General features: G+C 36.0%; 6 protein-coding genes and 1 long non-coding RNA gene across 8 annotated transcripts; 2 read left to right on the top strand and 5 right to left on the bottom strand.

The window, feature by feature from the left end:
- The first annotated feature begins 19,360 nt into the window (after nt 1–19,360).
- On the top strand, nt 19,361–22,798 carry LOC132180075 (putative calcium-transporting ATPase 13, plasma membrane-type). Its single transcript, XM_059592921.1, has one exon. The coding sequence runs from the start codon at nt 19,502–19,504 to the stop codon at nt 22,796–22,798; it is 3,297 nt and encodes a 1,098-aa protein (XP_059448904.1). The 5' UTR covers nt 19,361–19,501.
- A 3,630-nt stretch (nt 22,799–26,428) lies between these two features.
- Nucleotides 26,429–27,935, bottom strand: LOC132179154 (uncharacterized). Its single transcript, XR_009439887.1, has 2 exons — nt 27,551–27,935; nt 26,429–26,940 (listed from the first exon to the last, which is right to left on the bottom strand). It is a non-coding gene; the product is annotated as an uncharacterized LOC132179154 (long non-coding RNA).
- A 1,325-nt stretch (nt 27,936–29,260) lies between these two features.
- LOC132180076 (putative calcium-transporting ATPase 13, plasma membrane-type) lies at nt 29,261–32,424 on the bottom strand. Its single transcript, XM_059592922.1, has one exon. The coding sequence runs from the start codon at nt 32,384–32,386 to the stop codon at nt 29,345–29,347; it is 3,042 nt and encodes a 1,013-aa protein (XP_059448905.1). The 5' UTR covers nt 32,387–32,424; the 3' UTR covers nt 29,261–29,344.
- Nucleotides 32,425–38,727: 6,303 nt separating this feature from the next.
- LOC132179583 (uncharacterized) lies at nt 38,728–42,239 on the bottom strand. Of its 2 annotated transcripts, XM_059592321.1 has the most exons (5): nt 42,099–42,239; nt 41,901–41,982; nt 41,700–41,786; nt 39,657–39,880; nt 38,728–39,536 (listed from the first exon to the last, which is right to left on the bottom strand). In XM_059592321.1, exons 4-5 carry the CDS (start codon nt 39,820–39,822, stop codon nt 38,758–38,760), a joined length of 945 nt encoding a protein of 314 aa, XP_059448304.1. In that variant the 5' UTR covers nt 39,823–39,880; nt 41,700–41,786; nt 41,901–41,982; nt 42,099–42,239; the 3' UTR covers nt 38,728–38,757. The 2 variants fall into 2 exon arrangements, with proteins under 2 accessions (XP_059448304.1, XP_059448305.1); XM_059592322.1 differs by lacking the exons at nt 41,700–41,786; nt 41,901–41,982; nt 42,099–42,239 and having other exon boundaries at nt 39,657–40,010.
- LOC132179584 (uncharacterized) lies at nt 40,030–41,265 on the bottom strand. Its single transcript, XM_059592324.1, has one exon. The coding sequence runs from the start codon at nt 41,263–41,265 to the stop codon at nt 40,030–40,032; it is 1,236 nt and encodes a 411-aa protein (XP_059448307.1).
- A 2,162-nt stretch (nt 42,240–44,401) lies between the features above and the next one.
- On the top strand, nt 44,402–47,861 carry LOC132177315 (putative calcium-transporting ATPase 13, plasma membrane-type). The gene has a single exon (XM_059589582.1). It carries the CDS (start codon nt 44,579–44,581, stop codon nt 47,612–47,614), a length of 3,036 nt encoding a protein of 1,011 aa, XP_059445565.1. The 5' UTR covers nt 44,402–44,578; the 3' UTR covers nt 47,615–47,861.
- A 1,643-nt stretch (nt 47,862–49,504) lies between these two features.
- On the bottom strand, nt 49,505–54,683 carry LOC132177316 (ATP sulfurylase 1, chloroplastic). The gene is made up of 5 exons (XM_059589583.1): nt 53,995–54,683; nt 51,884–52,289; nt 50,215–50,475; nt 50,038–50,124; nt 49,505–49,894 (listed from the first exon to the last, which is right to left on the bottom strand). Exons 1-5 carry the CDS (start codon nt 54,498–54,500, stop codon nt 49,757–49,759), a joined length of 1,398 nt encoding a protein of 465 aa, XP_059445566.1. The 5' UTR covers nt 54,501–54,683; the 3' UTR covers nt 49,505–49,756.
- Nucleotides 54,684–66,950: the final 12,267 nt, after the last annotated feature.

The following is a 66,950-nucleotide window of genomic DNA, read 5'->3' as shown; positions in this document are numbered from 1 at the left end:
AAACATTGATTATTTAGGATTTTTATGCTTTTTTAAGTTTATTTTTTAATTATTTGAAACAATCACAATAAAGCCTCTTTAATTTAGACAAAAAGATTAATAGTTTCTTTTTTAAATGAGCTAACTTATGAAAAAAATAATGGGCTTATTTTAGGCCCAATACCTAAAATAAGCCCCAAACACTAATTATTTTCAAAAACCGGGTACCGGACCGGGTAAAACCGGAACCGGCAGGGAACCGGGGTCCCGGTTCCGGTTCCGGTTTCCCAAAACCAAGAACCGGGATACCCCGGTTCCGGTTCCGGTTTTGGCCAAAAACCGGGAAACCGGACCGGGTTGACACCCCTAAGTACAAGCCGGGAGTGACCCGACCTTTTGAGGCGTTCAACTGAAAACAGTTGCTTCTCGATCATAAACAGCAAGAAAGAAGTTACCTACCCACCACGTACAAGGAAATGCATAAATACTAGGTTGAACTAGCTTCACCCAAACCACACCATCTCAGATTGAGATGCCACTGCCCTCTGCCTGCCCTTTCTTTTGTTACCATCTGTTGCTTTCTTTTGTTGCTTTCTTTTCCTTCTTTCATCTTTGTTCATCTCAAACCTGAAAACAGATTCAAATTTCATCAAACAAGTCTTCCTGAAGCTGTGAAACAGAAAAGATAAGCTGCCGTTTCTCTTGCGTTTGTCGTTACAGAGCATGGAATATTCAAAGATGGATATGGCATATGATGGTGGAAGCGTATTTGTTAGAGCAAATATTTCTTGTCATTGCTAGTTTTTTCGGATATAAGTCAAAACAGACAAATTGAGAAATCATTCAAATTAAAGTTAGCAACAACATCCCAGTTGATGATGTGAGAGGTGGAGGGTATCAACAGATATCAGTTGAATTTGAATTACTGAAATCTCTGTTGATGCCCCCAACTTTCACAACATTAACTGGGATATTATTGTTGACTTCGGATAATTTGTCATCAATTTGTCTGTTTTTGCCTAAAATTACTTATGGCAGAAACAACAATGACAAGAAATATGCTTAATTCACCATCATGCTTTTAATATTATTATTCTATGCTCTTTAATGCCAAACGCGAGAGAAAGGGTAGCACATCCTAAAAGGATGAAAATTGTAGTATCCTTCAAGGCATCCACCCAATGGCTGAGGTATGGATTCATTTTTGGGAGGGTAAAGTTCTTGGTGAATTTATTTCAATGCCATGTTATTATGTGACCCCTGATATTTTTCTATATTAATCACTTATACTTAAGACATTTTTCTAACACTCACACGTGTAGTGTATACTCAACAGGAAGTAAGAGAAGTGGATCACTATCCAGATGGTTGTTAGGAAAGATAGGAATTGGCGGTACGCGTGTAGTAATCATAGTAATTGGTCAGCTCTAACTTTGCCTAAGTGGATCATCGGAATTTTATCACCTAACCAATCTTTTAGTATCCCTTTAGCTGACACTCATCTTTTCCAAATTTTTGCTACTGTGCTGTGTGATACTCTTTGGTTTTCTAGGAATCAAGCTATTCACAATGGAGTCCTCCCTAAAGCTTCTAAGTTTGCAAACAATATTTTGAGGTTATCCTTAGAACACTATGCAGCTCGGAAAACTACTTCTCAACCTGTGAGAGAAAGTTGGTCTCCCCCTCATCCAGGCAGTTTCAAGGTCAACTTCGATACAGCTATTAGAGATCAATTTTTAGTCCAAGCTGCAGTTTGTAGAGATTCCAATGGCTTCATTGTCAAGAGTTTGTATCAATTCAATCCTCCTTGTGAGCCCGCCTATGGTGAAGCTCAAGCAGCCCTGCTGGCTGCTACTCTCGCTACCTCTTCAAAGCTAGGAAATTTTGTTTTAGAAGGAGATTCTTCAATTGTTATTTCCTCTTTACAGCAACCTTCCATTATTTTGGATTGGCAATTAGATGTTTTAATTTATGATGCTTTATCTCTTCTTCCTTCCTCTTCTCAATGGGAGGTTAGGAAAGTTAACAAAAGTGCTAACTTCTGCCCCCATTATGTGGCTTATTGGGCCAGAGTTATCTCCGGTTGCATTCTCACTTTCTTCTCTCCTTTTTCTCCCCTCCTCTCCATCCCATCTGTAGTGGAAAAGATCCACCTCCCCCTCTCCCCTCTTAGTGAGGGATGTTTTGTTGTTTGTTTGTTTTTGGTTCTATGAAGCAATTTGTTAAAAAATAAAATCATAGCGAGAGAAAAAATGATATTGGTGAATAAAATATCAAGGATATAAAGGAGCAACGACAGAGACTTGTGGTAAAGAAATGGGGCAAGTAAATACGAAATAGATAAAATACTCCAGTCCAGGACTTGGTACATGTCAGTGTCAAGGCTGAAGATAACATAAAAGCAAATACAAATCATTCTATTCAAACATTATCTGAAATTTGAATCATTCAAGATAACGACAGCCTTCAATCCTCTCTGCTTAGTTTCAATTTTAAATTCTAAATTCAAAAGAGCTATTCAAGCAGCTGGTATTAATTTCAGTCAGACATTTATTGTTGTATTTCTTGTCATTGTTGTTTCTGCCATAAGTAATTTTAGGGAAAATCAAACAGATTTACAAATTATTCAAAGTCAACAACAATATCCCAGTTGATGTTGTGAGAGCTAGGAGACATCAACAGATTTCAGTATTTAAAATTGTGGTTAGAGATATAGTTTGCTTAAATATTGGAGATCAAGTTCGAGCAGAGGGGCTATTCTTAGATGGGCACTCATTTCAAGTAGACCAATCCAGCATGACAAGGGAGAGTGACCATGTAGAAGTAAATTGCAGTAATCCATTTTTGGTTTTTGGAGCAAAGGTGCACGGTTTATGCTCATGCTTGAATGCTTGTCACTTGGTTAACTACAAAAAAGAAAAAAAGAAAAAAAGGCATTTAATGCCGCTTAATGCTGCAGAAACAGCACTAAGCAGGTAATGACATTTAAATAATGTCATTTGAGTAAACGACATTAACCTTTCAGTCAGAAATTAATTTTCTGCTGTTTAAGACGCAAACGGCATTAATTTATGTCGTTTGAACAGTAAACGACAATATTGTATGTAATGCCGTTTGAACGGTAAATGGTATTAAATTATTTTATATTTAAAAAAATATTTTTTTGTTTTTATTTTTTTAATTATCAATTAATCTATTGATGCTTGCGGAAGTAGAGAGAAAAATTGACGAATAGCTACATCTTTTTGAGAAAAACATAACATTTCATTCAATAATACCGCGAGCATAAAGCTCTTATATCACAGAGCATAGCTCTGAAGCAACCATAGCATAAAGCTATAAGATTATCAGGTTTAGTACAAGATTCGAGACCAATCCGCTAACCCATGACTAATTAAAATCAGATTTAATACTAGATATGTGACAGACTGACTCAACCAAATGCATGTAATTCCTTGACCCTGAGAGCAGAAAGACTCTCATGCCGAAACTCTTCCTCCTCGATTCGAAGGCCAGGATAATTATCACATCCACAATCCAAAGGTCTGGACCAAAACTAATTAACCCGAAGGCGACATAGATCAAGTAAGAGAGGAAAGAGCCTTATTACAAGCCGAACAAAACAGGGAAATTAAATAATACAAGAAAAAAATACATGCCAAAACACAAATACATCTTAAAAAAACAGCAGAACAGGGAAATAAAACAAGAAAAGAAACAGCACACTCCGATCACGCACACGCCAGGGACCGAAAACCAGAGGGGCGTTGGAAGCTCATTGCGGTGGGGACGCGTTGAAAGGCCCAACAGTGGACGGTGGGCGCGAGGAAGACCGGCAAAGTAGGACCCGTGCAAGCCGAAAACCACCGCGTAAAGGGTGTGGGAGCTCGACGCAGTGGGGACGCATGAAAGAAAACCCTAATAGCAAACAGCGAAGCAGTGACATAGGTCGGTGGCGACCACAGACAAAATCGGGGAGGGGTTGAAAGAAAGCCCCCCACAAGCCGAACCCACAAAGAGCCAAAACAAGTCCAAGGATGCCACTGCAGAAAATGAAGGCTGGGGAAGAAAAGTGGCAAGGAAGGGGCCAAAACGGAGAAAACAGGGGAGGAAATGAGTGGCAAGAAAAGGGAAGAGAGGATGCACTGGAGCTAGGGCATCAGGTAAATAACTAGCATTGGAGCGAGGAGGACGAGGGGAGGAGGGAAGCAGCCAACCCTCCTCCCCTGTATGGTTGAAAGGTTTTGCTTTTCTCTCTGGCGGCTAGAGAGAAAAGAGACAGCTAATTACTATTGACTTAGTGTTTAATGAAATTCTGAATAGCTACATCTTGACTATTGAATTAGGATAAAACTGTATTCCAATTGGTGATATTTATATATAAAAAAAATTAAGTAATAGTGAAAATTAAATAAAATTAAATAAAGGCCTAATAAAGACAATTTTCTAACATATGCTTGTATTTAAAGGAGAATTTAAGTGGTTAGGTACATATATTAATATGAGTCGTGTTATGCGGCTCCCCAGAGTTAACCTAGCATCTACCAACGTTGACGTGGCTGAACCCACCAACACTAACGTGGCGACTTAAAAAAAAAAAAAAAATTTAGGTCAGAATTTTTTTTTTTTTCCCCTCTTCCCCATCATCGCTGCCTCCCCCTTTCATTTTTGTCTTTCTCCCAAACCAAAATCCCTAAAATTTTCCCCTCTCCCTCCCTCACTCCCTAAAACCAGAACCACCGCTCTCCCTCCGTCGCTCGTTCTCTCTCTCTCTCTCTCTCTCTCTCTCCGGCGATGGCGAAGAAGAACCAACAACCAGAAAATCCCTTCAGCGAAGATGAGCTCGTCCCCCTCCCACCGTCATCGACCAATCTCCAATTTTTCCAGGTAGGCTTTTTGGTGACCAGTAGTTGCTAATACCTCACAACTCGTTTCTGGATTCAAAACTAAAACCTAGGGGCAGAAGGTGAACCCTTTAGGGATGAAATCACCTTTGGTGTTAATGCCTCAAAACCCTATAGTCTAGCTTCCTGCATTTTGGTGACCAAAGCCCTATATAGTCCAGCTTCCTACTTTTTGGTGACTGAAACCCTGTATTAGTTCATATGGTTGGCTTGTCGTCATTGAAATTTGGAGATTTTGACAGATGTAGCTCGTTGCCTTCGTGGTCTTTTGTAACTTTTTGGTGGACGTTGGGTTGATTATGGGAAGCCGAAAAGATTAACTCAATATAGAGATATGCTATAGTGCAATAAAAAGACAATTTTTTGTTCATAAAAGTCCTAGGTGACAAGAGGTCATAGGCCCATTAGTGGGTGGGAACACATCAACTACGGATGGGACCTATGGTCTCTTGCCACCTAAGACTTTTATGGGCCAAAAATAATCTTTTTATTGCACTATAACATTTTTCATTAATATATTAATGTAGGAGCAAAACCACCCTATGGCTTGGCGCCCCAAGGCATAAGGTGGTCCCAAAAAAATAATTTTTTTTTTCAAAACTAGACATTTAAAAATTAGAATTCCCCCCCCAAGAATTTTTTAAAAAAATTTTGCCCTCCCAAACTAATAGTTTTAGTTCCGCCCCTGCATTAAGGCATGGATTTGAATCTCATAATAAGAATCCAAGCCATTAATTAGGTGGTCCCAAAATATATATATATATATATATATTTTCCAAACTAGACATTTAAAAATTAAAATTTGCCCCCCCAAATAATTTTTTTTTTTTTTTTTAATTTTGCCCTCCCAAATTAAAAGTTCTAGTTCCGCCCTTGCATTAAGGCATGGATTTGAATCTTATAATAAGAATCTTCATTAGTGATTAGTGTAAAAGAAATTAATATCATAGTGGGGTTGGGTTAGACTATATATAGTTCAGTTGGACTTGAGGAAGCACCTACAGCTCTCGGCCCTTCTTGCACAGCTACTGGTGCATAAGTGCTACTATATATGCCCAAATAAATAGTCGCAGTTGATCTCTCTGACCTACCATTTTTAATTAGAAAAATTAAAAAAATAAAAAAGAAAAAAAAAGGGGGAGCATTTCAATTGGTTATTTTCTTTTCTTCTTATTAAATATAAGTGGATAGTATAATTAAGTTTGTCGTCCGCTGCGGACCTTCAATTCCTTTCCCTAAATGAATTAATAAATGTGCTCGAATACATGCAGATTTTACAGCGTACGTAGAGGACCAACCAATCATCTTGATTAATGCATGAGCTTGCTTTCATAGGTTTCCATGGCACAACCCACAAGTTCATCGTTGCCATATATGGCCAACCTGCCAACAGAGGGCGGCGCGAGCCATTAATTGTTACAGCAAAGCTTTTTTAATTTGGAGGTTGTTGGCCGGCGTTGCAGACGCCGGGCCGGGGGGGCCGCTAGCCATTAATAATTGTTACTGGAAATTTGGTTTTTTTTGGAGGTTGTCTTGACTTGTTGTATCCTGTAGGCGACTAGCTGTTGGTCCCATGGAAGCATCAAGTATGCATTAACTCATGTATGTTGTTTTATCATGAAAAAAAAAAAAAAAAAAAAAAACTGTATGTTGTTAATTTCTATTTCGATGCTCTAAATATGAATCAAAGATACTTTTAGGATGCGACCAAAAGGAAAGATATGTAAGGATAAAACTGAACTTCCTTTGGAATTGCGTGACTCACCTACTAGTATTAATTATTTTAAAGGCACCATCTTTCAATTTTTTTTAAATTTTTTATTTTTTTAATGTCAAACTATTTTGTCCAAATTCAACCCTTCTTAATTAAGAAAGTGAAATTCTCAAAATACCATGCCTTTCAAAGAAAAAAAATAAAATTGTCCGATTTTTAGTTTTGGGCTTATTTTTTGCGCGCGCGCACACACATACACACACACACATATATATATATATATAAGCGGTAAGCGGTTCTTAAAAACCCACTAACTAATAACCGCTTAGCATTTTTACTAACCGCTTTTAAAAATGGGTAACTGTTAGTACGGTTAATAAAAACCGCATAACCGCATGAGCACCCCTAGATTTTAGGGATTTGGTAGTTACAAAAGAGATTCTCAAGTTGAATTTGGTAGGTTATAAATTTGTGACCAGTGGTCCAAAATTCACTATAAATATGATCATTTAGTCATATGAAAAGATACATACAAGCATATAGTTTCTTTTGTTGTTTATTGTTATTCTAGAAAGTGCTATTATAGAGCAACATTTTGAGCTTTATTGTATCCTTAAAAACTATTTTGTCAAATCCCTTAGCAATAAGAAATTAATGGGACAAAATAAGTTCTAAAGATATTGTCATTATATATTTCCAACACCGTTGGGTCTACAAAACCCACATGAAAAAATAGCATTTCTCTAATGGAAAGATACGTATTACTCTAATATCTCTCGTCCATATCCTTTTCAAATTCAGGAAAATAAGCAAAAGAATATATATATATATATATATATATATATATATATATTGCAATAAAATGATCATTTTTACCCCCATAAAAATTTTAGGTAGCAAGATGCAGTAAAATATTATTAAGAGAGGAGATATTTGGCCAAGATGCATTCTGCTTTATCATTGAACTTAAATAGAAAAAAGTTACACTTGTATTTGATCACATCAAGCTAACAAGATAAGCTTTGATGTGAAAAGAAGATTTAAACAAAGAATAAAAGATAAGGAGATAATATAAAAGATTACAAACAATCAAAAGAGAAGTGATACAAATAAATAACTCTTACAAGAGATAAGTAAGAGTCCTAAAGTGATATAAATAAATAATTCTTACAAGAGATAAGTAATAGTCCTAGCGCACTTCTCCTGAGTAGCAGCAGACTCCTTAATAGTCCCCCTCAAACTCGTGGGAGGAGGAAGAATCATGAGTTTGTCACGCAATTCCAAAAACCAAGAAGAAGTTAATCCCTTAGTAAAGATGTCAGCACATTGATCAATGGTGGAGATAAACTGAATCGCAATATCCTTGTGCATAACCATTTCTCTAATAAAGTGATAGTCTATAGCAATATGCTTTGTTCGAGCATGATAGATAGGATTAGATGCCAATGCAATGGCTCCAAGATTGTCACACTAGAGCTTTGGTGGAGAGAAAAGGGAGATCCTCAACTCCTATAGAAGCATGCGTAACCAATATAGCTCAGCAGTGGCAATGGCCATAGATCATACTCTGCCTCTGTGCTTGAACGAGATACAGTTGGTTGCTTTTTGGATTGCCAAGAGATTAAGCAATTGCCAAGAAAGACACCATAATCACTTGTGGATCTTCGGTCAATTGGATCACCAGCCCAATCAGAGTCACAAAATGCTTCTAGATGAAGAGGTCCTTTAGTGAAAGACAAGCCATAATCTGGAGTTCCCTTGAGATACCTTAATACTCTCTTAGCTGCAGTAAAATGAGCTGTAGTAGGACAGTGTAAAAACTGACAAAGATGATTCACTGAGAAGGATATATCTGGTCTTGTGAGAGTGCAATATTGAAGTGCACCAACAATATGCCTATACAGGGACTGATCTTCCAATGGTTCACCATCAAATTTAGTCAATCTTTTGCCCGAAGTGCATGGAGCAGAATAAGGTTTAGCTCCTATCATGTGAACTTGATGTAGAAGATCAATAATATATTTGGATTGATTAAGATACAAACCAGCAGAAGTACGATGTACATGTATGCCCAAGAAATATGACAAATACCCAAATCCTTCAACTTGAATTCAATTTGCAGTTTTGAGATGAGATCATTAATGCTGGATAGATTATTTCCAGTTATAATGATATCATCTACATATATAAGCACAAAGATGGTAAGATTATCTCTATGAAGCAAAAATAATGAAGTATCCATCAATGATCCAGTGAAACTGAGTTCAAGTAGAGCTTGAGTAAGTCTATGGAACCAGGCTCTTGATGCTTGTTTTAAGCCATACAAGGCTTTGTGAAGCTTACAAACTGAATCAGGATATTGAGGATCAACAAATCCTCTTGGTTGTTCCATAAAAACTTCTTCATCAAGTTGTCCATGGAGAAAAGCATTTGATATATCAATTTGTTTCAAAGACCAATTATAATGAACAGCTAATGTTAGAATCAATCTCACTGTTGCAGGTTTTATCACAGGACTAAATGTTTCTGTGTAATCTATACCATCTCTTTGTTCAAACCCTTTGGCCACTAGCCGTGCTTTATACCTCTCAATGGTTCCATCTGGTTTTTGTTTTAGTTTATACACCGATTTGTTTCTGATGGCATTTCTGTTGTGTGGTCTTGGACAAAGAGACCAAGTGTGATTTTCCTACAAAGCTTGGAACTCACTTTCCATGGCAGCTAGCCAATGGGGATTTGAGGTTGCTTGAGTAAAGGTGCTTGGCTCGCTAAAGGTAAAGATAGACGTATGCATGGCTTTTAGGAGATGTTTGGTAGAATAGTATAGCTTGAAATCAGTAAATGTTTTATGTTTTAGGCTGCCTGTTTGGGATCTAGTAACAATATGAGGTGAGCTTGGTGGATTAGTCAAGGTAGGTAGTGAAAAGTTGGAAGGAATATGATCTTCTAAGATTGGAAGAGATATGTCACAGGTAGATGTTGATTCTGCAGGAGAATCAATGGTTGTAGGTGAGGTTGGTGTGGTTGTAGGTGAAATAGGTGGAGAAGGTGTAACAGAATCTGTTATCACAATTGGATTGGATTCTGTAGGTAAAGAGCTTGAAGTTGGTATTATTGCAATGAGAACAATTGAGGGGATAATGGTTCAACATAAATTAGTTCATTTGTGATCAAATTAGGTGAAATATTGTTAACTTCAATGAACTAAGAGAGTAAGGGAACAATACCTTGATTCAAAGAAGAGTCACTTGCTAAAGCCATGTGGGAGGCAGTACCTTGTGCCGGAAACAACTTCTCATCAGAAATCACATGCCTTGAGATAAAGACTCGTTTGGTGGAGGTATCTAGGCACCTATATCCCTTTTGATTTAAATAATATCCTAGAAAGATGCATTGTCTACTTCTGAATTCAAGTTTGTGTCTATTATAAGGACGAAGAAGAGGATAACAAGCACAACCAAATACCTTTAAATTACTATAAGGGTTAAATACCTCAGACCCCCCCTGGGGTTTCACAACTTTATTTTTCTCTCATGGAGTTTCATTTTTATCACATAAGGTCCCTGTGATTTTGATAATAGACCAAGTTAGTCCTCCATCAGTTGACCGTTAGTTGACTTAACGGAATTCTACGTGAACCAATTAAATGTTAACACGTGGCACCTACTTAATTTTTTTTTTTTTTAAATTAAAAAAAAAAAATTATTTTCTAATAAAAAAAATAAAAAATAAAAAGATTGGGGGTGGCCGAGCCACCCCCTGGGCACCAAGGGAGCCACCCTCTTGGAGCTCAAGGGGGTGGTCGAAACCACCCCCAGTGGGTACTGGGGGTGGCCTATTCGGCCAGATGGGGGTGGTCAGGCTACCCCCATGGCCAAAGACCCAAATGGAGGGTGGCTCGGCCACTAATCTTTTTTTTCTTTTTTTTTTGGTTTTTTTCTTAGAAAATACATTTTAAAAATAAATAAATTAAGTAGGTGCCACGTGTCAACATTTACTTGGTCCACGTGGAATTCCGTTAAGTCAACTGACGGAAGACTAACTTGGTCTATTATCAAAACCACAAGGACCTCCTGTGATAAAAATGAAACCCGAGAGGGGAAAAAATAAAGTTGTGAAACCTCATGGACTAATTTAGTAATTAACCCTTACTATAATCTGGTTCCTTATTGTGAAGTTTAAAATAAGGAGTAGACCATTTTATAGTTTGAGTAGGCAATCGGTTAATCAAATAGACAGCAGTATGGCAAGCCTCAATCCATAATTTAGAAGATAAATGAGATTGAGCAAGAAGTGTAAGGCCAGTTTCTATGATATGTCTGTGTTTTCTTTCTGTTATCCCATTTTGTTGGGAAGTGTGAGGACATGTTATTGTATGAAAAATACCATGAGAAGAAAGAAAGTTTTTGAATTGATGAGATGTATATTCACCCCCACCATCAGTTTGGAGCTGTTTGATCTTTGTTGAGAGAAGATTTTCAAGTAAACTCTTAAATTTGACAAAATAATCAAATACTTCAGACTTTAATTTTAAAGGAAAAATCCATGTATATCTTGAAAAATCATCTACAAATATAACATAGAATTTATAACCACTAACAGACACAACTGGAGATGTCCAGACATCATTATGAACTAATTTTAATGGAGAATTGGTAACATGAGTTGAATCCTGAAAAGGTAGTTGTTTGCTTTTGGCTAATTGACATGGCTCACATAAAGAAAAACTAGACTCTAAATGACTGACAGGTAGATGTTGAGACTTGAGAAGACGCTTGAGAACTTGAGAATTGGGATGTCCAAGTCTATTGTGCCAAGTGACTTCACCAACTTTGACTCCAAGAAAGGCAGCATGATTGCTGTGTTTATTGACTCCAAGAAAGGCAGCAGGCTTGTTGTGTTTATTGATGAGAAATTGTTTCAGCTGAATTGGGTATAGACCGTCCTCACTTGGCCCCTGCAATATTATCTCCCCCGAGAGGTTGTCTTTTACAAGAAAATAAGAATCTGTGAGTTTGAAGTGGCAATTATTATCATGACAGAAACGATTTATTGAAAAGAGATTAGCTGAAACATCAGAACAATGTAAGATATGTTTTAAATAAACAATAGTGTTTTAGAATTTGAAAGAAGAAGAACCCGTATGAGTGATGGGAAGAGAGCTACCATTGCCTACAGCAACCTGTTCTTCCCCATTGTATGGCTGTTGGATTGTGAGATTTTCCAAGTCAGCAGTGATATGGTTATTAGCCCCACTGCCAGCTAACCAATCATCATCTTCACGGAGAGCATTAGATTGAGCAGTCATGGCTGCAAGCGCACTTGGAGGGTGTCTTCCTTGGTAGGCGTAGTCCATGAGATGATAGCAGTCAAGTGCTTGATGGCTTGTCTTACCACAAATTTGACAAGGAACCCGATTAGTGCTATTAGAAAAGGTAGAATTTGTTTTACCTGAAATTGAAGCACGATTTGTTTGCTGAGGAGAATATCACTGACTAGCATTATTTGTTTGCTGAGAAGAATAGCGCTGACCACCAGAAGGCTTATGTGGTTGATTGCGTGCATTGTTCTTGCTGAATTTGGGCCTGTGAGTATATAGCTTTTGAGAATGAAGCGCAAATGAGGTGGTCTCATACTGTTTATTCTACTGCAGTAGAAGACGTTCATGGTTGAGCAGGGCAGACTAAAACTGATCTAGAGGCATAGCATTGTTATTTGTAGAAAGAGAGAAGGTAGTGATAAAGGCATTAAACTGAGGATTCAGGCCTTCAACGAGGTTAGAGATAAGGTCTTCCTCTTCAACTTTCTTTCCAACAAGAGCTAGTTCATCGACAAGGGACTTAGCTTCTTGTAGATACTCAGAGCAAGACTTAGTTCCTTGATGAAGAGTTTGTACTTGGTGCCGTAATTGACTGATGCGTGTCCTAGAAGGGCATGTAAAACGGGTAGCCAATGCAATCCACACCTCATGGGAGGTATTCAAGCCGTAGACTGTTAGAACCACTTTCTCAGAGAGACAAGTGATAAGCCAGCTAAGAACATACTGGTCTTTTCTTTCCCATATAGCAACTTCAGGATTGATAACATCATCCTCTCCAGCAGTTTTGGGAAGGAATTTAGGTGGGCATGGTTTTGAGCCATCAACGATGTTCATAAGACCATCAGTACGAAGGATGGGACGGATCTGAAGGTTCCAGGCCAGGTAATTACGTTCACCCAATTTGCTAGGTGTAAAGCTAGTAAGATTGGGTATGGAGATAGTGTTTGCGGAAGAAGCCATTAGGTTAGAGGTGTTAACCTACAAATGGCTCTGATACCAAATAAAATATTATCAAGAGATGAGATATTTGGCCAAGATGCATTCTGCAGCTTTATCATTGAACTTAAATAGAAAAGAGTTACACTTGTATTTGATCATATCAAGCTAACAAGATAAGCTTTGATGTGATAAGAAGATTTAAACAAAGAATAAAAGATAAAGAGATAATATAAAAGATTACAAACAATCAAAAGAGAAGTGATACAAATAAATAACTCTTACAAGAGATAAGTAAGAGTCCTAGCGCACTTCTTCTGAGTAGCAGCAGACTCCTTAACACTTTATGCCGTTTGTACAGTAAACAACATAAAATTTATGTAAAGGGAAGTCTTAACACCCTCTCAATCTCTGCTAGGGTTTCATCTCTAGCAGATAGCGCCGTCGGAGGGGGAGAAATTCTCCCCCTCCCCCTTCCTCCCCCTCATCCTCTTTTCTCTTCGCCCTAGAGCTAGCCTATTTACTTGATGTCCTTTGCTCTTTGGGCGTTTTCTTCCTCTCCCTCCCTCTTCACTCCTTTTCTGATTTTAGGGGTTTTTTGGAGGCCGATCTTCCGCCCTTCTCCCTCTGCCACGCCTGTTGCTGGGTCGGGCTTGGCTCCGGTTCGTGTCTTGCCTGATCGACCGCCTATCGCCTGGTCCACTTCGACTTGTGCTCCACCACCTTGCTACCCGAATCTGCCAGTGCCCATCACACCTTTTGCACTGGATTCGTCTCTCCGGCTGTTTTTTTTTTTTTTTTTTTCGTTTCTGGTTGTTTTATTTCCTTTCCTTTATTTCTGTCTTTTGCCGTGTATTTGGTGTGTTGTTTTTATTGCCTTACTTGTTGGTCACACTTTGTGGGTGATGCTCTTGGTGGGTTCACTCAAACTCCCCCCCAGTTTGTTTTGTGTGCGACACTGATCTCCTCTGCACCTGTTCTGCCACCCATCATCCGACGTCGAGTCTTTCCTCGTGTCCCCTCGCAATGAGATCCAACGCCACCTTCCACGTTGGTTTTTGGCCAGCACGTGATCAGCTTCCTTCTGGCTGCCGTTTCCCGCTTAGTGTGATTCTCCAGTTTTTTCCCTGTTCCGTTGGTTTCCATTTGTTGTTTGTCTAATTTTTTCTATTATGTTTGTATTTTTATTTTAGTCCCTTTATTTCCCTGTATGCTTTTATTTCCTGTTTTTTGCTTGTAATAAGGCTCTTTCCCCTCTTGATCTGCATGCGTGATGCCCTCTAGGTTATTTGCTATGGTCCAAACCTTTGGGTTATGGATGTGAATGTTATCCTGGCTTTCGGGTCGAGGAGGAAGAGTTTCAATTGAGGGTTTGTCTATCCTCAGTTCCGAGGAATAAGCACTACCTATGCATTAGTTTGAGTCTGTTTGGCACATATCTGTTTTTTAATATGTAGCTTAGTCATGAGTCAGTAGATTGGTTTTGCGTTTGGAATGTAATACGTCATCTGTGACACTTGTAACCTCGTAGCTTTGGCTATAGTTGCTTGTAAGAGCTTTATGCTCATGATGATTTCTATGAATGAGACTGATATGGATTCTCTTTAAAAAAAAAAAAAACACAAAATTGATGTCGTTTGTATAATAAACAACATAAATTTTATTGTCATTTATTATACAACCGGCACAATATACTAAATTTATGTTATTATACAACCGGCACAATATACAACCGACATAATTTTTTATTGTTGTTTACTGTACTACTGGCACAACTTCAAAATTTGTGCCGGTTGAACAATAAACAGCATAATTTTTAGTGACATTTATTGTATAAATGTCACAAATTACAGAATTTATACAGTTTGTAAGTAAACAGTACAAAAACAAATTAGGATCCTTTTAGTTCAAATGAATAGGAGAATATCCAGTTAGTTATAGTTGATAGGTATTTTTGTCCTCTCAAAAAGTGAAAAAACAAAAATATCTCTCTATTATAACTAACTGGATATTCTTGAATTCATTTGAACTAGAGAGGATCATGTTCCCACAAACAACATAGTTTTGTGTTGTTTAAGCAAAACGGCATTAAAAAAAAAATGCCTTTTTTTTTTGGTAGTGAATTTGTATAAAGGGAAACAATATGTGAAAATGAAACACCAACACATATACACCTTGCAAGCTCACCTCAACAAGCTAACCTCATCAATAGGTTTGAAGCCTTCGCTACTTCGCAGGAAATACAAAAGAAGAGACACACAAGGGAGTTCAATGGCAGTAGTTACTATAGTTGTGGTTGCAATTCCAGAAGGTTTGCCACTGGCCGTCTCACACTCATACTTGCTTATTCCATGAAGATAATGATGGCTGATCAGGCAATGGTGTGGAAGCTCTCCGCCTGTGAGATCATGGGCTCGGCCACCATCATTTGCACTAATAAAACAGGCACTCTCACGCTGAACCAAATGAACGTAACAAAGTTTTGGCTAGGAAAAAACTTTTGCAGCAGGTTCTTACTCGTCAATTGCTCCATATGTTGTTAAATTGGTCCATGAAGGAATTGCTCTGATCACCGACGCTTTAAGATATTTTCATTACATGTTATATGAGGGTAAGGTGAAGCCTAAAGAGGCAGTTATTGTACCTGTTATGATTCTACCCATAAAATATCTAAGTTTATGGTAGGAAAGTGAGAGTAATGTAGATGTTATTTCAAAATTGTGTGAGCTACATGGCCCTCCCAAAGTTTAGGAACATTAATCTTAGATGCATATGTTGGTACGAGGAAGATGTATATGTTGTCATCACGGCCTTCACCAAAACCTCTGCTGCCTGGATTGTTTTTGTCTTGGATTTCAGTGATTGGACTCATTATCTGAAGAAGCAGGTCATGATGTATATATGAGTAATTATTCAACCTACTTGAGGAAGAAAAAGATCTTCCTTGGTGCTCTTACCGGCTCCAAAATTTTCCATGCATCTCAATATCTCATTGCATCATAGCGTGCCAATTATTGTAAGTTACTCCAAACTAATTAATTCACCTGAAAGTTTTAGAACCAAAATCTATCAAAATGTTTTCAAGTTTCCCTAAGAAAAATCTGTACTAAACTGTTATCTGTAGATAGAAAAGTTAATGAAAAAAAAAAAAAAAAAAAAAAAGGTTTGGAATCTCTAAAAATAGAGAAGTGCTAGAGAGCCTAACAAATGAACCCAGAAAAATTTTCAAACTAACATGACAAGGGTTTTTAAATTAAAAAAAAAAAAAATGCAATTCTCTCTCCCTTATTTGCCACTCACGGTCTGCCACATTAGTTTGGAGATTTTTCTAAATTCATTTGTTTGACTTCCTAGCACTTCTCTTAAAAATATATCAACATTTCACTATGCAAGTTGTTCAAAACATTTTCAAGTTACCTAAAGCAAAATGCATACTTGTTTTCAATGTAATGTGCTTAATCATCCGAAATTATAAAATTTGTCTTCTATTGTAGAATTATTTCGTTGATTGATTGAAACAAAAAAATCAAAGGCATATCATTTTACTGATAAATTGATTCATTTTGTTTAGACTCTTCGAATACAATGCAGCAATGAAAGTTTTTAAAACAAGGCTTCACACAAAAATGGAGGATGAGCTTATTACAAATTTAAATATAGTTGTTTATATTGAAAGAGAAATTGCTGAGAACTTCAATTCAAACTATACTTGTTGATTTTCTCTAAACTAGTATAGGTTGCAATTTTAAACATTTTGTTTTTGTATTTTTGTTTCTTTTTGTACTAGGGCTAGGCCTACATGTTACATTTTTGATCCATTAATTTTGGCACATATTTATGAAGTTTGATAAATATAATTTCTGTAATATATATATTGGCTTGTGTTTTATCATATTTTTTGTAAATAGTAAAAACATAGTATATATTCACAAAAAAAATATTATCATTATATTTTGGTTTAGCCCCCTCAAACATAAATTCTTAGCTTTGCCACTATGGACAAACATTTTCAGTTGGGGGTGATTGTACAAGCCACCATTTTTATCCAAAGCGTAGGGCACTTATTCTGCTGTTGGGTGATCCTCCCCTTTTGTGAGAGTGGAGGAGTGCTGCCACCCCTCCCGCCTTTTTTATTTATTTATTTATTTACTTTCAGACTTTAGCATTTTTTGCTAAAATAAAAAATTATTCTTTTAACATAGGCATGAGATGTGGCAACCGCCTAATTTGCCTAGATAATGAGTCTGCCCTTATTATCCTAAGGTTTCACTCAAAATGTTCTCATATTTATCTCCTAACAATATCTAAGACAGAAATGTCTCACATGTTTAAGACACACGTGGCAATGTCAGAAGTTAGTTTGTAGGAGCTTTATACAAGCCATCTTGCTGCGTCAATTTCCTAGGACAGAAATACGTATGGCAATTTCCTAGTTATGTATATATGATCACACGCTGGCTGCGTCTCAGGCGCGGCGGCGCATGCATTAATTAATGTGATCACATGCATCCTTTCAGACTTTTAGTCAAACACGTTCCTAGGCCTCCAAGTCTAGAGCCTTCGCATAATTTCATTTTTAAACCTGGAGATCGAAGTCTGTGTCGACGCAGCCTGAGATCCAGGAGTGCTTCCATATTTGATCGATCCCAATCTATCCTCCTGCACTGTTTAGCCGACACAAAACCAAAACTGCTTTTCCTGTTTACATGCTCAAAAATTAGCTGCTCGGATCATCCTTTCTTTGAGAGGAAAATTAAGGAAGAGATTTTGGTGATACACACAGCAATTACGAGAAACAATTCTTAGCTTGTTGAAATGATTATACGTACCATATTGCATGAATCCATCTGTGGCAGTTTCCTTCAGCATGTATCTCTTTTTACTAGATGGGAAAAAGCCAAATCCCTTCCAAACGGACACAGTCACAAAAAAAACTTTTGGAATCTTAACTTATTCCCTCGAACTTTCTTGCCTTTTGTAATGTTTCCTCCTAACTATCAAAAGTTGCAATGTTGGTGTTCGATGTTTCAGCCCATTTCAATTCCCTCTATAGTTAGGTTTTTTGTTAACTTAAACGGCTAACAAGTAATATATAATTTATAAAAAATACAAATATACCCGTAATTAAAATTTTTAACAAAATCCAAAATATATAATAATAATAATAAAGAGACTGAGCTGGCCATGGTGTTCAATGATGACCCACATCATCACAGTGGATAGGGAACTGACAGTTTTTAACACAACCCACGAACCCGCTTGATCATAAACAGGTTGACCCTTTTAATCCGTTTAATAAACGAATCATAAATAGGTTGACCCACATAACCCATTTATAAAATTATATATATTTTTTATATAATAAATATATATTGAAACGGGTTATATTCGGGTCGAAACAGGGCAAATGAGTCGTGTTGGGTTAGGTCAAATGGGTTAAACATGTTGCGTTTGAGTCTAAATGGGTCAAGTAGGTCGTGTTCAGGTTTAAATGCATAACTCATTTAGCTAAATAGGTCATGTTTGTATTTTCCCTTATTAGATTGGCAGGTCAAGCAGGTCGACCTGAGCTCAACCTGCCGACCTGTTTTTCTAAACCCTAACCATGGGTTGCAATGAGACAAGACTCGGTGTAGAAAAAATTATAAGTGAGGGTATTTTGGTCATTTTCATTAATTAATTAGTTAGATAACAAAAAATCTTAACATATGAGGTATTGAAAATAGCTGAAATATAGAATACTCACATTGCAATATTTGATAGTTTAAGAGCAACATTGCAAAAACAGTAACAATGAGAGGTTACCACGAACTTGAGCATTTGGGCATACAATTACATCATTCTTTCTTATCCGTTTTCATAGAAAGTGGAGAATGCTGCGTTCTTAAGTTATTCCTTTTGTTCTTAGGAAGTCAAACGACTAATGTTTGACTGGGGCAATATTTTCCGAATCATTAATTTAAAAGATAGTTATTCTATGGAAAGAAATTCATAAAAAGATTGGCTTGCACTGTCTAACGCACAAGGAGAAAACAAAAGGGAATTGCCTTGATAAACTTAGGACGAAAGGATTCCAATTGCTTAGCCCGAGGGGCAAGAGATTGCTGTAGGCTTTCGATGATGACAAGTTTCCGCGTCCATTTGGTCTCGAACAAATCAAAAGCCGATACTTTTTGTCAAACCGCGCAAACTCTTTGAGTTACCAAGAAACAACGCAAACTCGATCGATCTGTACACTTATCGACACCATCAATTTGGTATTAAATTTTTGCGGAAAGTCGTGAGAAACCCAACATATTTCATGGATACTTTTATTGCGAAACAACACAGAGCACAAACAAAACTGACAGACAAAGCTATAAAATGTCAAGGACTTCCCCAATTTAATGTACCCTGCAACATATCTCCTTATATCATTACTATTCTCCAGCTATTCTGCTCTTTCGATTTTTCCTCGAGGAATATCTGCATTTATCCTCACTTTGCTCCATTCATTCATAAAAGGTATTTGCTCATTTGAATCCTTCAAGTTTTACACATAGAAAAAAGAGTTACTGCTTTTTATTTTATCTCTATTACTACATTGTCAGTTCCTTGCTTTCCTACACATATCATCTTTACAGTGAACTTTTTTCCCTCCCTGAGCCAATGGCTACAATTCTCCCACCAAAGTCGGAGAGCATATGCATTGAGACTTTACTTCACGTACCAGAAATACTCGGCCAAGCCAACAAGAGATGGCACTCTGCTTTTGTGACCATCTACTGTTCCAGAACCATACTTTCTTTTTTTACAGAATCTCTATCCGGAAAGAAAAATACTGAGATTTCATGCAGTCCTTATTCCATTGAGGATCTCAGACCAAGCAATAGCTTCCAAATTGATCGTACCAGTCTTACTGAACTTGTGAAGGAGAATGATGTTCACAGCCATCATTCTCTAGCAGAGAAGAAAAATGTTGACATTTCACGCTCTCCATCTTTCATCATTATGAATCTCAAACCTCTCGTTGAACACGTGAAAGAGAAAAGTATTCACAAATTCCATTCTCTACACGATATCAAAAATCCTGAGCTTTCTCACTGTCCATCATTCACCATTGTGGATCTCGTCCCCGACAAAAGGTTCAAAATTGATCAAAATTGTCTCATTCAACTTGTGAAAGAGAAAAATCTTGACAGGCTCCAAAAATTTGGAGGGGTTGATGCGGTAGCATCTAGCCTTCATACCAATGCTGAATTGGGTATTGAAGGCGATGTTGAAGACATTGCACTCCGACACGAGGCTTTCGGCTCCAACACATATAAAAGACCGCCTACAAAGAGCTTCTTCCATTTCATAGTGGAAGCCTTCAAGGATCTTACCATTTTCATCCTCTTAGGCTGTGCAACACTTTCTCTTGCGTTTGGCATTAAAGAACATGGAATCAAAGAAGGTTGGTATGATGGTGGAAGCATATTTGTTGCTATATTTCTTGTCATTGCTGTTTCTGCCATAAGCAACTTTAGGCAAAATAGACAGTTTGACAAATTATCCAAAGTCAGCAACAATATACAGGTTGATGTTGTGAGAGCTGCGCGGCGTCAACAGATTTCAATATTTAAAATTGTTGTTGGAGATGTTGTTTGCTTAAAGATTGGAGATCAAGTTCCAGCTGACGGCCTATTCATAGACGGGCACTCATTGCAAGTGGATGAATCCAGCATGACAGGGGAGAGTGACCAAGTAGAAATAAATTGCAGTCATCCATTTCTGGTTTCAGGTACTAAGGTGGCTGATGGCTATGCTCAAATGCTTGTCACTTCAGTTGGCATGAACACAACCTGGGGCGAGATGATGAGCTCAATCAGCCGTGACACAAACGAACAAACACCTTTACAAGCTCGCCTCAACAAGTTAACCTCATCAATCGGTAAAGTTGGTTTGCTAGTCGCTTTCCTAGTTCTCGTAGTCTTGTTGGTTCGCTACTTCACAGGTAATACAACAGATGACAATGGAAATAAGGAGTTCAACGGTAACAAGACCAAGGTTGATGACATAGTGAATGCTGTGGTGGGGATTGTCGCTGCTGCTGTTACTATAGTTGTGGTTGCAATCCCAGAAGGTTTGCCACTGGCAGTTACACTCACACTTGCTTATTCCATGAAGAGAATGATGGTTGATCAAGCAATGGTGCGAAAGCTCTCTGCCTGTGAGACCATGGGCTCTGCCACCACCATTTGTACCGATAAAACAGGCACTCTCACGCTCAACCAAATGAAGGTGACAAAGTTTTGGTTGGGGAAAGAAACTTTTACAGCTGGTTCTTACTCATCAATTGCTGAATATGTTCTCAAATTGGTCCAGGAAGGAGTTGCTTTAAACACAACTGGTAGTGTATACATGCCTAATTCAGGATCTGAAATTGAGTTTTCAGGTAGTCCCACTGAAAAAGCAATTCTTTCATGGGCTGTTTTGGACCTAAACATGGAAATGGAGCAATTCATGCAAAGTTGTACGATTCTTTATGTTGAAGCATTCAATTCCCAGAAGAAACGAAGTGGAGTCCTTATGAGGAGAAAAGCAGACAACACAATCCATGTACACTGGAAAGGTGCAGCAGAGATGATATTGAAGATGTGCTCAAGTTACTATGATGCTTCTGGAATTGTAAAAGATCTTGATGATGCTGAACAGATGAAATTTGAGCAAATTATTCAAGGTATGGCAGCTAGCAGCCTCCGGTGCATTGCATTTGCACATAAGCAGGTTTCAGAAGAATATCAAGAAAATAAAAGGCTAGAAGAAGATGGTTTGACCCTATTAGGACTTGTGGGACTTAAGGACCCATGTCGTTCAGGGGTGAAGAAAGCTGTGGAAGATTGCCAATATGCCGGTGTGAACATTAAAATGATCACGGGAGACAATGTTTTCACTGCAAAAGCTATAGCCACCGAATGTGGGATACTTAGGCCTGGTCAAGACATGGTCAGTGGAGCAGTAGTAGAAGGTGTGGAATTCAGAAACTACACGCCAGAAGAGAGATTGGAGAAAGTTGATAAAATTTGTGTGATGGCAAGGTCTTCTCCCTTTGACAAACTTTTGATGGTAGAGTGCTTGAAACAAAAAGGCCATGTGGTTGCAGTCACTGGCGATGGCACAAACGATGCACCAGCACTAAAAGAAGCTGATATAGGACTTTCGATGGGGATTCAAGGCACCGAGGTGGCCAAGGAAAGCTCTGACATTGTCATTTTGGACGATAATTTTGCTTCAGTGGCCACAGTTTTAAAGTGGGGAAGATGTGTCTATAACAACATCCAGAAGTTCATCCAATTTCAACTTACCGTAAATGTTGCTGCTCTTGTGATCAACTTTGTGGCAGCAATTTCAGCTGGAGAAGTCCCACTTACAGCAGTGCAATTATTGTGGGTGAACTTGATTATGGATACATTGGGTGCTCTGGCTCTTGCGACAGAGCAACCTGCCAAGGAATTGATGGATAAACCACCTGTGGGCCGGACTACGCCACTTATCACCAACATTATGTGGAGAAACCTCTTAGCCCAAGCTTCATATCAAATAGTTGTCCTCTTGACCTTGCAGTTCAAAGGTGAATCAATCTTTGGTGTGGCTGAGAAGGTAAATGACACCTTAATCTTTAATACTTTTGTTCTTTGCCAAGTCTTCAATGAATTCAATGCAAGGAAGCTCGAGAAGAAGAATGTCTTCAAGGGGATACACAAGAATAGATTGTTTTTGGGGATCATCGTGATAACCATTATTCTACAGGTAGTCATGGTAGAGTTTCTAAAGAAGTTTGCAGATACAGAAAGGTTGAATTGGTTGCAATGGGGTGCATGCATTGGAATCTCAGCACTATCTTGGCCAATTGGTTGGATCGTCAAGTGTATACCTGTTCCACAAAGACCATTTCTTAGCTACCTAAAGATGAAAAAGATATGACCATGGGATTTTCTTCAATACTTCTTATTGTTAACTCTATCGGTTCCAGTATTTGGTATCTTATTATAATTATTCAGTTCTATCATTGTATCGCTTATCCTATATGTAAGTATTGTTGTCATATTTTCAATAATACAAAATTTTTACTTATTTTTTATCATACGTTGAGGGTAGTTACAATAATATCTTTTTTGCGACCGTGTGCTTGAATGCAACTTGTAGTTAGAATCTTGAAAAAATGTTGTCTAGCTTATTATAATTCTCTAGTTCTCTCATTGTATAGCTTAACAGATATGTAAGTATTGTGTTCGAATTTACATGGCGAGTCTCATGTGAGAAGATTCTTGAAGGCAAGGGAGAAGAGATTTAGGTTTGGTGTGAGAATCGGTATGTCCATGGAAATTTCGGGAAGAGATTCTTTACGGTTGTGGTTTTGGTTGTCGTTTTGCCTGTAGTTGATGGTTTGCTCATGGTTGATGGTTTGCACATATTCTCGTATAATTTTTTATACTTGGGGTTCATGATAATGTAATTTATTTTGTTAAATGATTGAAAATGTGGTGTTTACTTTGTTAGTATCTATGGAAGACTATACACGTATTGTATAACACTGGTTTGCGATTCCTACCATGCAATAATGAAGATGAAATTTTTGAGTATCCAGATAAATCTTTGGGACAATGAATTTTCTGCTGCGGCCTGCTTAAAATGTAGCTGCAGAACAGCCGTCTACAAATATATCTCCTGCAGATACATATTATAAGTCAAAACCTGCAGCAACTTTGGAGGGTCTTGTAGCTGAATATCCATATCTGTGGTACTCCACGGTTGAAGATAACTTATATTTGGGACGACTAACAACTATATATGTGCAAAGAAATTAAACATAATCTGAGCCATTAGTTGAAGCAGCATACATGATTGAATATGTGGCCTTCAACTCATGCAATATATTCAAAAATAAATAAATAACTACCAATCAAATGAAAGAAAAGAAAAATTCAAAGACGAATGAAAAATGATAACTTAAGCCATGGATCATGGATGAATACAGCCTGACAGGGCTTCCCATAACCCACCTACCGTAGAAATGTTAATATGTTATTTTGGCAAACACGTAACGTGCAATTCTGTAACTTAACTGAGATTGTTTTTCATAGACCTGGCTTTATGCGGATCAACCTCTAGACAAACAAGGCAGCTAATTAACCATTTTTGTGCTTACCCAGAGAGCCAGAGTAAGGAACGCTCCCAACTCCCACAACAATGTACGCATGTATCCACCTGCGGAGCCTCAGTGCTTCTTTCTGAGGGAGGACCCCAAATGTTCGTGAAAATTAACTTTAATGGAGAATAACAAACGGATATAGACAAAAGAACAGACAACCTGCTTCTTGGCCAGTTGAGAAGCAGAGCAGACAGGCAAAATATCAATTGGACACTGAAAGTTGATGTTGAGATAGGATTTTTGTGAACTGTCCGAAGAGCCTGTATCCAACTGCTGAGCCTCAGTTCGATTCGAATGGCTTCATGGACGGAACCACGGAGGCCGGGAGCCTCCCCGATCCCCCAAAGATTTTCAAATACCCCCGCTCCATCCTTCCAAATTTTTGAAAAAAAAAAGAATTTGAAATAAAAAATAAATATATTCTGTTTTTCCTGACTGCCGTTCGAGACAAAGATTTGGTACGTTGGTGTATATAGGTTACTATGTTAAGAAAATAAATAGTTATTAAATAATATAAAATTGAATAGCCATTTTTATTCATTAAAATTGTACCAAAATTATTAAAATATCAAAGATATATATACAAACAATAATAATAATAACTTTTTTCTCTTTTTTTTTTTTAAAAAAAAAAGCTTAGAAATTTTTTTTTCGTAGTCAACCACCTTGGCAGATCATCGGGTGGTCACACTACTCCCAAAAGCCCCTCATGGTGGACCATCGACTATCTTACGACCACCCTAACCATGCTTTGGGGTATCCTCGTGGTTCTTCTAGAGTGGCCGACCACCCCTTAAGGTGGTTAGGCACTAGTAGAAAGTTTTGTGATTGTCTCGCCTCCATTTTTTTAAAAAAAAAAAATAATAATAATGATTCTATTGGAAAATTCATTATAGTCCTTAATGAATATTTATTCCTCCAATTTTTTAAAGAAATGCGTATTCATTTTTCTAAGGAATCGAATAGCTATTCATAAAAATAGTACATAACCAAAAAAAGAAGTTATTTCAAAAGAATAATCAATCCATTTCAGAGGTCTATTCTGCATATCAAACATTCCCTTAGTATATTGTTATTATTTTCTACCAATATATATATATATATATATATATATATATATATTATTTGGACACTTTCCTTATTTTTTTGGACACTTTCCTTCTTTTTTCTTCTTTTGGGACGAAATCATAATTATTTTATTTTCTTTCTCATTACTTTTTATTTTAGAGTAATGATACATAATACATATTACACTCCCATTTCACCATTTGGCTGGACTCTAGCTAGTTAAAAACAAAAATCCAAAAGCTGTGATAGGTAGCGATCCGTATCATTTATGTATATAATTAAGGTTACTTTAGGGCTTTCGAGTTTTTTAGCAGGTCTCCTACGCCGAACGTGTTCGACGTGGGTGATCAATGCAAATTGCAAACCATCGTTCAACGTTGTCTCCATTGAGTCAATGCCATCGGATGGTGACTAGTCAATTAAGCAGCCTAAAATTGACGTCTCCAGTGAGTCAATGCCATCGGATCGTGACTAGTCAATTAAGCAGCCTAAAATTGACGTCTCCAGTGAGTCAATGCCATCGGATTGTGACTAGCTAGTCAAGCAGCCTAAGATTGACCGCCGGGAGCTAGCTAGTGACCCTCTTTTGAGGCGTTCAACTGAGAAAACAGTTGCATCTTTTAAGCACATACATAAATACTAGGTTGGACTACCCTCACCCGAACCACACCATCTCAGATCAGATGCCACTGCCTCTGCCTACCCTTTCTTTTGTTACCATCTGTTGTTCTTGAGCCCTGCTTTCTTTTAATCTTTTTTCTTTTTTCAATTCTTTCATCTTTGTTCATCTCAAACCTGACAACAGATTCTAAATTCATCAACCAAGTCTTCCTGGAGCTGTTGCTGCATTTTCTCTTGCGTTTGTCATTAAAGAGCATGAAATCAAAGATGATGGATGGCATGATGATGATGGTGGCCGGAAGCTTTTTTGTCATTGCTAGCTAGCTGTTTATTTTATGCTCTCTAATGCCAAACGCAAGAGAATGTGCAGCACATCTTAAAAGGATGAAATTGTACGTAGTATCCTTCAAGGCATCCACGTCCAATGGCAGCTGAGGCATGGATTCATTTTTGGGAGGCCAAACTAAATTATACAAATTCAATGACAAAATAAATATTACAGGGTAGTGCATGTAAATAGGAAGGTAAAGTTCTTGGTGAATTTATTTCAATGCCATGTTATTATGTGACCCGTGATATTTTTTTTATATTGACCATTTACATTTTTCCAATTAATGTGAAATTCAATATTTCTGTAGTCACACGTACGTGTAATGTATATACTCAACAGGAAGTAAAAGAAGCGGATCACCATCCAAATGGTTGTTAGGAAAGACAGGAAACAACAGACGTATTTATTGTTGTCGAAATCCGACAGATTGACAAATTATCCGAAGTCAGCAACAATATCCCAGTTGATGTTGTGAGAGCTTGGGAGGGGCGTCAACAGATTTCAGTATTTGAAATTGTGGTTGGAGATGTAAATTGCTTAAAGATTTGAGATCAAGTTCCAGCAGATGGGCTATTCTTAGATGGGCACTCCTTTCAAGTAGGCCAATCCAGCATGACAGGGGAGAGTGACCATGTAGAAGTAAATTGCAGTCATCCATTTTTGGTTTCTGGAGCAAAGGAAATACAAAAGAAGAGAACACAAGGGAGTTCAATGGCAAGCAGTTACTATAGTTGTGGTTGCAATTCTAGAAGGTTTGCCACTGGCCGTCACGCTCACACTTGCTTATGCCATGAAGAGAATGATGGCTGATCAGGCAATGGTGCGGAAGCTCTCTGCTGTGAGACCATGGGCTCTGCCACCTTCATTTGCACTGATAAAACAGGCACTCTCACGCTGAACTCAATAAATGTATCAGTCAGCTCTGGAAACGACCCAAAAAATGGCTTAATTTACAGGTGAATCAAAGTGCAATTACAGCTGCAAGCAGTTCAAACACGAGCAAATGACACTGCTTCAGCAATACACAGCTTGCAGGATAGAGAAACAGCAGCACCCACATGTGTAAATTGTAATTCATAGGAGTGATTAAAAGAATTGTGCATAAATAGAGAAGCAAATCTGTCATGCTTCAATACCAATTTGTTCAAAATCAAGCACAAGTCATCAAGATATTTTTTTCAAATCATTGAAAATTCAACTTCATGGGGACATATTTATAACATGTTTGAATCTCATTACAGTATATATATAACTCAACATTTTTCAGCAACTATCATTTTATAAAACATGCAGTTCAAGTAATTTTAATCAAATCTCAAGAATTTCTCTGAATTTCTTAATAAAAACTAATTCAATCCTATCCAAATAAACAATCAAATTTTAATACCTAAGCGGTTCACCAAAACATCTAATTTCTTCTTAATTGCATTTTCACCAAAACATCTAACATTAAAAAAGCTTCAATTCCCAACAATATAATGAAATAAGATATCCGAAGGCATACCTCTACGAGATCATTTCGTTCAGCCTGAGAGTGCCTGTTTTGTCAGTACAAATGGTGGTGGCAGAGGCCATGGTTTCACAGGGAGAGAGCTTCTGCACCATTGTCTGATCAGCCATCATTCTCTTCATGGAATAGGCAGGTGTAAGCGTGATGGCCAGTGGCAAGCATTCAAGCATGGGCATCAAGCCAGCACCTTTGCACCAGAAACCAAAAATGGATGACTGCAATTTACTTCTACATGGTCACTCTCCCCTGTCATGCTGGATTTGTCCACTTTCAACGAATGCCCATCTAAGAATAGCCATCTGCTGGAACTTGATCTCCAATCTTTAAGCAAACTACATCTCCAACCACAATTTCAAATACTGAAATTTGTTGATGCACCTCTCCCACCCAACAACTCCCCAGCTCACAACATCAACTTGGATATTGTTGCTCACTTGGGATAATTTGTCAAATGGTCTGTTTTGCCTAAAGTTACTTATAGCAGAAAGAGCGACGAGTTTGGATGGGTTTGGTATATTTCCAAGAACACCCGAATTGTTTGACCCAAAAAAGATAGCACGTGCTCAATCTGAATCAGAGGGGATGGTGAGTTTCCTTGTACGTGGGTAGGTATCTTCTTGGTGCTTGAAGAAGAGATGCAACAGGAATAATTATTACAGAAAGAAGGCGTCGACCCGCGTCCTTAAATTGCAGTCAAATTTAGGCTGCTTAAGTTGTCATTATTCGGTTGGCGTCTTTCAATTAATCATTGAATCACGTGTTTAATCAATGTAATAAAGCCATCAGCCCTCGAGCTACGCAAATGGAATATAAAGCATTGACAAACTCCAGACTGGAGACAACCCACCAATGGATTTTTGGGGCGGCCAAGGGTGGCATTGCCGCGGCGGATTTGGATTTGGGGGTGCTGAGACAGCCCGGTCTTGCAGTGGGTGACCGGCTACCACTGCAATTCAAAAATTTTTTATTAAAAAAAAGAAAAAAAAAAAAACAAAACAAAACAAAAATTTAAGGGTTGAAAAAAAAAATGTTAATAATTATTTATCTTCGTAAAAGAAGAGAATAGTCATTCCATTTCTGCAAACTATTCGGTGAACCAAACGGGCCTAAGATATTAAGATTTATGGTATGAACTATAAGGCTTTGGTGATAAGCCCCAATGTCTGGTATGTTGCTTCAACTAATCACTCCGATTATGTTTAATTTCTTTGCACATATACAATTGTTAGTCTTCCCAAATATATATAGTTATGTTTGGTACATGCCCTTGGCTTTTCTGTTAATAAAAGGCCATAGAATTCTTTAAGATTAGCCACATTGAGGGACACATTCGCACTTGGGTGTGTTTGATAAATACTTTTATTGCGAGTAATTTATTTAAATTTTAATAAGAAGTGATTGATCTGATATAAAGGTGAAATAAGATTTGATTTTTTTGTGAGAGAAAAATAAACTTTAGATTGATTGGTAATAGTTTTAAAAAGAGGTTGATTTTTTTTTTTGGAGAAGTAAAAATAACAGGACAGCGAGGAAGGGAAAGGTGATTTACCAAACACACAAATGTATGACAAAAAAAAAAATGTGAAAAGAATTACATTATTGAAAATCTGAAATCAATAATTACATATCTAATAAGCTATACATGAGAAAACAAAAGAAATATAATAATAATAATAATAATAATAATAATAAGCTACACAATGAATTATGATAAGATACCTAATACTAGAACCGGGAGAGTTAATTAACAAAAAGAAGCACCGAAGAAAAGCCCATGGCAAACCATGGTCATTTCTTTGACATCTTTAGGTAACTAAGAAACGGTTTCTGTGGAACAGGTATCCACTTGACAATCCAACCGATTGGCCAAGATAGTGCTGACATTCCAATGCATGCACCCCATTGCACCCAATTCAACCTTTCTGTATCTGCAAACTTCTTTAAAAACTCTACCATGATCACCTGAAGAACAATGGTTATCACAATGATCCCCAAAAACAATCTATTTCTGTGTATCCCCTTGAAGACGTTCTTCTTCTCGAGCTTCCTTGCATTGAATTCATTGAAGACTTGGCAAAGGACAAAAGTATTAAAGATTAGGGTGTCATTTACCTTCTCAGTCACACCAAAAATTGATTCACCTTTGAATTGCAGGGTCAAGAGGACGATTATTTGATAGGAAGCTTGGGCTAAGAGGTTTCTCCACATAATGTTGGTGATAAGTGGTGCAGTCCGACCCACAGGTGGTTTATCCATGAGCTCCTTGGTGGGTTGCTCAGTTGCAAGAGCCAGAGCACCCAACGTATCCATAATCAAGTTCACCCACAATAACTGCACTGCTGTTAAAGGGACTTCACCAGCTGAAACTGCTGCCACAAAGTTGATCACAAGAGCAGCAACATTTACAGTAAGTTGAAATTGGATGAACTTCTGGATGTTGTTATAGACACATCTTCCCCACTTTAGAACTGTGGCCACAGAAGCAAAATTATCATCCAAAATGACAATGTCTGAGCTTTCCTTGGCCACCTCGGTGCCTTGAATCCCCATAGAAAGTCCTATATCAGCTTCTTTTAGTGCCGGTGCATCATTCGTGCCATCGCCAGTAACAGCAACCACATGGCCTTTTTGTTTCAAGCATTGTACCATTAGAAGTTTGTCAAAGGGAGAGGACCTCGCCATCACACAAATTTTGTCAACTTTCTCCAATCTCTCCTTTGGCGTGTAGTTTCTGAATTCCACACCTTCTACTACTGCTCCATTGACCAAGTCTTGACCAAGCCTGAGTATCCCACATTCGGTGGCTATAGCTTTTGCAGTGAAAACATTGTCTCCCGTGATCATTTTAATGTTCACACCGGCATACTGGCAATCTTCAACAGCTTTCTTCACCCCTGGACGACATGGGTCCTTAAGTCCCACAAGTCCTAATAGGGTCAAACCATCTTCATCTAGCTTTTTATTTTCTTGATCTTCTTCTGAAACTTGCTTATATGCAAATGCAATGCATCGAAGGCTGCTAGCTGCCATACCTTGAATAATTTGCTCAAATTTCATCTGTTCAGCATCATCCAGATCTTTTACAATTCCAGAAGCATCATAGTAACTTGAACACATCTTCAGTATCATCTCTGCAGCACCTTTCCAGTGTACATGGATTGTGTTGTCTACCTTTCTCCTCATAAGGACTCCACTTCGTTTCTTCTGGGAATTGAATGCTTCAACATAAAGAATCGTACAACTTTGCATCAATTGCTCAATTTCCATGTTTAGGTCCAGAACAGCCCAGGAAAGAATTGCTTTTTCAGTGGGACTACCTGAGAACTCAATTTCAGATCCTGAATTAGACCTGTAAACACTACCAGTTGTGTTTAAAGCAACTCCTTCTTGGACCAATTCGAGAACATATGGAGCAATTGATGAGTAAGAACTTGTTGCAAAAGTTTCTTCCCCTAGCCAAAACTTTGTCACCTTCATTTGATTGAGCGTGAGAGTGCCTGTTTTATCAGTACAAATGGTGGTGGCAGAGCCCATGGTCTCACAGGCAGAGAGCTTCCGCACCATTGCCTGATCAACCATCATTCTCTTCATGGAATAAGCAAGTGTCAGCGTGACGGCCAATGGCAAACCTTCTGGAATTGCAACCACAACTATAGTAACTGCAGCAGCTACAATCCCCACCACAGCATTCACTATGTCGTCAACCTTGGTCTTACTGCCAATGAACTCTTTATTTCCATTATCATCTGTTGTATTTCCTGTGAAGTAACGAACCAACAAGACTACAAGAACTAGGAAAGCAACTAGTAAACCAACTTTACCTATTGATGAGGTTAACTTGTTGAGGCGAGCTTGTAAAGGTGTTTGTTCGCTGGTGTCACGGCTGATTGAGCTCATCATCTCGCCCCAGGTTGTGTTCATGCCAACCGTTGTGACAAGCATCCGAGCATAGCCATCAACCACCTTAGTACCAGAAACCAAAAATGGATGACTGTAATTCACGTCTACGTGGTCACTCTCCCCTGTCATGCTGGATTCATCCACTTGCAATGAGTGCCCATCAAAGAATAGCCCGTCGGCTGGAACTTGATCTCCGATCTTTAAGCAAACGACGTCTCCAACCACAATTTCAAACACGGAAATCTGTTGACGCCTTCCAGCTCTCACAACCTCAACTTGGATATTGTTGCTAACTTTAGATAATTTGTCAAATTGTCTGTTTTGCCTAAAGTTGCTTACGGCGGAAACAGCAATGACAAGAAATATAGCAACAAATATGCTTCCACCATCATACCATCCTTCTTTGATTCCATCCTCTTTAATGCCAAACGCAAGCGAAAGTGTTGCGCAGCCTAAAAGGATGAATATGGTAAGATCCTTGAAGGCCTCCACAATGAAATGGAAGAAGCTCTTTGTAGGCGGCCTTTTATATGTGTTGGAGCCAAAAGCATCGTGTCTGTGAGAAATATCTTCAACATCACCTTCAATACCCAATTCAAGATCGGCTTCAAGACTGGTTGCAACTCCAACAACCCCTCCAATTTTTCGGAGGCTGTCAACATTTTTGTCCTTCACAAGCTGAATGAGAGTATTTTGATCAATTTTGAACCTTGTGTCAGGTTTGAGATCCACAATGGTGAAAGATGGAAGGCGTGAAACCTTAAAAGATTTCTTTTCGGGTGGAGAGACATTGAAAAAGGAGAGTAGAGCTTTAGAACAATAGATGGTTAGAAAAGCAGAGTGCCATCTCTGCTTGGGTTCGCTAAGGGTGTTTGGTGCATGAAGTAAATACTCAATTCGCTCCAAGTTTGACAGGAAAATGCTACCCATTGGTCTGGAGAGCACAAGATGTGCGGGAGATCACTATAAAGATGGCTCAGGGAAAAAAAAAAAAAATAGTTCACTGTAAAGATGATATGTAGGAAAGCAAGGAATTGACAATGCAGTAATTAAAAATGAGTGAGAATAAATGGAGATATTTATATATATAAAAAAATAAGCAATGTAAGAATAGATGGAGATATTAATTTTTAGCAGCAAGATATGAAGGATATTGGAGCTAGGCTGGAGCGAAGTAGGGATATATGGAGATATATTTGGAGGGGCAAAAGGATAAAATAGTCAGAGATTTGGGATACATGAAGTGTAGGGAGTCGATCATTTTATAGGCCGTTAGTTTACCTGCACGATTTGGTTTCGGCCTCCTGGATATGAACATTGAATAGTCAAAGACGAGTTGCGGCTTCAATGAGTTCAGTCGGTGAAATTACTTCTCAATCTTTTTCAAGGAAGGAACAGGTGAAGTTCCGTTTAACTTACCTGTACCTTAAGTAATCATGCCACGTCCGTATGTTCTGGCATCTGCGTGGCTACGTACGTATTTTCTGCGTGGCTGCTTACGTATTTTCTGCGTGTCTACGCAGGAAAGGTCTTTTTTTTTAAATAAAAAATAAAAAAATAAAAAATAATTAACCTTCTTAAACTTTTATCGTCTTTGCAATCACTTTCTAAAGTTTAAAAACTCTTAATTTTGTATATTTAACTTTTAAAAAATTTGCAATGTCACCTGCTAAGGTTTTCTGTTAAATCCTAACAGATGCCTTGAAAATTCTCAAAATACTATTAATTTCTTCCTTTTTTAAAAAAAAATAATAATACTTAAGGTAATTTTGTAATTTTATAAATGTTACAAGAGTATAAGAGTCATTTCTCCCTTGCTATATGATTTAACCTCAAACCCTAAAGGAATGGATAATATTGTAAACTTCTTAAAAGTTTTTAATACACTAAATTGAGGATTTGTGAACTTTAAAAAAATAATTATAAAACCTACGAAAGTTCAAGGATGACTTAGATAAAATTTTTATTTTTTTCTTCTTTTTATTTTTTATTTTTTAATAGATGAGCGCAATTTTTTTTTTTTTTTTAAGTAATAAATATCTTGATATGACAAAATCTTAACAATTTGGTTTGAAAAAAATAGCCAGGATTTCAAAAACTCTATATGGTAAAATATCCTGAAAACTCTAGAAGATTTTTATTCAAACTGTTTTTTAGTTATATGGTCACTTTTTTATGATATTACGAATAAAGTACCACTTATTCCAAAACCTAAATTAATACAAAATTATAAATGGACAGAAATTTCTTCCAAACCAGTCAGGAAGAAGAGAAGTGCTAGAGAGTCAAACAAATGAACTCAGAAAAATTTTCAAACTAACGTTACAAGGGTTTTTAAATTAAAAAAAATGGATAAATGCAAAATTGGTCCGTGTGATTGGCCGAATTTACAAATAGCTACATGTGGTTTAAAAAATAATTTATCAGTCCCTAGGGTAGGCCAAAATAACATTTTACTCTCTGAACTCATTTTCCGTTAAATGACTTAACGGAAACCGTTACATTGCCACATCATACACAATAAAAATAGAACACGTGTTCTTTTTTATTTATGCTTTTAAAAAAATAACAAATAAGTTTTTTCACGACATTTTGAGGCTCCAACACACTCCACGTCAAATTAAATAAATCTAATCCATCTATATCCCTTGTGCCGCCGTCGTCTTAATCTTCTCCAACGATTTTTGTCGTTGTCTTTATCTGCGATTTCCGTTAAAACTTACATCCACAAATGAATATCCCTACAAGTACAAGCATCATCTTACACATGCACACTAAGGGACAAAACAAGCTCCACAAAAGAAAAAAACAATTGCATATCCAAAATCAAAGAGAAATTTGCCACGTCAATTTTTTTTGAGATATGCAATTGCTTTTTTCTTTTGTGGAGCTTGTTTTGTCCCTTAGTGTGCATGTGTAAGATGATGCTTGTACTTGTAGGAATATTCATTTGTGGATGTAAGTTTTAACGGAAATCGCAGATAAAGACGACCGCAAGAATCGTTGAGAAAGATTAAGACGACATCGACACAAGAAATATAGAGGGATTAGGTTTATTTAATTTGACGTGGAGTGTGTGTTGGAGCCTCAAAATGACGTGGAAAAGCTTATTTGTCATTTTTTAAAAGCATAAATAAAAAAGAACACGTGCATTATTTTTATTAGGTATGATGTGGTAATGTAACGGTTTCCGTTATGTCATTTAACGAAAAATGAGTTCAGGGAGTAAAATGTTATTTTAGCCTACCCTAGGCACCTATAAATTATTTTTTAAACCATATTGAATGATTTATAAATTAGGCCAATCACATTGGCCAATTTTACATTTATCCCTTAAAAAAATGCAATTCTCTCTCCCTTGTCTGTCACTCACGGTCTGCCACGTCAGTTTGAAAATTTTTATGGGTTCATTTGTTTGGCTCTCTCGCACTTCTCCTGGAGGAAATATCATTCAGCGCATTTAAAATAGTATCAATTGTTTATAAACATTTAAAACGTACATTAAATTCTTAAGGTCATTAATAGTTTTACTAACGTATACTAACGTTTTAAATGTTTATAGACACAGATTGAGATCCCCGCAATAGTGAAAAAATTGCCCACCAATTTTTTTTGAAATCCTGATCATCAATTTTCATCCAACAGTTACCATTCCGCCACGTGTCCCACTTAATATAAAATAATAAAATATTATTATTTAAAAAAAATATATAAAATTAAATAATAAAAAATAAAAATAATTATTAAAAAATATGGGGTGGCCGAACCACCCCACAGGGGATGGCCCACCACCCCAATTCAGCCTTGGGGAGTGGCCACCCATATTTTTTAATAATTATTTTTATTTTTTATTATTTAATTTTATATTTATTTTTTTAAAAATAATAATATTTTATTATTTTATATTAAGTGGGACACGTGGTGGAATGGTGACTAGTAGATGAAAATAGATGGTCAAGATTTCAAAAAAAATTGATGGGCAATTTTCTCACTATTGCCCGGGATCTCAAATTTTGTATTCCTCCTCTTTTTGGCTTGCCCTATCTTCCCTCATCTCTTTTGAATTTTCCGAAGAGTTGTTGGTTTGTGGCATAGAAGTATCTAGAGGGGCCTAGATAGTGGGAAACTGCAGACGCTTCCTTAAACCTAGTTGAGCCATAGTTAACACTAATCAAATTTATGTAGAGATTCACATTGCGGGATTCGAACCTATACCTTAGTGAATACCCAACCACTTCAAAGTTTCTTTGAAACCAATTAATTATAATGACTAATGGTAAGTTTCAGGAAGTTGATCAAGATGATATATTTATTTGCCAAGCTCAGAATACTTATTTATGAGTGGAAAAATATTGCCAGTCAATAAGTGAGGTCCTGCAAATTGGATGAACATTAGTTGTTCAACTTCCCAACACCAAATTAAGAGCATTTAACTTCCTCATCCGTCAACTTTAAAGAAGGCAACAAACTCCAGACTTCCAGTCATCTCCATGAAAATCTCAATGGGCAAGAAAGAATTACGTAATTGCATTTGCCCAAATTTTACGTCAAATTTTTTTTTTTTTTATAAGTGTGTAGAAATTTGGCAGGTACAAAACTCCTCCGATCATCAACTTGAACGAAGCCCATATCAACCCTATTAAACTCTCAAACTCTCCTTTTCAAACCAACAACCAACAAAGCATAAAATAAAATAAATATAAGGATTGGGTGACCAAGTAAAGCTCTTTTAAAATAACGTAGAAGCAAGTACAAATCATTCTATTCAAACATTATCTGAAGTCACAGACGATGTTCATTGAAGATAACGGCAGGCAGCTGCTTATATCAGGTGTAATATAAATATTCAAAAGCATTGTATATCAACATCAGTGTTTAGTTTATCTTTTAGATTTTCAAATGTTCATTATTCAACCAACACGTTGTAATTATTTATATATATATATATATAGGAGGACTAAATACAAACAGCTGGTATTCATTCGAAATCCAGCCTTCAAATCCTCTGTTTAGTTTCAATTCTAAATTGCAAGTAAAAGAAGATGAGAACAAGTGGATCCACTGGAAGCGCGCGGCAACACGTCTGAAGGAAAGGGAAGGGTGAATTTCCTTCAACGTGGGAATTGGGTAGCCATTTTCTTCTCATTATTCACTTTACCGGCTTTCACGCGTTTTATCGACTAATTTGTTGGTCAACCACTTCGCTGTCAGTGGTCAACCCGCGGTTGCGTAGCCGTTTTATATATTCTTTTATAAATAAAAGAAAACCGATTTATTTTGTCTATTTCACACCAGTCGATGATTTGTCAACTACTTACAAAAACAAAACAAAAAATAAAAAATCACTTAAAATACGATCCGTGAAATGAATAAGGAAAAACTTTATTTTTTCACTTATTTTTCAATACTTTTATAATTGCTTCCTTAAATTTTAAAAACTTTCAGCGTCGAGGTCGAATATTCAAATTTAAGAAGTTTGCAATGTCATCCTTATCATTAGGGTTTGGAGTTAAATCAGACTTTAAAGGGGTGAAATATCCCCTTATATCCCTGTAAATTTTTTAAAAATACAAAAATTACCCTAATTAAAATTAGTTTTTTTTTTTTGTTAAATAAAAAACTTGACCTAAAAGCCAAGCTTTGCCGTGGAGCATATCAATTTCCTTTTTTTATAACAAAAAAGGGCATTTTGGAAATTTTCACATCCTCCGTAAAATTCTAATGGTATGGATGACATTGCAAACTTTTTAAACTTAGATAATCAACTTTGAGAATTTTTAAAGTTTAAAGAAGTAATTATAAAAACATTGAAAAATCAAGGGACAAGTGAAATTTCCCCTTTTAAAATCATGTTAAAAGGAGTCTGAAATTGTTATTAATGTTCTTATTTTTTGTTAGGTGAACTAATTAAGACGATATTTTACACATGATAACATTATTATTGGTCTTGCATAGTTTTTTTGTACACGTTGAAAAATTCCGTTACGTTTTCATCAAATGGTTGATGAATGGAAGTATCATGTCGACTAACTTGTAAAGTACATATATTGGCAATAGGCGTCGATTTCACAGGAAATGCTGCAATTGAATAATTTTAAAAGTCTATCTTATATTCCTTCAAGAATGATGTGGCTATTAAAGTTACAATTTGATCAAAATTCAATAATGATCAAGCACAAATCCAATGGTAAATTTAATGATCACATCATTCTTGGAGGAACTCAAAAAGAACTTGTAGCATTACTCGTTGCAGGGTCCTCCCTGAAATAAATGAAAACAATTCTGATAACGTTTGTCTCTTCAAACATAAGTTTGGAAATTATTCTATCCACAAAAATTGTGATTTTAAACCAAATCGCAAAAAATAAATTGTTTGGCATTACGCTTTTTTAAAAATTGTGATTTAAAAAAGCAGAAAATTTGCATTTTCAAATCACACGTAAGAAGGTACTTTTTTTAAACAGACAATTTTAAGGGCCCGTTTGGAATTGCGGTTTCAATAAGTGCGATTTTAAAAATAGCGTTTTCGAAATCGCTACTTTTTAAAATCACAAATGTGTTTGGTAAAACATGTTAAAAAGTACTTTTTTATTAAATATTTGTTATGTGAATTCATGATTTTGGTTTAAATTCGCACTTTTTCAAATAAGCACTCCCTATCTTGCTTATTGAAATCACTTTTTTTTTTTCCTATTTTAAATTAAATGCTTTATAAATCGCAATGCCAAAAGATTTACGTTTTGCGATATCTTTTAAAAACGCAGATTATTCTTGCGAAATTGCAATCACAAACGCAACCTAAAGACCAAACTGCGATTTTGCCAGATGCTTGAACTGTGCTTTTAAAAATCACGTTTTCAAATCGCACATTTTAAAATCATTACTTTGAATCGCACTTTTTAAAATCGCAAACCCAAACGGACAATTAGTTTAGGGGTTTAATAGGATTATTTTGTAATTCATTGTAATTTTTTTAAGGAAGAATGTCTCGATTATAAGCATATTCGAAGGACGTCCAAACAATAGCATGGATATTTCACAATAATTCCAGTTCCAAAAAGGTTGGATTCAGTGGCGGAGCCAGACGTTTCAGAATGTAGGGGCCGTAAAAAAAAATTCCGCATCCTAAAAATTTTTTTCACACTAAAAATTTTTTGCATCACAAAAAATTTGGTAATTCACACAATATATGCATCACAAAAAAAATATCTATAAAAATTTATAAATATGTGCTCAAATTGATATATTAGAAATATCACATGTCGGCACTACATAAAAAAGACAGAAATACAAAAAAGTGTCTAGAACTGCACTTTACGGTCTTTTAGAAGTACAAAATCATCAAGTATTGAATCTAAATCGAAGCTCTCAGCAATTTCTCTTTCAATATAAAGAACTAAGCTATTTGCAAGAAAATCATCCTCCATTTTGTTGCGTAGTCGTGTTTTAACAATTTTCATTGCTGAAAATGCTCGTTCGGTAGTTGCTGTAAACACTGGAAGAGTCAAAATAAGACGAATCAATCTATCAATGAGATAGTATGTCTTTGATTTTTCTGTTTTTGCCAATCCTTGGCATAATTCTGCAATAGAAGACAAATTTTGTAATGTCGGATCGGTATGGACATCAGATTCAAAATACCTCAACTGATATCTCAAATTAATTTTCTCCTGCTCAGAAAAATCAAGAGGATAATACTTCTCCACAAGGATACATATATCATCAATTTTGAAGGATTTATAAGCATCTTTTGGATCCAAAGCTGAGATAAGTGTTAAAAGTTCCATCGCTTTTTCACCAAACCTACTATCAAGCTCTTGCAATTGAAAGTCGATAGCAGTATTGAATATGTCAAAATGATAATGATGCTCCACTCTAATGTAATTCTTTTGATTACGACCTCGACCTTCAATATAACGAGCACTCAAATCCGGAATGTCAATTTCAGATTTCTTGCAAAAAGAGACAATGTTCTCAAGCAAATTATCCCAACCATCATCTCTCAACTTTTGGATAAGTTTCTTCGCAATAGAAACTGTATGAATAGCATTCAAAATGTCTAGAGATTTTTGCTGCAAAACTTGACAAAGAACATCAGTAATGCCCATGAGTTCCTTCATTAAATGTAAAATAAATATGAACTCGAAGGATGTAAGCATTTTATAAGCAGCCTTAGCATCTCCTCGTTGAGAGTAAGTACCTCCTTCTCTTTGAACATCTTCAAGCACTGTACAAGTAGCATCAAACATCCTTATCATGCTACAAATAGAATTAAAATGAGAACCCCAACGAGAATCACCAACTCGCTTCAAAGTGCCAATTTGGTTAGCCCCTTTTCCAGTTTCAAGCTCACCAATAGCTTGCATATGTGCAATTTGTGTTGCATGAACAGCTTGTAGTAGATCATGACGTTTACATGAAGCACTGGCCACATTGATAATAAAATTCAAATTTGTGAACACATGAACAAAATCCACCTCTCTAGATGCAGCAACTAATGTTAATTGTAATCGATGAGCAAAACAATGAATATAGTATGCACAAGGACAATCATTAAGAAATAATGCTTGCAATCATTTCCATTCACCACGCATGTTACTGGCACCATCATATCCTTGTCCACGGATATTTTGAATATCAAGGAGATAACGAGAGAGAACATCAGATATTCCATTCTTTAGAGTTAATGCCGATGTATCTTTAACATGAACTATATCAAAGAAACGTTCTTGTATAAAACCATCTTTGTCAACAAATCTCAAAACAATAGCCATTTGCTCTCTCTTAGACTCATCTCGTGCTTCATCAACAATAATGCAAAATTTAGAGTCTCCAATATCTTCATGAATTTTATTTCGCACTTTACTTGCAATGACATGCAAAATCTCCTTTTGAATTGTATGTGAAGTGTACTTTGCAGATTGTGGAGCATTTTCCAAAACAATACTTGCAACTTTCTCATTATATGATGCCAAAATTTGAATCATCTCAAGAAAATTACCTCGATTTTTTGAATTAAGAGTCTCATCATGACCTCCTAAAGCACATCCTTGAAATGTAAGCCACCGAGCAACATCAATAGAAGTTTTCACACAAAGTCGATTATTTAGAATTTGTTCGGTACTTTGTGCATTCAATACTTTATCAATATGTTGTGCTTGATTTCGCAAATCCTCACAATATTTCACTGCATTATTGTGAGGTGAACAAGGATCTTCCCCAATATGAGTCAAAAAGGCACAATTTTTTCCATCATGAACCTTTTTCCAACTTCTAAATCCCTTTATAGTAAATACATCACATCCAGGACGTCCAAGTGCTTTCGTAGAAAAAAGATAACATGGTAGACAATATGCAGCATCCGTAGAACGAGAATACTCAAGCCAAGTTGAAAATTGTGTGAACCAAGAAGCTTGAAAGCGACGAGGGTGCTTTTTTGGTCCAGAAAGTGGATATTGTTCCTTTCGAAGAATAAGTTGATGTGGACCATAGTTCAAATAAGCTCGCCTTATTTCATCCCGTTGATTGACTGGATAGTCCCACATCGGAGGACGTAATCCTGGATCACGTTCTATAGAAGAAATATCAACTTCATCAACATTATGTGTGGATAATGCAAAATGAACCTCTTGTGTCTCCGTAATTAGAGCTTCTCCGCAAGGATATTCTTCATCTTCAACCCTTGAAGATTTAAGATGACGCTCATCGGGATTTGAAGTTCCAGTATTAAGATCAAACGGTGTATTACTTTTCGAAATGTCGGCTTCTTTCCTTTTAAAGAACGAATCAAGAGTTTTAAACTTTGACATGATGCATGAACCTAAAATTTTCAAGTTAAATCACAACCCCGTAAGATAGACGATCGAATTACCAATATACATTACCGATATAGAACAAATGCAACTATTTATGATGAGTAGTACCACTAACATGTATTATTCTCTTAATTTGATCAAAGCCTAAAGAGGCTAAACAGTAACACAACAACAATTTTCGCTCAGTTTCAAGCTTTCAGACTTTTAGTTATGCTACAATTTTTGCCGTATTGTTTAATTGTTCTACATCAAATTGATGTCTATTTATAATGATTAATGGGTACCACTAACATGTATTATTCAATTTTTTCTCTTAATTTGATCAAAGCCTAAAGAGCCAAAAAGGCTAAACAATATCATAAAACAGCAGCAATATAACAATTTTAGGAATTAGAATAAAAAAAAAATTAAGCAGATTCTTGGGATACCTATCTCAGTGTTTCCGGTAAAAATCTAATCTCCCAATGGACCCAATCCAATTTGTCAATCTGACTAGTGACCACCTATTTTCTGCCCTGAAAATACATGACATCCATTAAACAATATCATATCACTTTCAGTCTTTTAGGAATCAGAATAAAAAAAATAAAAAAAAAATTAAGCAAATTCTTGGAATACCTACGGCCTACCTCTGTTTCTGGTAAAAATTCAAGCTCCCAATGAACCCAATCCAATCTGACCAATGGCCACCTATTTTGAGTATTTTCTGCCCTGAAAATACATGACACCCATAACCCATTAAGCCTTAAGGAGAAAAAAAAAATCAAGGTTAAATATATAAAATTAACCCTAAATAAATTTTAAGGAACAAAAAATGCAAAACCCACCTAATCTCCAAAGTGTTACTGCCTGTGACTGTGACTGTGAGATAGAGCGATTGAGACCTGCAGGCTTGAGAAATGAGAGGGACTGTCGGTCTGAGGGCAGTGAGGTGAGATGGAGAGCCAGAGAGAGGGAGAAGAGGAAGGTGCGTGTGAAATTGAGATTTGAGAAAAGGGGAAACAAAATTTTTTTTAATATATAATATGGGACCCTGCAGCCGCCAAAGGCCCAAAAGCTAACATAAACTATTTTTTTTTTTTTTTAATATGGAGGGGCCAGCCGGCCAGCTGCATGAATTGGGCTTATTTAGAAAAAAAAAACAAATGAGCTCTTTTAGAATGGGGGGGCCCAATTTAGAAAAAAACAAAAACCATAACCTAAACAAATGAGCTTTCAGTTTTCTCAACAAATTAATGATGAACCAGAACCTATATTTTTTTTTTTTCAAAAAATCTTGGGGGGGCCACGGCCACCTCTGGCCGAGATGTGGATCCGCCACTGGTTGGATTGCATGGGTGATTACATTTACATCTAGTTCAAACGAGATTGAATTAGAAGACTCACATAATGCTCCGATTATAATAGCTATCACAGTCATCGCACAACGTTCGACCATGATGGTCATCCAGTCAGATCGGAGACCGGCATGGTCATCAAGCCAACTTTCATCCAAAGGTTTACACACTTGCAATGAAAATTAGAATTTGAAGTAATATATGGGGCATGCAATTACATAATTATTTCTTGCACATTGTGATTTTCATGGAGACTGGAAGTCCGGAATTTGTTGCCTTCTTGTAAGGGTGCGTTTGGGAGTGCGTTTTTAAAAAAATAATCTGCGATTTTAAATCAAATCGCAACTTTAGGGTGTTTGGGATTGTGATTTTAAAAACGCAAATTTAAAAATCGCAAAAAAATCTGTGATTTCCATAAGCTGATTAGAGAGTGCTTATTTGAAAAAGTGCGAATTTAAAACAAAATCACGATTTCTATTAAAAAGATATTTGACGCAATAGTTATCTTTTTCAGAACGGGAATGAAAAAAAATACCAAGAATACCCACCTAAAATATATTAAAACCCTTCTTTTTTTTTCTTTTTTTTTTTTTTCTTCATCCTTATTGGTAATTTGGTCATGAAACCGCAATTATATGTTAATGTTATCCAAACACTCAATTGATAAAAAAAAGTACTTTTTAGTATGTTTTACCAAACGTCTGTGCTATTTTAAAAAGTAGCGATTTAAAAAACGTAATTTTTAAAAACGCAATTTTTAAAATCGCACTTATTGAAATCGCACTCCCAAACGGCCCTAAGTTGACGGAAACGCTCTTGGTGTTTGGAAGTTGAACTTCTAATGTTCATCCAATTTGCAGGAACCTCATGTATTGACTCTGGCAATATTTTTCCCCAGAGACTTGCATAGAAGGAATAATTCTTCACAAAGCTCCTTCATCGCCTTTTGAAAATACCTCTAAAGTTCCAAAAAATTTCAATTAATTAAACTTTCAGTTTCTTTCAATTACTTTCTTCTATTAAATCTTGTCAAAATTTTTAAAATACCATTATTTTTTATTATAAAAATAAAATAAAAAATTGCAAAGATTCATGCATTTATTTATTTTTATTTAAAAAAAACATCTTTGTAATAAATTTTTATTTTTTTATAATAAAAAATATGAATATTTTAGAAATTTTGACAATATTTAATGGAAAATCATAACGGAATCAGAAAACTGAAAGAAATTGATACTTTAATACCCTTTATTGAGAGTTTTTAAACTTTAGGACGTAGTGTCAAAACAAGTAAAAGTTCATGAGAGTTTTGTAAAATTACTCCTTTAATTTTTTATTTTTTATTTTCTTATAACTTTGGTGGACAATCGGTGAGAAAGTTGCTTCTCTCTTTTTTAAAAAAATAAATAAATAAATAAATAATAAAAATTGAAAGTTCCTTCCCAGATCTTGTCTCTTTATTTAATTTAATTAATTAATTAATTAATTAATTTTTTTGGTGGTGGGTATGTATTCAATATTGTTAGTCTTTCTTAACGCGTGCTTGTCCGATCGACATCCAAATTATTAAATTAAGAAAGATGGACCGAGTGGATTCCGTATGCGTGGCCCAACGGAAAGCCAAATATTTGAGTGGACTGTGAGCCCATGGGATAGCATTGTCCCAAGCAAAAGGTTAACGTATCGACGCAGAAGCCACAAGGAAATTCCAAAGCAACGGCATGAAACTAAAGTTCCATGTATAAAATGCACAACACACAATACAAGTTCATTGTATCCAAAGTCCTCGACTATTTTGTCCATTTGGCTCCAAATATATCTCCATATATCCATTACTTTGCCCCAGCCTTTTATTTTCCAATATCCTACCAATCATCTTTACAGTCAACTTTTTTCTTCCCCTGAACCATCTTTAAAGTGATCTGCTTCAATTCTTTTACTCCCCTTCCCATCTTGTGCTTTCCAAACCAATGGGCAGCATTGTCCTAGCAAACTTGGAGTGCATTGAGTATTTACTTCATGCACCAAACACCCTTAGCCAACCCAAGAAGAGATGGCACTCTGCTTTTCTCACCATCTATTGTTCTAAAACTCTACTCTCCTTTTTCAATGTCTCTCCACCCGAAAAGAAATCTTTTAAGGTTTCACGCCTTCCATCTTTCACCATTGTCGATCTCAAACCTGGCACAAGGTTCAAAATTGATCAAAATACTCTCATTCAACTTGTGAAGGAGAAAAATGTTGACAGCTTAAAAAAACTTGGGGGGGTTGTTGGAGTAGCATCCAGCCTTGAAGCCAATGTTGAATTTGGTATTCAAGGTGATTTGGAAGATATTGCTCACCGACACGAGGCTTTTGGCTCCAACACATACAAAAAACCACCTACAAATAGCTTTTTCCATTTCATAGTGGAGGCCTTCAAGGATCTTACCATTTTCATCCTTTTAGGCTGTGCAACACTTTCTCTTGTGTTTGGTATTAAAGAGCATGGAATCAAAGAAGGTTGGTATGATGGTGGAAGCATATTTGTTGCTATATTTCTTGTCATTGCTGTTTCTGCCATAAGCAACTTTAGGCAAAACCGACAATTTGACAAGTTATCCAAAGTCAGCAACAATATCCAAGTTGATGTTGTGAGAGCTGGAAGGCGTCAACAGATTTCGGTGTTTGAAATTGTGGTTGGAGACATCGTTTGCTTAAAGATTGGAGATCAAGTTCCAGCCGACGGGCTATTCTTTGATGGGCACTCCTTGCAAGTGGATGAATCCAGCATGACAGGGGAGAGTGACCATGTAGAAGTGAATTCCAGTCATCCATTTTTGGTTTCTGGTACTAAGGTGGTCGATGGCTATGCTCGGATGCTTGTCACAACGGTTGGCATGAACACAACCTGGGGCGAGATGATGAGCTCAATCAGCCGTGACACTAGCGAACAAACACCTTTACAAGCTCGCCTCAACAAGTTAACCTCATCAATAGGTAAAGTTGGTTTGCTAGTCGCTTTCCTAGTACTCGTAGTCTTGTTGGTTCGCTACTTCACAGGAAATACAACAGATGATAATGGAAATAAAGAGTTCATTGGCAGCAAGACCAAGGTTGACAACATAGTGAACGCTGTGGTGGGAATTGTAGCTGCTGCTGTTACTATAGTTGTGGTTGCAATTCCAGAAGGTTTACCATTGGCCGTCACGCTGACACTTGCTTATTCCATGAAGAAAATGATGGCTGATCAAGCAATGGTGCGGAAGCTCTCTGCCTGTGAGACCATGGGCTCTGCCACCACCATTTGTACTGATAAAACAGGCACTCTCACCCTCAATCAAATGAAGGTGACAAAGTTTTGGCTAGGGAAAGAAACTTTTGCAGCAGGTTCTTACTCATCAATTGCTCCATATGTTCTCGAATTGGTCCAAGAAGGAGTTGCTTTAAACACAACTGGTAGTGTTTACAAGCCTAATTCAGGATCTGAAATTGAGTTCTCAGGTAGTCCAACTGAAAAAGCAATTCTTTCATGGGCTGTTCAGGACCTAAACATGGAAATGGAGCAATTGATGCAAAGTAGTATGATTCTTTATGTTGAAGCATTCAATTCCCAGAAGAAACGAAGTGGAGTCCTTATAAGGAGAAAGGTAGACAACACAATCCATGTACACTGGAAAGGTGCAGCAGAGATGATATTGAAGATGTGCTCAAGTTACAATGATGCTTCTGGAATTGTAAAAGATCTTGATGATGCTGAAAAGATCAAATTTGAGCAAATTATTCAAGGTATGGCAGCTAGCAGCCTCCGATGCATTGCATTTGCACATAAGCAGGTTTCAGAAGAAGATCAAGAAAATAAAAGGCTAGAAGAAGATGGTTTGACCCTATTAGGACTTGTGGGACTTAAGGACCCATGTCGTCCAGGGGTGAAGAAAGCTGTGGAAGATTGCCAATATGCCGGTGTGAACATTAAAATGATCACAGGAGACAATGTTTTCACTGCAAAAGCTATAGCCACCGAATGTGGGATACTCAGGCCTGGTGACGACATGGTCAGTGGAGCAGTAGTGGAAGGCGTGGAATTCAGAAACTACACGCCAGAAGAGAGATTGGAGAAAGTTGAGAAAATTTGTGTGATGGCAAGGTCTTCTCCCTTTGACAAACTTCTTATGGTAGAGTGCTTGAAACAAAAAGGCCATGTGGTTGCAGTTACTGGCGATGGCACAAATGATGCACCGGCACTAAAAGAAGCTGATATAGGACTTTCAATGGGGATTCAAGGCACCGAGGTGGCCAAGGAAAGCTCAGACATTGTCATTTTGGATGATAATTTTGCTTCTGTGGCCACAGTTCTGAAGTGGGGAAGATGTGTCTATAACAACATCCAGAAGTTCATCCAATTTCAACTTACCGTAAATGTTGCTGCTCTTGTGATCAACTTTGTGGCAGCAGTTTCAGCTGGTGAAGTCCCTTTAACAGCAGTGCAATTATTGTGGGTGAACTTGATTATGGATACGTTGGGTGCTCTAGCTCTTGCGACTGAGCAACCCACCAAGGAGCTCATGGATAAACCACCTGTGGGTCGGACTGCACCACTTATCACCAACATTATGTGGAGAAACCTGTTAGCTCAAGCTTCATATCAAATAATCGTCCTCTTGACCTTGCAGTTCAAAGGTGAATCAATATTTGGTGTGACTGAGAAGGTAAATGACACCTTAATCTTTAATACTTTTGTTCTTTGCCAAGTCTTCAATGAATTCAATGCAAGGAAGCTCGAGAAGAAGAACGTCTTCAAAGGGATACACAGAAATAGATTGTTTTTGGGGATCATTATGATAACCATTGTTCTTCAGGTGGTCATGGTAGAGTTTTTAAAGAAGTTTGCAGATACAGAAAGGTTGAATTGGGTTCAATGGGGTGCATGCATTGGAATGGCAGCACTATCTTGGCCAATCAGTTGGATTGTCAAGTGGATACCTGTTCCACAGAGACCATTTCTTAGCTACTTAAAGATGTATTAGAAATGATCATGGGTCTGCCATGAGCTTTTCTTCAATGCTTCTTATTGTTAACTCGCTCAGTTCTAGTATCTAGGATGTTATTACAATTCTTTAATACTTTCATTGTGTAGCTTATCATTATTATAATTTTTTAGTTCTTTCATTGTATAGCTTATCAGATATGTAAGTATTGATGTCAGATTTTCAATAATACAATTCTTTTCACTTGTTTTTTTAATCATACATCGAGGATAGTTTCAATAATATCTTTTGTGAATGTCTGCCTGAATGCAACTTGAAGTTAGAATCTTGAACAACTCTTATCACCTTTGACTAACAGAAAGCCAAGGGAAACTATCAAACAAAACTTATATTTGGGAAGACTAACAACTATATATGTGCAAAGAAACTAATCTAAGCCATTAGTTTGAAGTATACATGTAAAGACTTATCACCAAAGCCTTATGGCACAATATGCAGTCTTAGTGTGGCATTCAGTTCTTCCTTTTTCTTTTCATTTGTCAGTTACACACATTACTTTAGAAATTGAACTTAGTATCTCACATTCTAATCTGTTATTTAAAGAGGAAAGTGTAATTTGAGTCCAAACATATTAGCATGAGCTTCAATTTATGCAATATATTCAAAAATAAATAAATAACTGCCAATCAAATGAGAGAAAAGAAAAATTCAAAGACGAATGAAAATTATAACTTAAAGCCTATGCTGATAATACAGAAATGTTTAATACGCTATTTTGTCAAACACATAACGTGCAATTCTGCAGCTTAACTAAGGTTGTTTTTCATGGACCATGTTCATGCGGGATCAACCTCTAGAGTCTAGATAAACAAAGCAGCTAATTAACCATTATTGTGCTTACCCAAAGAGCCACAGAGAATGAAACGCTCCCAACTCCAGCAACAATGTACCCCTGAATCCACCTGTTCATGGACGGAACGACGGTGGCCGTGGGGGCCTCCCCCATCACCCAAAGATTTTCAACGAAATGTAAAGTATTGGTCTGTTTCTTTTCTTTTCTTTCTTTATTTATTTATTTATTTTTGCAACACTTCATTTTAATTCCAATAATCTATATAAGTAAAACAAAAGCTAGCATTTATTGCATCGGTTATATAAAAGCAGCTGACATTTTATAGGCCATTGAATTTAAAATGAAGGGCCACGATTAATTTTTTTTTTTATAAATAAAAAAGCCACGATTAATAATTAGATAATCTCTATTTTCTTCCCCAATTGAAGGAGAACTCAATCCGATTCTCTTTAACAATCCCCCTTCACCAAAAAGATGTTTGATGTGTACTTTATTTGCAAAGTCAGGGATAATATCACTTTAATGCTTGAGACTTGAGGAAGGTATTACCAATTGCAAGAGTTTCTGAAAGCTCCAACTGTTGTTGGACAAAACCTAGGTTATTTGTTTGTTTTGTCCTAAAACTGGGGCTTGTCACTGTCGGGAATAGGTATTTCAAGTTTGTAAAAGAGATTACTTGTCGTTGAGAAAAAAGTACTAAAGAACGAAAACTTATAAAACTTCATTCAATTCCAGAACAATTCTTAGGCAACATTTCATTTCGGCCAACAAATTGCAGCCAATCCCGATCGTTAACAACCCACCCAACAAAGAAATTGCCTGTTCTAACCGGATTTGTTTGGATCAACCACAAACTAAACAAAGCAATCTAGAGAAGTCCAATTTATATTGAGAAATAGCAGAGAAGATGGAAAAAAGAATTTCCGGTTCTATTTACTTGTGTGATTGCTCCTCGCCAACACTTAAAAGAGCTTTTTGAAAATTTCCGGTTCTGTAAGCTGACTGATTTTGTGTGTCCTCTTCTGTAAAGGCAGACGATGATGTTGATTCCTCTTAAGACAAAGTTCTTCCGACAATGTTTCAAAGCACAATCAATATATAATACAATGCGCCCCCATGCACAAATGCAGCAGTGCAACATGCAAAGAACGGGCGCTGTAATTACAGATGGAGGCAAATTTCGTGTCTCTGTATCAGTGCCTCACATGGGTTTTATTAAAGATCTGAACAGAGTTTCGAAGGTTGTCAGTAGCACACATGGAGAGTAAATAGGATTTTACTGTTTCTCCCAATTAGAAAGCCATACATTTTGATACAACAAAATCCATCTAAGCTGGAACAGCTTCAGGGACTTTGCCATTGCTCGCCGGAACCACACTGTCATAGTAATCAACCAGCACTTCCCAACCACCACGGCACATGAATCCATCAGGAGGGTTCTCTTTGTTCTTTGCAAGCATCCGCATCTGCAAATTGTATTGCCAGCTTTTAAGAGATGTGATGGATATACAAAATACTTCCTTTCATTCACACACTCTTCACTTCAATGACCATGAACATTGAACAGAGTATGTAGGCAGCATTTATAGAAAGTAGAAAGGAAATTTACCTTGGTACCCGATATGAAGAGGAAATCCTGAGGTCTTGAGGGATCAAAAAATGCCATTTTACCCTGAGTTCTGTCATATGCAGCAACCTGCAATGGAACTCAACTAATTGTAACCAAAGGATTCCCAAGTGCAATATAAATGGGTATTTATGGCAGCCAGCCCAATGATTTACATACCTTGAAAGGGAGAATGTTTAGCCGTTCCAATCCAGGCGCCATGCTCAATACTTGCTTTCCATGGTCAGCATCATACAGATCTCTGTTCTCAACAGGATGGCTCATGCCAGCTGGATCCCGACCAACAATGTAAAAGTTAGCCCCTGCATTAATCCTAGCCTTTGCATGCCACTGAACCTCAGTTGGGCCAGCATAGTGCATGGGTGACGGGAATATAGAAACCACGGTCGTCTCGGGATCAAGGACACCAGCCTCAAGCACCTGAGAAATGTTCCATAATATCAGACTAAATCAGTGCTGTCAGAGGCTAGGAAATAGTATATGAATCAATTGGGAATGGTAAAAGTGCTGCCCGCGATTTCACAAGCCAAATGCGTGTTTTTAAGCAAAATTGAGGAAAGTGCCCCGTTTGAGAGCGCACATGCATTTGAAAAAAATGGCATTTTGAAAACGTGAAAATATCCACATTTTTAAGCAGCAGAAAGGGAATACATTTTTAAACAACACTCTTACATATTTTACCAATCACTTGACTCGTTTTTAAAAATCACATTTTCATTAACTGTGTTTTGTGATTGCGATTTTTCCCACCGCTGAACCAAACGGACACAAATTCTCAATAAACTACCCCCATAAGAAAAGCAACGATGTCTTCCTCGCTATCAATAATTTTTGGTGCCAAGTATGTTTAGGGTGAAGTTCTTTAATACATAAGTTTCATCCATTGTATGAAAACTTTCGGAAACAAACACAATTCTAGTCCTTGCATGTCCACTTCTAACTTCTAACGTAGATTCACTGGAAAAACAGCAATTCTAAGAGCATTCACAATGATTTATGTATAATTTTATGTAAAATGGCTAACTAAAACTCACTTTTGTTAACTTAGATAACCATTTTACAAAACATCCTTCCATCCGCTTATGTAAAATCCTTATCTATTTTATTAAAATAATCATTTTTAGCATTATTTATTCATTTTTATTAAAAACTCATCTCTACCAAAAATACCAAACAAAACCCCATCTGCCAAAGCAAAACACCAATCGTCACAGCCCATTCTCAAACCAAATCAACCCCTTTTCTCATTTTTCGAATGCTTTTCAATTGCTCAAACTCAAAATCAAGCCATCAATGAAAACCCCTTTGAGCGAACTGTCATCAAGCCCATGATTAGGCCATATGTGGAGTGAGAAATAAATTATTAAAGAAAGAGATAAAGAAACAGAGGAGAAGAGAAGATGAAGGGGAAGAATATGAGCAAACTATTTGCAAACCTATGATCCGGCCATATGTGGCGTGAGGAAGAAAATTCTAAAGAGAGATGAAGAAACAGAGGAGAGGAAGAAGATGAAGGTGAGGAAAAAGTCGTAAAAGGAAGAAAACCCTCGTGTGACGTGAAAAGATAAACAAGAAAATATTAAAGATGGGTTTGTATTAAACAAAGAGTAAATAAAGATGGATATGTGCACAGTATCCGCCACATGTGGCGGGTACTCCGCACAAATGGACCCAAAAATCTATTTTGCATTTTTGGATGGCTAATCCGTTGGAGGGACTTTTTAAGGAATTGATTAGCTAGTTTAGCTAAATAGAAGGGATGCATAATCCATTGCGAGTGCTCTAAGTAGTTGCATGCTCATGGAAGTTAAAGTTATGAGTACAATACCTTCTCATGCTGCTTCATTCGCCAACTAAGTGGAACATCATCTGCTTTTGTATAGCCTCCCAATGGATGAAGCAAGAGGATAGGGTTCTTGTAGCCCATCTCAAGAAGTCGACGACGAGTATCAGTCATCAGCAAAGCATGGCCATTGTGCACTGGATTTCGAAGCTGGAATGCAAACACTGCATCTGCATTCCGCTTTGTGAACTCCTCACGGAGCTCTGCAGGAGACAATCGGAAACGATCAAGGCCATCATAGTACTTGATTGGTTCTATAACCTCTAAGTCACCTCCGATCAGCCAGTTCCCAGCATGGGTTATAGCTTCATCAACGTAAGGTAGGCCAGGGGCAGTAGTTCCCCAAGTTCTGGCAATTCGTTCTTCTTTAGGGTGCTTGTAGATCTCAATACTGATAAAACCCAACAAGTAAATCAAGTAAGTATTAGAAATGGCAACTCATTGACTAGAATAAACTGACACTGTAATCTATCAATTTATATATGTTTTGTTGGATAAGGAAGTAACTTTATGTAATTGCTTGTGTCAGTATCTCGGGCCACATAGTCATATCTACTCAATATTCCAAAATAAGTAGTGACAATTGGGAACAGGATCGTCTCCAGTTCAATTGAACTGGAGAATATCCAGTTAATTATACTTAAACGATATTTTTGTCTTTTCACTTTTTAAGAGGACAAAAATACTCTTCCATTATAACTAACTGGATTTTCTATTGAACTGGAAATGATCCTAATCCTGACAATTAAGGCTCCCTATACCTGCTTAACAAGATTCTCAAATAGCTAAACATATCAAATCACTCATCTTGGGGAAGAAACCTTAGGAGCAATTACTAAGTAACCAAACTGAGAAAACTTTCTAATTTGATTATATTTCTTGAAGTGGTTCTTGCTTGATATGTATAAACGTTCAGTTGACAGGTGTTGGAACAAAGACGCTTTCCTGCCTAGATGCATCGTTGAAATTTTCTAGTTTGACTATATTTCTCATAGTAATTCACTATTGAACTTTCTAATTTGACTATAGTACTCATTGTAATTCACTTTCTTTCTTCATATGTAGTCACGTGGGACCTTCGAAAGGGAATAGAAGCCAACAGAGATAGGATCAAATCCAATTTTCATAATATTTCCTCGTATAAGTTTTGGACTACGTCGTATGCGTTTGCAGAGGAAATAAGTTTTGGACTACGTCGTATGCGTTTGTGACGTGCAATTAATCTGAGTAAAGTACTCCTACGTCATCCAAAAAAAAAAAAAATTGGACTACAGGAAATAACTATTAATATAATTTTCCAGTCTGAAATTGATTAATAATGAAATGATCTGATCAACTTAATTAATGATGAAATGAGATATCAACACAAGATACTGTCTTTCAGTACACCAATATATTCATCCAAAATAAGGTGGGGAGGGTGATTGGAAGAACAATCAACATTATCATAACACCACCAAAAAATGACAGCAATTTTGAACGAGTAATGCTAAAAATCACACTTTTATTTCACCACTATCTCTGACGTGGAAGGGTCATTAAACTCTTCTTTAAAGCAAAAAAACAAAAGTGTCAGAAGAGTGGAATGGTAGTAGAATAAAAGTGTACTCTATAGCATAACTCATTTTGGACCAGACACAAAAGCATAGATAGAGATGATAATCATGATACAAGTCTATAATTATTGTCTCTCTTACTTCTTGCTTTTATTTCCTTATTTTCTTCAAATAAATAATCAAAGCTTTATCAGGAAAAAAAATGAAAGTCAATAGATTTTAAGCTTCAACAATGAGTGGGGTCACATCTTATACCCAAAAGAAATCAAAAATTAAACGAACAACTATACTTCAAGAAAGAGCACACCTCCATAAATGACTAGAACCAAAATCATTGTTCTCTAACTCAAAATTAACATCCAAAGGATACTAACAAAATTCACAGCGAATCATACGATCAAGAAAAAACCAACACAATCAATCAAAATATCAACAACCCATTTCGACACAATTGACAAGCCCCCATATTTCATCTTAAAACATACTAACGAAAACGAAACTGAAATAAAAGAAATAAAAAAGAGGAAACATTGTCTTTACTCTTTGAGAATAGCGACCGGGTTGTCGTCCGAGTCAAACAGAGCAACCTTTGTGGACCTGCCGATCCGGTGCTTCTGCGAGTCGTCGATGGCCAAAACGATCGGCACCGACATGTTCACGGCCGACCCGTCCTCGAGCCGGAGCGCGTTAAAATGAAGCGTTTGGAGGAACTCATTCTCTCTCATGAATCCACGGAGCGGGCTTGCCCAGCCTTCGCTCAAAACGTGGACCCATTGGAGATCAATCCGAGAGAGCCCGACTCTAGGCAGAGACAAGGCCTCCCTCTTCTTCACATCTCTCAGAGGCTCGTCAACGAGAAGCTCCACGAGCTTCCCGCCGTCCGGTTCGATCAAACCGGACGAAACTCGGAGCCTCCGGTGGGCTTTTCTGCCGGAGGAAAGAGGTATGGAGACTTTCAGGGCAGGGCCGAAATGGGTATTCGGTATTTTGTGGTGGGAGAGAGGAGGATACGGGGTTTTGGTGAAGAGAGCAGCCATGGAAGCCATTGGAGGTGGAGACCAACAACTGGCTCTGTTTCAAGCACTGCAAGTTTTTGTTTATTTGGAGATTACAATAAAATTAAGAATAATGGAGTTTTAGTGGAATTGGGTGGGGAAGGGTAATTTGGTGCTTTTATGAAATTTTAAAAAATTGGACTATGTTGGAATAATGAGATGGAGTTTTTTGGAGTTTAGAACTTTTGGAAGTGGATTTTATAGGAAGTGGAGAGAGAAAATGTGGTTCCATCATCTGAGGGGATGCACCTAGACACCTTTTTTCTTTTGATACCAATTTTTATTTTTTTAATATTTTTGCTTTTCTATTTCTTTACAATTACAATAATATATTAGGAAAGCTATTTGGGCACCCATATAATTGTTCATTGACAGATTTTGAATTTTGAATGCCAGAATTATCCTTCAATGAGAGAGGGAATTAGGGCAATGGTATACCTAATTTGACCAAGCACAAACATCTTTTGAGAAATTGATGCATGCATTGCCATCTTTTTAAAGATAATTTTGAATGCTTATTAATTACACTCTTTGTGTGTTTTTATTATTATGTTCTATTATGTTGATCGAGTTCTAGATCTAATTTGTAGTTGTTAAGAGGCAACTATTTTCCCTGCAACTTAAAAAATTGGGTTTCCATATGCAATATATCATTTACCCTGTAATTGTAGAGACACTTGTGAGCCTGCGGCATATAAGACTGTAAGACTTGGCCTTGTCAATGTCAATTTAAAGGGAGACGCTTTTAAAATTGTGTGTGGAGATACGAAAGGAAGACCATTTTGATGTAGGTATGGACATTTGATTGATGATGCGAAGAATATATTGCATAGCCTCCAATCTTGGCAAGTGATGATGCACACCAAAAGGGGAGCTAATATGGTAGCACATCATCCGACAAAAGCAACTCTTCATCATGTTAGGAAGAAAATTTGAATAAAAGAATATCCTTTATTTTTTTCATGATATTATAATATCTGAACGTTGTAATGTTCGATCAAGAGTTAATGAAAACCTTGAAAAAAAAAATGTGAGTAAAAAAAAATTTATCACGTGCTTTTTTAATATTGTTACAAGATTGACTTGGACAAATAAATTGAAGTAGGGATAGTTGTGTCTCTTGGTAAAAAACAAAAAAGCTTGAATTATAAAAAAGGGCCGTGCCCAAATCAATGCCACCAACATCTAATTCTTATAATTGGGGAAAAGGTGTGGTGGCTTGTTATGTTTGTAATAATGCGCTTACACTTTCTGACTTTCCATGAATCTTCTTTATTTTGAATTCAAAGATACCGTTTGTCTATAAACAAATAAAGACAACCAAAAAAAAAAATCAGAGATGTACTAGATAATCAACATCATGAAGGACGCAATGATCTCATGAATTTGCTCAGAAAATCTGAAAATGAACATAGCCCATTTTAGAGGCCAGATACAGAGTACCTCTAGAGGCGTGTTAAAAGACGAATTTTCTTCTACTTTTTTAATCTTATTTTGTTTTGTTCTTTTATCATAATATATTTTTTAATGATTTAAATATATAAGAGGAGTATCTACTTTTGTTTTTTTCAAAATTAATTTACATATTTGATTCCATCCTTTTAAAATATTTATATATATATATATATATAAACAGGTTTCCTCCAAACCAAGTCGAAGGAATTTTTTACAAATTTTATCTTATATGGACAAAGTTTGGAAGAAAACTTTGTCCTATATATATATATATATATATATATATATACTATAGTGTAATAAAAAGATTATTTTTAATCTATAAAAGTTTTAGGTGACAAGAGATTACAAGCTCATAAGTGAATAGTGGGTAGGGTCACAACAACTACGGATAAACCTTTTTACTACCTATGACTTTTATAAGCTAAAAATAGTCTTTTTATTATACTAAAGCATTTCTCCCGCGCGTGTGTGTATAATCAACTCCAAAAAACATTGAAGACAACTTTATCATCATTGGTGTCCTCTAACCTTGTCTATGTCCCACCACTCTGACAATTATATAATTCTCCTATTTACATACATTGATTTGTACATGCATGTAGAAATTACAGGAGAGTGTAAAATTTTGAAATGTTTAATTTTTTTTATTAAATAAAGTAATATATTATTAAATATAGTGTTTGGTGTATTTTAATAAAAAATATTTGTATAAAGTCACTGTTACATAATTTATTATTAAATAGAATAACCCATTAAATGAAATGGTCGTCCCGAAATATTTATAATCCACTAATTTTTATTTTTTTATATTTTTTTGTGTGTTTAAAATACTGCTTTGCAACTCTTAACAATGCATGTGTACAATGGAAAATGTATTATAAAATTATTGAAAAAATGTATTATAAATTTATTTTATCTATGTTAGTTTGAAGGCAACGAAAGGTGTTCATTTAGAAAACTATTGCTCTATGGTGTATTAATGCAGATGGCCAATTCTTGTGAGAGAGAAGGGAGCATCGAGGGAGAGTAAGGGAGGAGGAGAAAATATTATATTCTCTTATGTGCTACAATGAATATTCATATGTTAATGCAAATTTTACTTTAATTATTTTGTTGGAGAAACAAAATAACTTATAATAACTAAATATAACTATAAAGAGTCATTTGACCACAATCTTCCCAATCGCTTTCCGTCGCTTGATTTTATTATCAATATTTGAATCTAATTTGTTTTTTTCTAATTAGATTATCAATATTTGAATCTAATTAGAGAGTAATCAAATGATGCGATCCATTGAAAATCTTTTATTTTTGTGTTGGTTGGTTTTGGGGTTTGAAAATTCATAAAATAAATCATTTATAATTATATAAGAAGCTCACAAGTAATGTGAATGTCTTTAACTTTGGCGTCTAGATGCATTCAGGTATATGATATCATGATCTAAAAACATATTCGAACTAGAATAAACCCTAGCCGCCAAAGAACCATTATAAAATAAGGAAATAAACTTTCGTTTCTTCCCTCCTTCCCTGAAGGTGATACTCGAGTTCTATAGCGGTTTTTATTTGTCTTCTTTCTAGATTTGCTTATGTTTGTCTTCTCTCTAGATTTGTTTTTAGTAGTGATCAACAGGTAAAGTGTGTGTGTGTGTGTTTTTCATTTCATTTAATTTTGTTGTTTTCTACGGTTGTGCTTATACGAAACCTTTAGAGTAGAAATCTTCGATCTATCTTTTGTTTTCTATCTAGTTTGTTTATGTGAGCAAATAACTGATCGATGACAGAAGAATTATCAAACATATGAAAAAATTGGCACTGATGGTAGAAACAGTGAGGTAGATTGCGTTTGAGAATATGCTTGTAGCGGAGATTAAAAAACAAGAAAATCGATGTCTAGTTGAGAAAGTTCAAATAGACTAGACAGTGGCTAGAAACATGATTTGTCGAAATATGTTGCAGATCTGGAAATTGATTGGAACGATGACATTCTAAGAGTTTAACAAAGCATATATCATATTTGAATCGAAGAAATTGTATTTTTCTTTTTTTTTTTTTAGACATGTCCACACAAGTAAAGGGGAAAATGAGATTCGAACTAGTGACCTCCACTACATGAGACATGGTTCACTGCCGATTGAGCGCCCCTTGGGGACCGAAAAAATTGTAAAATAGAAGCATTATATATATATGACAAGTATGTGACTAAGAGCATTCTCAGCAGACTCCCTTATAGGGAGTCTGTTCCATAAGTTTAGGTAATATGTCCAAAAAATTGCAAAAAATGTCACATTCCTAAATGAACCCTAAACATTAGGATTGCTACAGTGGAATCCAATGTTTTGGGTTTCATTATTACAATCCTTATGATTATTAAAATAAATAAAAAAATGATTCTCTCTCCTCTCTTCTTTCATGAGTCATGTCTCACAATTTTCTCTTATCTCTCCTCTCATATATATAATATAATTAAAAAAATAACAAATATTTTAATGATATAGGAAATGATTAAGGAAAGCTATTGGGGTGTATTTTAACATAGAGAAGCAAAAAATAGTTTAGATCCTTAAATGTAGGAAAAATGACAAAGAAACTGCTGGGAATACTCTTTTTGGCTAGGCACGTATAATATGGCCCCATGCACATGATGGCCATACACCACCCTACACGGCACCAAATTTTGTGTGACGTGCGGTGACCAACACTAATTAGTCTTTCCTTCCCTGAGTAGTCTGAGCTTTCTCTCTTTCTCTCACAAGTACTTACAAAACAACAAGAGTGTCAAAGGAGCTTAAATTAGCATTCATATTTGGACTCTGAATATATTAATGAGCTAAAGGTTTTGAGAAGAATCAAATCCCTTTTGCATGCATTGTCTCCCTTTTATAGGGTTTTCAGTAATCAATTCCTTGTAGAACTCTGTGCTATAAGGGAGATTGAATATCAATCAAATATCGAAGTCCGTAATCTCTTAGGATTGAGTAATGTTATAAGTCTTCTTAGAGTCTTCCTAGAGTGATCCAAAATGTGATGTGGCTTTTAAAATTACCGTTGAATTTGAGATGTGATTTATTGATTTTTAATCTATTGGTGATTTTAAAGTTACATCACATTTTGGATGATTGTAGGAGGACTCTAGGAAAACTTATAGCATTACTCATTGAGATTTATATGGATCTCTCAATAAAGGGGATTATGTAGTTATTATCGATACAATCTTGGTATTTGAGTGGGATTCTCTGTATATATTGTATTAATTGTTGTATGAGTGTAGTATTTCCGTAAGGAGATGATTCTCCCAAGGAGGTGATTCCATTATCGAGAAAGGCGTGACCGTGTGAGTGAGTAGTTAGGGTTTGTTTGGTAAACGATTTCGTTTTGGTTTCGGTTCGATACTGTAGTAAAAATTGATTGATGTGATAAAAAAATTAAAAAAGTAAGATTTTTTTTTTTTTTTAAGTGAAAAAAGTTAGAATGTTTGGTATGGAAAAATGAAAAAAAAAAAAAAAAAATTATTTTGTAGTGATTTTTTTATTTGAATAGTAATAAAAAGTATGAGAATATTAGAAAAATGAAAAAATGTTGGGCAGCATGGTTGTGCGTTAGACTGTGATTTCAGAGAACCCAACGTGAGAGAGAGGTAGGAAAGAAAAATAATTTTTTTAAAAAAAAGTGTTGAAAAATAATATTTTTAAAAAGTAGATAATGAAATATATAATTTGCTAAAGTTTGTATTAAAATAAAATAAAATAAAACTTATTAACTAAAATAACTATATGCTCAGCAACGAGTAATGATATAAAGACCACTAGAGTGCTTTCAAATATGATGTGGTATTTAAAATCATCAATAGATGAAAATTCAATAATAAAAATCTCAAATTTAATAGTAATTTTAAAAGTCACGTCACATTGTGAAGGACTCTAAGAAGACTATAGTCCTCTTTATATTATTACTTCTTAAACTCCTTAGCGACCGAGCAAGAAAAGGCTCAAAGCGGGCAGTTGAGAGCTTATTCAATCATATTCGCAGACTCCGGAAATAATCATACGAATATAGGATACCAGGAGAGGTAGGGAATGAAGATAGAGAAGCAGAAATGGGCGGCTTACTAATGCCCCATAATAATGCGACTAAAAAAATCAACTCATCATATATATTCATAATCAACGCGTAATACACTTTAGAACGGCTGTTTGCAAAAGGCAAAAGCCATGCGTTTTGGAAATTGGAAGTCAATTGGAGGAAGGTGAATGTGGTTTGTCCAATTTAGTTACCGACAAAGATGCCAACGACTATCGGCTTTTCCTTCCAATTCTGTCTTTTGATAATATTGTAATTAAAATGATGAAGATAGTTAATGCAATAAATAATTAAATAGTTAAGTCAAGCTCATCTCACACACACAGACAGGCAATTCCACTCCATCCAACTTCGAAGATGCTGCTGCCTACTGGTGCCAATGTCATTATACTCATCCCATTCATTTATCCATATGGGACAAAACTTTGCTTCCTCTATTACTGGTTTTTTTTTTTTTTTTTTTTTTTAATGCCCGTACAAAAGCGGGGAGAGAATTCGAACTAGTGACATCTGCTTCATTAGGCGTGGTCTCAGCCGATTGAACTACCTCTTGAAAACTTTATTATTATTTTTTAAAGGGTGGTTTTGTATTTTTTTTATTTGAAAAAATATTTATGTGATAAAAATAGAAGTAATTGACAGTGAAAATGATCATGTATATATCATATACAGATTAATCTATTCAAAATTTAATAGTAATTTTTACTGTCACATCAAGTGACAATTAAGCACTTGAAAATACATGTACCATTTCTCGATGTAATTTTTAGTTTTTTTTGTTGATTGTGATTAAGGAACAAAGCCTAATTTGACAGTGTAAAAATGGATAAGAACGAAATGAGTGGAACCTTTAAACTATAGGTTGAAAGACACTGCTTTCCTTGTGTTGATCTTTTTGTAAATAAATTCTTATAGAATAATCAACGTGGTTGGTTACTTTTCTTTTTTCATAAATATAAAGCTAATATCTCAAGCAAGTGTACTGCGTTTTTATTTATGCTATGTGGGTGAAAAAAAAAAAAAAAGAGTGAAATTTGTGCACAACTTGTTCTACATGTACCTCCCCTTTTCCCCCTCTCCCACTTTGAATAAAAATAAAAAATAAAAAATAAAAAAAAAACCTGTTCTACATGTACCATATTCGTTTAATTATGTCGGGGTCTTCAAATCAACTTCATTTTCCCCTCTCCCGCTTTGAAAAAAAAAAAAAAAAAAAAAAAAAAAAAAAACTTGTCCTACATATACCATGTTCGTTTAATTATGCCAGAGTCTTCAAATCAACTCCATCCATTTGAATTACAAATCCCAAATCTTCATTTTTCATTGTTTTCCTTGATTGAAGTATGAATGTGGAAATCGTGCAAGAGAAAACTTTGTACATGCTTTTTCCTAATTAGGGATAATTGTATATGATTTTGGGAAGATTTTTTTTTTTTTTTTTAATAATTGGGAAAAGGCTTTTTGCCTGTCTTGTCTCGTTCAACTGGTGATCTTGCTACCTGCTTGATGGCTTTCTTCCTTGCTTGACAGTTTCTTCTATCTTTTGTGCAACTTTTTAATTATCAAATTGCTAAAACGTTTAACATAAGTTTCCATTACCGAAATGGTCCACTTTCACGTTGACCGTCCCAGACAACTTTACAATCACGCCGGCAGGTTGTCGGGTCCACCTAGGCTTTTCTTCTAAATTGATGGGCTTGCTGCTTGCAGAAGCCATCCAATCCATAGATCATTTTATTTTATTTTTTTATTTTTTTTTAATTAGTACATTATAAACAAATTATTGACAACAATAATATCAACAAGAAAAAATAATAATAATAATAAACAAAAAATAATACAAGCTTAACAACTAAGAAGCACAAGCTAAACAAACAACTAGCACCTCAAAGCAAAAGCCGAAAATGTGGAAGACATTAGGAAATGCAACCAAAGCCGCAGGTAAAACTATTAGGAGCAAAAGAACTCCTAAAAACTTGGATTTAGACTAACTTTTAAAAAAACTGAATATACTAAGATTAAAAAGAAGAGAAATGGAATTTCCATCACAGACAACCAAACAGATGCATGTGATTGAGGTGGGTGGGGCTGAGGTTGCGACATATGGATGCGATGAGATAAATCGCACAAGGCAATAGATAAGGCCTTGTAAGAGGGGATGCATGGTGCTAGAAAAAACTCTATAAAAAAAAATCTATGTAGAAGGAACCCAAAGGTGAAAACATAATGAGAAAGAAGAACAAGAGGAGGAGAGAGGGTTTTTTCCTCCTCCCAAAGCTATTTCTCTTTCCAAATATTGCTGTGCAGCGAAAGAGAAAAAAAGGTTAACCCTATATGCTGGGATTTTAAGCACCCTTCATAGATCTTATTATTATTATTATTTGTAACAAGCCAACATTCAAAGAGAAAAAAAGGTTAACCCTATATGCTGGGATTTTAAGCACCCTTCATAGATCTTATTATTATTATTATTTGTAACAAGCCAACATTCAAACAAAAAAGATTACAGGGAGAACAGAAAAGAAAAAAAAGCAAGCTTACTAAAACCCCAACCGACCAGATCTCAAAAAAAGGAATGAGATTATAAACGAAAAAAAAAAAATGCGAATGCAGCCCAAGAAAACCCTTACCGTGGTGCATACTGGTGAAGGATATTACTATCAGAAATACGAATACCCATATCAAAAATCTAAACATGCTTCCTAAAAAGCCATGTAAATTTAGATGAGAAGTAACTGTGGAAAAAAAAAAAAAAAAAAAAGATTTTCAAAAGGAAACCATAAAGAAAAGGAAAAAGATCCACTCCACAGACAAAAAGTCTGAAGACCAAACAGATCGGGATAAAAACTAAGTAACAAAGCCAAAAAATACATAAAGTTACACAAGATAACAAGAAAAAACTCAAAACACAACAGTTGCGACGGAAGGGAGGCTTCGGTGAGCATTGCACGGCACGTGTGATTCACTCCCCGACGCGTGGCTGTCGAAAGGAGCCACACAGGAGGTCGCCAGAAAGCGAGAACACTGGTGATGACGGTCGATAGGTGCATGTATGGCTGGGGTTGATGCAAAGAAGTAGATCTAATTTTGAAAAAGCCATTCTTAGCCAACACAGATCCGGCCGGTAAAGCGATGAAGGAGGCGATCAATGGTAAAGAGGAAGCGGAAAATTTATTGCGGCTGCTGTTTCTTAAGGGTCAAGAATAAATCGTCAAAGACGATTGATAAATCTCTAGAAAACTCTAGAGAATAAAGAGTTGTCTCACGAAAGGAGAAACTCCTGAAGAAAGGGAACAAAAACCAAGAGAAGGGGGGAAGGTCCCTCCTCCTCAAGCTTGGTCAGTTGCGTTTGAGACAGGAGAGAGAAGAGAGGTTTTTCTTCATGGGGTTTCCTCTTCATAGATCTCATTGATTTGTGAAGTTTCATGCATTTTAATGATTTGAGTGGCATATAATTAAATAATAATAATAATAATAATAATAATAAAATCAAAGATGTACTTGATAATCAACATCATGAAGAAGGCAATGACCTCATGAATTTGCTCAGAAAATCTGAAAATGAACATAGCCCATTTTAGAGGCCAGATACAGAGTACCTCTAGAGGCGTGTTAAAAGACGAATTTTCTTTTACTTTTTTAATCTTATTTTTTTTGTTCTTTTATCATAATATATTTTTTAATGATTTAAATATATAAGAGGAGTATCTACTTTTGCTTTTTTCAAAATTAATTTACATATTTGATTCTACAGTTCACTTGCCATCCTTTTAATATATATATATATATATATATATATATATATATATATTAGAGGAGAGTGTAAAATTTTGAAATGTGTATTTTGACATGTGTGTTATTAAATATAGTGTTGGTGTATTTTAATAAAAAATTATTTGTATAAAGTCACTGTTACATAATTTATTATTAAATAGAATAACCCATTCAATGAAATGGTCGTCACAAAATATTTATAACCCACTAGTTTTTTTTTTTTTTTTTTTCTCTTTTTTTAAACAGTTCAATGATTTAATCTCATTCATTGATAAATGAGCATAAAGTTTAAACAACACAAAGTAAAGTTCTGAAACAACCATAACCAAAACTACGAGATTATAAGCGTCAAAGATAATATATTATATTCCAGACTCAAACAAAATCCGCTAACCTATGACTAATTTTCAAATTAGACAATAGATCTGCGTCAAACAGACTCAAACTAATGCATAGATAGCTCTTATTCCTCGGCATTGAAGACAGAAAACTTCAAGCCAAAACTCATCATTTTCTACCCAAAAGACAAGATAACATTCACATCCACAACCCAAAGGTCTAGACCATTTGTGTTTAAAATACTGCTTTGCAACTCTTAACAATGCATGTGTACCATGGAAAATGTATTATAAAATTATTTTATCTATGTTAGTTTAAAGCCAACGAAAGGTGTTCATTTAGAAAACTATTGCTCTATGGTGTATTAATGCAGATGGCCAATTCTTGTGAGAGAGGAGGGAGCATTGAGGAAGAGTAAGAGAGGAGGAGAAAATATTATTTTCTCTTATGTGCTACAATGAATATTCATATGTTAATGCAAATTTTACTTTAATTATTTTGTGGAGAAACAAAATAACTTATAATAACTGAATATAACTATAACGAGTCATTTGACCACAACATTCCCAATCGCTTTCCGTCGCTTGATTTTATTATCAATATATGAATCTAATTTGTTTTTTTCTAATTAGATTATCAATATTTGAATCTAATTAGAGAGTAATCAAATGATGCGCTCTATTGAAAATCTTTTATTTTTGGGTTGGTTGGTTTTGGGGTTTGAAAATTCATAAAATAAATCATTTATAATAATATAAGAAGCTCACAAGTAATGTGAATGTCTTTAACTTTGGCGTCTAGATGCATTCAGGTATATGATGTCATGATCTAAAAACATATTCCAACTAGAATAAACCCTAGCCGCCAGACAACCATTATAAAAGAAAGAAATAAACTTTCGTTTCTTCCCTCCTTCCCCAAAGGTGATACTCTGGTTCTACAGCGGTTTTTGTTTGTCTTCTTTCTAGATTTGCTTATATTTGTTTTCTCTCTAGATTTGCTTTCAGTAGTGATTTATAGGTAAAGTGTGTGTGTGTATTTTTTTTTTTTTTTTTCCATTTTGTTGTTTTCAACGGTTGTGCTTATACGAAACCTTTAGAGTAGAAATCTTCGATCTGTCTTTCGTTTTCTATCTAGTTTGTTTATGTGAGCAAATAACTGATCGATGACAGAAGAATTATCAAACATATGAAAAAATTGGCACTGATGGTAGAAACAGTGAGGGAGATTGCATTTGAGAATATGCTTGTAGCGGAGATTAAAAAAACAAGAAAATCGATGTCTAGTTGAGAAAGTTCAAATAGACTAGACAGTGGCTAGAGACATGATTTGTCGAAATATGTTGTAGATCTGGAAATTGATTGGAACGATGACATTCAAAGAGTTAAACAAAGCATATATCATATTTGAATCGAAGAAATTGTATTTTTTTTGGACATGTCTACACAAGTGAAGGGGGAAAGAGAATTCGAACTAGTGACCTCCACTACATGAGACATGGTCCACTGCCAATTGAGCTCCCCTTAGGAACCGAAAAAATTGTATCTATGATATTGTTTTTGTTATAGCAATATATTATATTTTTATGAAATTAATAAAATAGAAGCATTATATATATGACAAGTATGCGACTAAGAACAATCCCAGCAGACTTCCTATAAGGGATTTTGTTCCCTAAGTTTAGGTAATATGTCCAAAAAATTACAAAAAATGTCTCATAGCAGTCTTCCTAAATGAACCCTAAACATTATGATTGCTACAGTAGAATCCAATATTTTGGGTTTCACTATTACAATCCTTATGTTTATTAAAATAAAAAAAGATAAAAAAATAAAAAATGATTATTTCTCCTCTCTCCTCTCTTCTCTCATGGGTCATGTCTCTCAATTCTCTATTATCTCTCATCTCATATATATATATAATATAATTAAAAAAAACAAATATTTTAATGATATAGGAAATGATTAAGGGAAGCTATTAGGGTGTATTTTAACATAGAAAAGCAAAAAGTAGTTCAGATCCTTAAATGTAGAAAAAAGGAAACTGCTCAAAATGCTCTTTTTGGCTATGCACATATAATATGGTCTCATGAACATGATGGCCATACACCACCCCTACACGGCACCAATGTTGTGTGACGTGCAGTGACCAACACTAATTAGTCTTTCCTTTCTTGAGTGGTCTGAGATTTCTCTCTTTCTCTCACAAGTATTTACAAAACAACAAGAGTGTCAAAGGAGCTTAAATTAGCATTCATATTAGCATTCATATTTGGACTGAGAATATATCAATGACCAAAAGGTTTTGAGAAGAATCTAGTCCCTTTTGCTTGCATTGTCTCCCTTTTATAGGGCTTTCAATAGTCAATTCCTCGTAGAACTCTGTGCTATAAGGGAGATTGAATATCAATCAAATATCAAAGCCCGTAATCTCTTGGGATTGAGTAATATTATAAGTTTTCTTAGAGTCCTCCTAAACTCATCACAAATGTGATGTGGCTTTTAAAATTACCGTTGAATTTTAGATGTGATTTATTATTTTTAATCTATTGGTGATTTTAAAAGGTACATCACATTTTGAATAACTTTAGAAGGATTCTAGGAAGACTTATAGCATTACTCCTTGGAATTTATATCGATCTCTCAATAAAGGAGATTCTGTAGTTATTATCGGTACAATCTTGGTATTTGAGTGGGATTCTTTGTATATATCGTATGTTGTATGAGTGTAGTATTTCCATAAGGAGATGATTTTCCCAAGGAGGTGATTCCATTATCGGGAAAGGCGTGA

The sequence above is a fragment of the Corylus avellana genome, chromosome ca4 (assembly GCF_901000735.1).
Source record: "Corylus avellana chromosome ca4, CavTom2PMs-1.0".
NCBI classification, from domain to species: domain Eukaryota; kingdom Viridiplantae; phylum Streptophyta; class Magnoliopsida; order Fagales; family Betulaceae; genus Corylus; species Corylus avellana.
Note: the sequence above shows the minus strand (reverse complement) of the source record. Positions and strands in the feature narration are given on the sequence as shown.

Excerpts from the sequence above, each read along its gene's own strand:
- LOC132180075 (XM_059592921.1), top strand. The coding sequence starts at position 19,502 with ATGGCTACAATTCTCCCACCAAAGTCGGAGAGCATATGCATTGAGACT.
- LOC132180076 (XM_059592922.1), bottom strand. The coding sequence starts at position 32,386 with ATGGGTAGCATTTTCCTGTCAAACTTGGAGCGAATTGAGTATTTACTT.
- LOC132179583 (XM_059592321.1), bottom strand. The coding sequence starts at position 39,822 with ATGCAAGCTATTGGTGAGCTTGAAACTGGAAAAGGGGCTAACCAAATT. Across the intron at positions 39,537-39,656 it reads AGATGTTCAAAGAGAAGGAG|TTTTGCAGCAAAAATCTCTA; the intron begins GTACTTACTCTC and ends TTCTTTGTCAAG.
- LOC132179584 (XM_059592324.1), bottom strand. The coding sequence starts at position 41,265 with ATGTCAAAGTTTAAAACTCTTGATTCGTTCTTTAAAAGGAAAGAAGCC.
- LOC132177315 (XM_059589582.1), top strand. The coding sequence starts at position 44,579 with ATGGGCAGCATTGTCCTAGCAAACTTGGAGTGCATTGAGTATTTACTT.
- LOC132177316 (XM_059589583.1), bottom strand. The coding sequence starts at position 54,500 with ATGGCTTCCATGGCTGCTCTCTTCACCAAAACCCCGTATCCTCCTCTC. Across the intron at positions 50,476-51,883 it reads GAATGAAGCAGCATGAGAAG|GTGCTTGAGGCTGGTGTCCT; the intron begins GTATTGTACTCA and ends AACATTTCTCAG. Across the intron at positions 49,895-50,037 it reads TCTTCATATCGGGTACCAAG|ATGCGGATGCTTGCAAAGAA; the intron begins GTAAATTTCCTT and ends TACAATTTGCAG.